We start from the raw sequence: 60,948 nt of genomic DNA on the forward strand, positions 1-60,948 counted from the left end.
TTTGAAGAAGAGGGTTTCACCTTCAACTACTCCGATGAGTTCCCAATCACCGGAGAATCAGATGCCGCCCATTCCTTCTTCCCACATTTCCACCACACGATTCCGGGATTCCGAATCTCCGATTTCGATTCCGACGAATGGATGGAAACTCTCATTGTTGAGTCCACAGAAATCGCCAAAATTCCAAACCCTAACTTTGACAATGACATCTATCCCATTCTCCGGAATCAAATTACCCCCGAAATCCACACTCTCCCTCCACTACGCCCTCCACCCATCTCATCCATTCCACCGGAACCAGAATCAGATTCCCCCACTTCATCCTCACTTCTCAAATCCCTCCACGATTGCGCTCAGATTTCGGATTCTGATTCGGACCTAGCCTTAAAAACCCTAACCCATTTACAGGAATCGGTTTCCGTCCGTGGCGACCCAACAGAGAGACTCGCTTTTTATTTTACAGAAGCCCTAAAAAATAAGCTCTCTATTGGAAGAATAAAAAGCCCTCTATGTTTTGAACCCTTGGAAGAGGATTTCACACTCTGTTACAAAACCCTAAACGATTCCTGCCCGTATTTGAAATTCGCTCATTTGACTGCAAATCAAGCGATTCTGGACGCGACCCAGTTGGAGAATCGGATTCATATAATCGATTTTGGGATTGTTCAAGGAATCCAATGGGCTTCTTTATTGCAAGCTCTCTCCACTCGACCCATCGGCAAGCCCGCGAAAGTCCGGATCTCCGGCATTCCGGCTCCCGGCGGCCGGTCTACGGCCGATTCTCTTCTTGCCACCGGAAATCGATTACGCGACTTTGCAGGGCTTCTGGGTATCGATTTTGAGTTCCAACCGATTCTGATACCGATTTTCGAACTCAGTGAGTCGAGTTTCCGAGTCGACTCGGACGAGTTTTTGGCCGTGAATTTCATGCTCCAGCTGAATAATCTCTTGGGCGAAGACTCCAGAGAGGTGGAGAGAGTTCTAAAACTAGCCAAGTTGTTGAATCCGAAGGTCGTGACTCTGGGTGAGTTTGAAGCGAGTTTGAATCGGGTTGGGTTTTTGGATCGGTTTAAGAACGGGTGGAGTTATTACTCTGCAGTTTTTGACTCGTTGGAGCCGAGTTTGGACCGGGACTCGGACGAGCGAGTCCGAGTCGAGAGACTTCTGTTTGGAAGGAGGATTATTGGCTTAATTGGAACAGAAAAAGAAGAGGAGAGAGGGGAGCGAATTGAGGAAAAAGGATGGTGGAAAAATATGATGGAAAAATGTGGGTTTGAATCGGTTAATCTCAGTCATTATGCTTTAAGTCAGGCTAAAATCCTTCTTTGGGATTATAATTACAGTTCGAGTTATTCTTTGGTAGAATCCAATCCTGGGTTTCTTTCATTGGCATGGAAGGATACTTTAATTCTCACAGTCTCTTCGTGGAGATAGTGGGGCAAGGAAATTAATTCTATTACTAATTGGGTTTTTTGAAGTTTGTTGAACCAAGAAATGGGATTTTACTTTGGCAGATTTTTTTGGGTTTTAGTTGCAATTTTGTGTAGGACTAACTGTAAAAGGAAATGGGTTTTGTTTTCTCTTTTTGTTATAGGGGTCTGTACATAGTTCTTAGTTCTGATTAGAGTGCTTGATTGAAAAAAGAGTTGATAACTTTGAGCTTTGTTTTCTGTTTCCTCCATATTTGGTTTGCAGTAGATTGAGGTGTGAAAATTTTCTCCTTCCTATTTTTGGTATTTGGTCACGGCAATTTCGTATCATCATCTTTACCCTTATTTTTTGTTATCTGGAGTAATACTTTACTCGTGAAAGTGAAATGGGTACTTTCTAGGGTTTGTATATGGGGTACTAAAGAAGGAAGAAGAGAGATGATTTGGAGGTACCTTTTTGAATTTTCCTTCTTGGGATCCCCATCGTATTTTCAAGTTTCAATTCTAGATATTTCATCAGATCAACTACAAGTTATTTTTTACCGTTACTTTTTTTGAGCCTCTTAAAATAAATTTGATCCTCTGCACTCTTTGAGATCGAATTGGTATAGATGACTAAAGTAGGATTGTAGGAAATATACAGATTGTAGTTGGTCTGGAGCTGTCTATAGATTTAGAAAGATTTTGGAGCTAATTGGGAGGTGGACCCCTTATTTTGGTAGGGCAATCTCTCTCTCTCTCTTATGTTTGCAGGGCTAGTGGAGGGGATGTCGCTATTGCTCTCCTATTTTTTACCAATTGGTCCCTCAACTCTCTCTCTCTCTCTCATTGTTGCAGGGCTAGTGGAGGGGATGTCGCTATTGCTCTCCTATTTTTTACCAATTGGTCCCTCAACTCTCTCTCTCTCTCATTGTTGCAGGGCTAGTGGAGGGGATGTCGCTATTGCTCTCCTATTTTTTACCAATTGGTCCCTCAACTGTGGCCAAGTTCCACTTCTAATCCCGTGGTTTCGAAGTTACCATAAGACACCCTAAACTATCAGTGGGTTTTTTTTAACTTGACGGAGTGGACGGAGAGGAGGAAATGACTATAATGTTCTTTCTTCCCCAACTAAAAATTAGGGTTTTCATACTTGAAAACATAAAATTAGAGCTTGATTCAAACCCTTGTTTATTTATCAGCACAAGCCCTCGATGTAGGAGTTTTATTTGTCTTCATTCCCATCATTATCTTGCTTTGCACAGAAACCCTAACATTTTAGATTTTTTTTTTATCAGTGTTTTTTTCTTGAAATGTGGGGTTTGATGTAGCCATGGAGTGGGGTTTTATTGCTGTGGTGGAGGTGACGACGGTGGCCAGAGATGGCGACGGCAGCGGTGGGAAATGGCGTAACCCTAATCCTTCTGCAAATGTCTTAAAACCAGTGATGAGGGTATTTTTGTCCTCAAAATATTAACTATGGTTAGTTTAGTCATTCAGGTTAAACTAACAGACAGTCAACGAAGGGGGTCTACATAAAATGTCAGAAAGTTGAGGGGGTGCCATGGGGTAGAAGTGGAATTTGGTTATAGTTGACGGGGTGTATCTGTATTTTTCACAAGAAAATAATGTAAATGCAATCACCAAAACAAACTTAGTTACTTTTCTATTTTTAAATTTTTAAATGAAAAAATTATCCACAGCCCTCTCTCTACATGGTTCACACTAGGGGTGCAAGTTTGGCCCTATGAGCGCCGACCCACCCTGTGCCCGAGCAGGGTTTGGGTTGGATTTTCCAACCCTGAGGGCGGGTTAGGGTTCATTTTTTAGGCTCTGACTCAGGGTCTAGTCGGGTTCAGGGTTGATACCTAGGGTCAGTCCGAACCAGCCCGACCCTGTTTTATATTATAAAATTGAACAATCTGTGCATATTTCTTTAGTTAATGTTTTCTATTACCTTGGATTAATGTTACTTTAGATTATTATTATTAATTGTCTCTGTTAGGGGTGCAAGTTTGGCCCTGTCAGCCCTGACCTCGAAAAGGGTCAGGGCTGGATTTTCCAACCCTGAGGGCGGGTCAGGATTTATTTTTTTAGACCCTGACTCGGGTCGAGTTGGGTTCTGCCTCGGGTACCCTGATCCGGCCCGACCCTAAGTTTTCTATTATAGAATTGAACCATCTGTGCAAGTTTCTTTTGCTAATGTTTTCTATTATCTTGGATTGATGTTTCTTTATATTATTATTATTAATTGTCTTTGTTGCCCGTTATGTTGTTGAATTCATATTGTCTTATTTTGTTCCCTTTCTCTGTTTATTTATCATTTTGTTCTATATGATAAGTGGTTGCTTTATTTTTGGTACTCTTAACAAGTATTTGCACTAGGGTCAATTAGGGCCAGCCCGGCCCAATCAGGGCCAATAGGGCGGGCCAGGGCAGCGTTGAGCCTTGCAGGGCAGGCATTGGGTTGAGGTTTTTTGGCCCTGACTCAAGGTCAGGGCCAAGATAATGGGATCTAGGGTTGGGCTAGGGTTTTGAAAAACTCGGCCCAACTCGACCCTGTTGCAGCTCTAGTTCACACTCCCATAACCAATCGTAGGGGTGCAACTTGGTGTGGACCCCGATCCCGAGGACGAATGGGCAAGGGACACGAGATCCCGCGTTGGTCCTCTAAGATCTCCACAATGTGAAGGAGAGCTCTACCAAGGAACTCTCGAAATGATGCCACTCACAGCATGAGTGGCGATATAAATGAGATACCTCTCGATTCAAGGACCAGCTTGGAACCAAGATGTACCTATAACAAAGAAGAGTCGCCATCCAAGGAAGTAGGCCTTGGATCCCATGAAATACTCTGTTGCAACGGATAACCAGAGATACAAAAGTCCGTGCCTGATGACGAATGGGGAAGGTATTAAGCGCCCCCAATTCGCCCAAGTGCAAGCACCTAGTCTCTTATGCCATTTTTAATTAATTTTGAAGAGTTTTGGGCTAAAATCATGTGAAATGGGAACGAGTATCCCTGAGGAAACGTCTATCTAAGCATGTATGACCTGGGAATGGGCAAAATAAAATAAACATCCAAATCCTAACTCACCGCATCTACTCCTAACCCATCACATCTAGGAAATCAATAACATCCGCATGCACAGCTACAGCTAAGCAAGTAATAGCAGGTATGATAAGCAGAAAAGCAGTAAATATCTACAGCTAAGCATGTAAAACTAAACACACAAGGAATAAGCAAGCTGAAAGTAAACACACAAGGAACCAAAGACAAACACACGATAAACTAAAAGATGCGAGGGAAGAAAGGAATCAGAAAATAGACGGTATGCGCAAACCCAAAATGCCAGGGAAAAGAAAATGGGACATACGATAAACTCAGGGAGCGATTCTAAAGGAATCGAGCTCAGTGATCCTGATCCGCTGAAGATCGGACAAGTCTCGCGATCGTCATAGCCTATCGTTGGGCTCAGCGAGGACAATCCCTGTAAAGGGGCCACGCTACATCGTCGTTCGTCCCAAAATCCGATAAAACGTCGGAAGACCGATAAAACCGAAAAACCACGATCGAAATCGGTAATGAAATGAAAGGGAGGCTTCGAGTGACCTGACAATCACCATCCTTGCCCATTTTGACTTTTGTTTTGAAAGGTTTGAAAGATTTTTTAGAAAATATTTGAATGATTTTTTTTTGGAGGGTTTAAATGATTTTATTGAAAAGTTTAACTGAACTTGGGATGACGATCCCAAGCTGCCTACGTACCCTGTGAAAAGGGATCAAGCCAACGTAGTTCGAACGCTTTTCGAAATACGCATTTGTTGTTTTCGATGTTTTTTGGATTTTTTGTTATTTGATTTTTATGTATTTTTATCCCTTTTGATCGAAATGGGGTTTTGGCTCAAGAGGTTGCCGTCCGTCATCGCCTAAACCCGACGATTATTCCCAAAATCGATGGGGATCCCGAAATGCAAGGAGAATCCCAATGAACGTGTGAAAAGATGAACCGGAAGAAGGGAAGAAGTGAATCCCTAACCCTGCAGAAAATGATCATCTCAGAGAGGAAGGAATCCTTAAGCCCTGTAAGAAAGGATGGCCTCCAAGAAGGGAAAATCCCTAAGCCCATGAGAAATGAAGAGATAGGCAAAGATACATGAAGGGCAACGGGGTGGCTCAAGAAACATTCCGTCATCGCCCTAGCCCGAGAAGGAGTTTCCGAAAAGGCGATAGAAATCCTGAAGAACCGAAGGAGACCCCAAACACAGATAATAACTTCCAATACTACTAGACATAGAATCAGAGGACATGTACATGATGGCAAAAGTTAGCAAATTAGAGTAGGCATTAGAACACACATCCAAAAAGAGACAGGTACATGGTAGTATATATGGTTTTCTCATCTTAACAATTTAAAGACAAAAGTATTATGACTTCAAAGAATAGAGCCTCAAATCACAATCGGCACATCTAAGATGGCCCAAGAAAACTCAAATAAATGTTCGACACTTAGAGGCTTTTAATTAAACAGATTATGGACATACATAAAGCACACACCAATCATTTGTTGTTTTCCACGACCAAAACAAAATAACGTGGAATTAAGACCATCAGAAATGAAAGAAACAGAAAGAGAAATAGAGAGTACCAAGAATGAAATGAAGGAAGAGATTGGGAGAATTACTTGAAATTGGAGCCTTGTAGGTTCAAGCTTTTGCTCCTCCTTTCTTCTTCTTCTTCTGATTTGGGCAAAGGCGGCGGATCGGGGCAAAATTGCCAGAGATGATGACGAATCGAATTTGGGGCGTAGATCAACGGAGAGTGGGATCGTGGCTGCAAATGGAAGAAAACCCAAGTGGGTTTGATGGGTAAAAGAAAATGGTGGTAGGGTCGATGGCCGGAGCAAATGGCTGGCAAGAACGAGGCCGAAGAAAACAACCCCCAACCTCTCTCTCTCTCTCTCTTTCTCTCTCTCTCTCTCTGTTTTTCCCTTCTTTTTTTTGAAAATGGGGGGTGGCGGTGGTGGAGGGGAAGATCGGCCGGCCGGATTTCGGGTGGAGGCGACGGGGAGGTTGGGGAAGATGATCGGCTTTCCCCTCTTTCTCTCTCTCTGGATTTTCTCTCTATCTCTTTTTTTTTTATGAAAAGGAGAAGGGGTTTAAGGGTTATGGATTTGGGTTTTTGAAGTGGGTTTGGGGTGGAAATGGGTTGCGGTTTTGGAGGTGGGGGTTGGAGAAGATGAGGGTGGAAGAGGGTTTTCGAATGGGTGGTGGTGGTGGTGGTTCGGTGGAGGTGGGTTTCGGTTGTTGAGGTGCAAAAAATGAGTTTGGGTTTTGGGGGTTGAGGAAGGTGAAGGTGGAGGAGGATTTTGTGAAGGGTGGTGGTGGTGGTGGTTCGGTGGAGGTGGGTTTCGGTTGTTGAGGTGCAGAAAATGGGTTTGGGTGGAGGGGATTGAGGAAGGTGAAGGTGGAGGAGGGTTTTGTGAAGGGTGGTGGTGGTGGTGGTTCGGTGGAGGTGGGTTTCAGTTGTTGAGGTGCAGAAAATGGGTTTGGGTTTTGGGGGTTGAGGAAGGTGAAGATGGAGGAGGGTTTTGTGAAGGGTGGTGGTGGGGTGGAGATGGAGGTGGAGGATGGTGGAGGGGCGAGGTCGGAGCTCCGGTGAAGATGAGGGTGGCGATGATCGAATCAGCGGCTCTCTCCCTCTGCTACTCTTCTTCTTCTTTTTTCAAGAAAAACCCCCCTCCCCCCTCCCCCCTGTGTCCACGAGAGATTTTTTTTTATTTTATAGCTAGGGTTAAAACCCTCCTCCTAATCTTAGCCATCCATTCTCCTTTCGATCCTATGGCCTATGTCCATTGCTCGTCCAATTCTTCTAAAATTTGTAGGGACGCTCTCGGAGAGGTTAACCATCCTGGGAAAATTTGTATCAATTAGTGAATACTGTGGGTCAATAAAATTTTGGGGTTTCTTCGCATTCACGGCTTGGTTCTTCAAAAATTTCTGGACTCAGCTTTCGGGAATTTATTCGATTTCGAAAATTGGGTCAGGTCAAAATGGGGTGTCTACACTTGGGTCGGGTCGGGTTGAGTTTTTGTTAAAAAATGAATAGGAATAAACTCGAACCCGGCCTGATTTTAAGGTAAAAGCTCAACCCAATTCCCAAAAATCGACCCGAGTTGCACCCCGTCCAATCCTCTCTCTCTCTCTCTCTCTCTCTCTCTCTCTCTCAACATGAACCCATGCTAGAGCCAACAAATGAATTATTTAGGGAAGTGATATATTCACCCTCTTTTCTTCATCGGGCCACCCCATCTAGTGTGTTTCTACTCTTTTGCCCTTGAAGGGGCTGGCCAAGGAAATAAGGGAGGGAACATCATTTCCGTTTGTTTAGATTTTTGGCAAGCAGGCCTGCCATATTTTTTAAAAATAGGTTCATCTATGCAGACATCATATAATGTAGGGGTGGACATGGTTCGGTTCGGTACGGTTTTGGGGTATACCCAGAACCGAACGATATATAATCGGTTCCCTGAAATTGGAACCAGAACCGAACCATATATGTTTGGACCGAACCGATCCAGAACCATATATAATCCGTTCGGTTCGGTTCTGGGTTTACCCAACCTTCACCAAATGTAGATATTTTGCCTAATCGTATTTATAATCGGTTCGGTCCTGTTTATATATGAACTACAAAGACTAACATGCATGAATTTGGAATAATCAGGCACAAATTTGCACAAATTTGGGCAATGCAAAAATTATATATGACCTACAAACATGCACAAATTTGGAATAATCAAGCACAAATTTGGGAGGTGAATTAAAATTTTAAAGGCAAAGCAACACGTTAAAGAGGGGTGAATTAAAAGGGGGTGGGGTGATTTTATCAAGCGATGAGGCATTGGGTTTAAGGTGAGGGTCGGTTCTCGGTTCGGTTTTCGGTTCCGGGATCCCAAACCCAGAACCGAGCTGAATTTCCATCGGTTCCAGGATCTCAGAACCGGAACCGAACCATATAAATATGGAACCGAACCGAACCATATGTGCCGGTTCGGTTCGGTTCCTTGGTTCGAACCGGAACCATGTCCACCCCTAGTATAATGTATAACTTTTGAAAAATCTCTTGGGCTCATTTTGTTCAAAGATCCAAATTGTTGGGACTCGGAAGAGCGGGTCCAAGTCGAGAGACTTCTGTTTGGGCGGAGGATTGTGGGCTTAATTGGAACAGAAAAAGAAGAGGAGAGAAGGGAGCGAATTGAGGAGAAAGGGTGGTGGGAAAATATGATGAAAAAATGTGGGTTTGAATCGGTTTATCTAAGTCATTATGCTGTAATTCAGGCTATAATCCTTCTTTGGGATTATAATTACAGTTCTAGTTATTCTTTGGTAGAATCCAATCCTGATAGGAAATGGGTTTTGTCTTCTCTTTTTTTTTTCTTATATAGGGTCTGTACATAGTTCTTCGTTCTGATAAGAGTGCTTGATTGAAAAAAGAGCAGATGACTTTGAGCTTTGTTTTCTGTTTCCTCCATCTTTGGTTGTAGATTTAGGTATGAAAATTTTCTCCTTGCTATTTTAGGTATTCGGTCAGAGCAATTTCGTATCATCTTTACTCTTCTTTTTTGTTACCTTCGAGGGCTTAGTAAAACTTTTACTTGTGAAAGTGAAATGGGTACTTTCTAGGGTTGGCCTCAACCAGAGAAGTTCAACCTCCAACCCAAACCCAACCCAGCCGGACTCTTAATCCGGCATGGTCAACCCAACCCAACCCAAATTGGTTTTCCCCTAACCCGAACCCAACCCGACCCGACCCGATTTCCCAACTAGAGAAGAAGGATTTGTTAGGGTTAGGGCTTCTGCCTTTTTAGGTTTGTGATAGGTTAAGATTACACATCCACTTCCCACGTGATTAAATACCGTTCGTCCCTCCACCACAATATATTTGTTTCATCAGTAGCAAAGAAAAGCAAAATATGTTGCAATAAAAAATTCTACAGACAAACGAAGTGGAGGAACCAATAAAATTACATTACAGATCCTCCTAGCAGAGAAAGAGAAGTCACATCGGTCGGAGGAAGTCGTAGAAGATGGAGGCCGCTGCTTCCTTTCTTAGTTCTTACGCTTCACTGAAGTCAGAACCACCGAAGAGGCAAAGAGAACTAGAGAAAAAGGATATGTTAGGGTTAGGGCTTTTGCCTTTTAGGTTTTTGGTTTCTTACTTTTTAGAGTTTTAGTCGATTAGACTTTTTGGAAAGTGAAATATAACTTGATTAATAATGTAATTCATAATTGACGCCGTGGAAACTTAAAAGTTGAGAAAAATTAAGGGAAAAATACACTTAGACCCCTATTGTTTCTGACACATTCAACTTAACCCCTAATGTTTAAAAAGTTACAGGTAGACCCCCTGTGGCTTCAATTTGTGTATGGTAGACCCCCTCAGCTGACGGTTCGTCCACAGATTGAAGGGTTAGGATGATCCGATGGAGCTGATTTTTTAGTCATACCCTATCTATCTCAGGGCCCATCAAATGAACGGTTTGGATCATCCTAACCCTTCAATCTGTGGACGAACCGTCAACTGAGGGGGTCTACCTTACACAAATTGAAACCACAGGGGGTCTACCTGTAACTTTTTAAACATTAGGGGTTAAGTTGAATGTGTCAGAAACGACAGGGGGTCTAAGTGTATTTTTCCCAAAAATTAAAAAACATGAAAGCTGCTAAATCAATACACGTAACATATTACTATTTTAATATATTAGTCGGGTAACGGGTCTGGGCGGGTTGACAATTCCCAACCCAGACCCGACCTGGAAAAGCTCAATCCAACCCGCCCAGAAAACCGGGTTGAACCCGTCGGGTTCGGGTTGACCCGACCCAAGTTGCACCCCTACTAAAAAGTGAAATGGGTACTTTCTAGGGTTTGTATATGGGGTATAAAGAAGGACGAAGAGAGATGATTAGGAGCTACCTTTTTGAATTTTCCTTCTTGGGATCCCCATCAAAGGATTGGCTCAATTCTAGATATTTTATCAGATCAACTACAAGTTATTTTTTACCGTTCCTTTTTTGTTCATTTGAGAGTGCTGTGAAAACAAGTTAGAACTCAACTTTTTACTTTTTTTGAGTCTCTTAAAATAAATTTGATCCTCTGCACTCTTTTGAGATTGAATTGGTACAGATGACTAAAGTAGGAAATATAGAGATTGTAGTTGGTCTGGAGCTGTCTATAGATTTAGAAAGATTTTGGAGCTAATTGGGAAGAGGACCCCTTAGTGGATGGGATGTAGCTATTGCTCTCCTATTTAAGGGATTTTTACCAATTGGTGCAGTCAGTCCTCAAGAATTTCATATTTGTTAATTACTCCCTACTTTTAGAAGATAATTTAAATACAATCACCAAAACAAACTTCAGTTACTATTCTACTTTAAAAATTTTAAATGAAGAAATTATCCTCTCTCTCTCTCAACAAGAACCCTTGGTAGGGCCAACAAATGAATTATTTAGGGCAAGTGATATATTCACCCTCTTTTCTTCATCGGCCACCTCATCTAGTGTATTTATGACCAAGGTTTAAATTTTCGGTTTCGGTACCGGTTTCGGACCTTGAAATTTTGAAATTTCGGTCAAAATTTTGAAACAAAAAAATAAAATAAAAATTTAATCATTATTAAATTTCAGTGAAATATTAAATTAATATTTAAAAAAAACAGATTTTTTGTGTCAAATTTCGGAAAAACCGAAATTTCGGCCGAAATTCCAAAATTTCGGCCGAAATAAATGACCATTTCGGTTTTGTGTGGTTTCGGTGTCGGTCTCCACGGTCGAAATTTAAAACCATGTTTATGACTACAAAACATGGGCCAACAAATGGTTTCGATCACACACTGTGGAAGTGGACCTTTCCATTCAATTGGCCACGTAGCCCCGTCTCCTAAGAAAATTCTGCCACGTGGTTCATGCGTGCCACGTAAGAGGAAATATTATCTGGCACGTGGCACTAGAACTCCACTTGGAGCTTTCTAGTCAGAGAACCATATGCAATCCTTTTTTGTCTCTTTAATAGAAAGCAAGAGTCTTTTTAAATTGAATTTTACAGCAGAAAAAAAATGCTTCTCCCGCAGGTTCGTCTGAAATCCCACACATTTTTCCGATCATCGTCGCAATTTTCCGGTCACCGTTGTCAGATTCCGGCAGGAAGGACCCTATCAACACAACCTGAAGAAAACAAGGAAAAGATGGATAAGGGCCAAACACCACCTGAAAAAACTGGGTAATTTGTATTGTTTATTTGTCAAATTAGCCAAAGAAAAAATTCCTACTATTTCTTTTTTAAATTTTTTGTTGCATGTTATTTATTTATCATTTGCTTCTCTACCCAAAAAAAATCAAAGCAATCGAGTGATATTGACCATTGGATTAGCGGACTTCTGAGGACTGCAGCCACATTCATCGGATTAAGACACCCAAATGGTAAAACTCATCTAATGAGGCTGCAAAATGAACGGTCTAGATCATGTCAACACACCGTACGTGTATCAATTATCAAATCAGAGATACTAACTAATAAAAAGGACGAAAATAAAGTGTATAAAGTGCACACATGATTTTCGGTGGTGATAAATTCACCCCGTTCTAGGATGAATTTATCCCGTATTTTTCAAAATAGACTGTACAACCCACAGCATAGAATGATCCAAACCGTCCATTCGCCACAATGTAAATAGGTTGTGCCCAAAAATCATTTCCATTGAATGATCCGATGATCCGAACCGTATGATCTATAGAAGTTTCCATAATGTGAGTCCCTCTTTAGATAGGTTTAGAATCATCATATGAAAATGATTTTGGGGCATAACATATTTACGTTGTAGCCCATCAAGTGGGCGGTTTGGATCATCCTACGGTGTGGTCTGTACAATCCATTTTGAAAAATACGGGAATTCATTCTAGCAGGAGGTGAATTTATAACTTCCTATGATTTTTCATTCATTATTTAGTTGAGGAATTCTAGACTGGAGGGAGCCCTTGCAAAAAGAGGTGAAAGGGCTCTCCTATTGGCTACCCATCACCATTAATAACGCATTAATAACGGCTGAAAAGTCAAATTTTAGACTTAAGGGCTCCCTTCAGTTTAGACTTCCTCTTATTAGTTTTATAAAGTTTTAAATTAAAACTTATATTGTATTCATTATGATAACTACACTACTGTTATCCTCCATTTTCTGCAAAATGGGGTTTGTAATATTTAATATTTAATTAAAAAGATTATAAATTTGCAGGGACGTGATGTCTCATTCATTTGGAGAAGGCTATTCCACTCGCTCTGATGAGGAGGGATTCGGAGGCATTTATAGTAAGAATCAGTCGTTGGGCAAAAAAGAGAAAGATGAGGGGGTCCACGAAAATCATCCTGGTAAAACTCTCTCTCTCTCTCTCTCTCTCTCTGTTCTGCTTTTATATCATCTCTCCATGGACTCTTATCTGGTTTTATATTATCTTAGTGATATATGCTAATTGATTTTGTATGGGGTGTTCTGTGTTGTCTGGAAGGGGAAGATTATGACAAATCACAAGGGAGTGAGGTGAAAGAGAAGGAGAAAGGACGAAATAAGACTGAGGACATCACCTCTTCCTGAACAAATTTCAGTCTCAGTAGCCCATTTGCTGGACTTTCAAAAATGACCAAGAGGAAGAAATAATTATTAATTAGTATCAGTAATATGGTTTAATAATTTATGTGGCGTTTTTTGAACCTTGAAATTCAGTTGTAACTAGTGGTGTGACTTGATAAACAACAAAAAAGAAGAAAAAAAAAAAAAGAGCTGGTATGTTAATAATCTTTGGTTCTTGGCTTGATGGTAATCTTTGATTTAACTTCTATTATGTGTACATGTTTTGTTTCTCCAAATATGATTACTCGTAGATTACTACAATCTTGCTTATTTATTTTTTATTTTAAGAGACTGGATTGATTCAACCCTTGTTATCAATGTCTGGAATTAGTACTAAGCTTAGCTTGTTGCTAATCCATGCATTTTATATCAACTATAGAAGAAGAAGATAGCAATTCATGTAGGTAAGCGGTATTCTCTAAAAGTCTAGGAATAATCCTAACAGCTAGTTGGCCTTTGTATCGATCTAATCTAGTCATTCCTTGTTCGATTAAATATGGGAAATGATTTCAGCGCTCCAATGTTTTGATAAACATGCACTCACTCGTGCAGTATTTAAAGGGCTTTAAGAGCTTTTTGAGAACCGTAATATCCTCTGACATCCCTGTAAATACTACACGACAAACATGTTGAGTAGATGTTTATCAAAACACTGGAGCGCAGAAATCATTTCCCTTAAATATATAGTGTTAGTTTGTGAAACTTAAAAAGAGGGTCACCCTTGGTGAGATCAGCTCATCTTTTTCAATTCTCTTTTTCAATTCCCAAAACCTTTGGGTTCTTCCTTCCTTGACAGCATCTATAAGGCCCCTTCCTTGATAGCATCTATAAGACCTCGGTCCAAGGGGTCCTTCTCCAACCCTTTCCATATACGGTCCAGCATGGCTCCCTTGAGTTGGCTCACTGCATTTACCAACTGGAGTGTTGCAAGCCCGGGCTTTCTACTTAACGCATCCCGGTGGAGCAGAGGAGACGGTTAGGATAACGACCTTGAAATGCGGAGCCCGAGCGGCCGGCGAGCGAGTGGTTAGTGGCCATGCTAGACTGAAGGGAGCCCTCTCAAAAATGAGATGAGAGGGCTCTCCCATTGAGCGAGTGGTTAGAGGCCATTGCTAGACTGACGGGAGCCCTCTCAAAAATGAGATGAAAGGGCTCTCCCATTGGCTGCACATCGCCAAAGTGCCTTTAAGCTTAAGCTGCTAGAGATGGCGTTATTTAATCTTATGTACTTTAACAATAATCGGCTCTCCTTCTAGACCGAAAACTTCCACAGGCCTATTGCCTCTTGGACGTTTGGACGTTGGGGCGAGGAGAATTGCCCACATCTCTTAGCATCTCCATCAGACCATCATGATTGGATTGGGGGTGTAGTTTTTTCATTTTCATCATGGTTAGAGCATGATTGGAGGTCCGATTTGTTTTTTCCCTACTAAGATTGAATTTAGGATAATAGTCGATACAATGAACCCGAAAACATAAAAGAAAGATGAAAGGTGAATTTCAGACTACTGATGATTTGTGGTTTGGTGTTTTAATTGTGATCGTCTAGTGTGTTAGTAGCTGCCCCAGTGCTCACACCCACCTAGCTGAAAGGGTGAGGTGAACGGATGGTTAGATTGTAGATGCAACCTGAGAAAGATTGGCCCGAAAAATTAAAAACCGAGATTAATACATGTCTTTTAATCAAGTCAAGAGGAATTCCTTTTGCGCGATGATAAATTCACCCCCTTGTAGGATAAATTCGCTCCCTCTAACGTCAATTAACGTGAGAAGCGTTAAAGTCTCTCATATACCCTCCTTTAGAACAAAACTTGGCTGCGCAATGTTGCGCGGGAGGTTCCTGCGCAACGCCCAAAAATAAAGAGGAAACAGGGGTGTGGAAATATTAAACATGGGGTGTGAAAAATATCAGGCCATGGAATTGATATTGCCACACCCCTGCTTTTAGTGTATTTTAATGCGTTGCGCAGGAACCTCCTCCGCAACGTTGTGTAGCCTAGTTTTATTCCTCCTTTAATTTTAATTGGTTAAGATGAACCACCCCCCTCCCTCTCCCTCCTTCATACCATTGGTGGGGCCCAAACAACAGTCTCTCTCTCTCTCTACACCCTTGGTGGGGCCGAACAATTGAACGGTGTAAATCTTTGAAGGTGAGCCTAATCGTATTATTTCTAAAAAAATGAATACACCTACCCGTATAAAAGTGTATTTTAAAAAACCCCCGACTTGGGTAACTTTGTTAAGAGATCCAAACCATTCATTTGTTGGTCTTAACATAAATAGGCCTGCCCAAAAAATCTTCTCCTTAGGAAGGTCCTAACTCTCCAATTTGTAGATGGAAAACACATTACATAACTCTAAGATCGAAGAGTTAGTATCATCTTATGGAGTATTTTTTCGAAAATTCTTATTTACATTGGTGCTCAACAAATGAATGCTATTAGATCTTCGAAAAAGGTGGGCTCCAATGATTTCCTTAATAAATACATGTATAGTGGGGCCCACCTATTATTTGTAACAAAAGAAGAGATACATTGGGCCAGACCAACCAAGTGGTTTAGATCTTTGAAAGTAGGTTCCACTCTATTTTGTAAAAAAGTATGTGTACCTACTTACAGATACCATATAACACGCATTTATTAAAAGATTCATTGGGACCCACGTTGTTCGAAGATCCAAACCATTCATTTATTTGATATCAAAGTAATTAGGCCTTTCCCTAAAAAATAATATCACTTCGATATGCCGAGGTTTATATATGCTGTTGTCCGTCTACAGATCGAAGGGTTACATAGGATCATTCTTTAAATTACTCCACAAGGAGAATTATGTATGGTTTTGTATGTACACAAAACGAAAGGCTGGGATCATCCTATGGAGGTGATTTCTGGGGGACTCCCGAACAAAGTGAGCCCCACCAACTAAATGGTTTAGATCTTTGAACAATGTGGGCCCCACTTTATTTTAATAGAACATACATGCATCTACGTACAAACGTCACGTAACTCGTATTTATTAGAAAATTTATTGCAGACCACCTTTTCCAAGATCTAAACCATTCATTGTGAATAAGTATTTCCCAAAATATAATCTCCATTGGATGATCCTAACTCTTCGATCTCTTTAGGTTTATATATGGTGTTGTCCGTCTACATATTGGAGGGTTAGGATCATCCTAGGGTGAAGATTTTATGGGCAAGCCTGTATATGTTGAGGCCAACAAATGAACGGTCTGGATCTTTTAACAAAGTTGACCGATTGACTTTTATTTTTTATATACAATTTATACGGATCAAAGATTTACGCCATTCAATTATCAGCCCCACGAAGGGTGTAGAGAGATTCTTTTTGGGTGTTTTTTCGGTCATCGTCTCCGTCAGCCTCACCTTCCTCATACCATCTTATTCTCTTTTATCAAGTGAAACTCAACCGTTGATTTTTTTTTTGTCGGTTTAATCTTACGGGCATAAGTCATAAGTACTTTATAACGTTCCACCACCCTGTAGTGTGTTTATGGCTATCTTTTTACCACAGGGTGCGCACGCAATACAGGGTTGCGAGCATGGTTTAAAATTTCGGCCGAAATCCGATTTCGGAGGAGACAGACACTGAAATGGGTAAAAACCGAAACAATCATTTATTTCGGCCGAAATTTTAGAATTTCAGTTGAAATTTCGGCCGAAATTTAATATTGAATAAAATATTAGTTTCGGATTAGGTACTAGATTTCGACAGAAATTCCAAAACCGGTACTGAAACCGAAATTTATTATCATATTCACCCCCTTTTTATCAAAATGGATTGTACAGCCCATATCATAGGATGATCCAAACCGTCCATTTGATGGGCCACAATATAAATAGGTTGTTCTCCAAAAGTCTTTTCAAAAGTCTTTTCCTAGCCATCTGATCTAGATCACCTATTTATTCGATCATCCTATGGAAATGACTTTTGGAGAACAACCTATTTACATTGTGGCCCATCAAATGGACGGTTTAGATCATCCTATGGTGTGGGCTGTACAGTCCATTTTGAGAAAAAGGGGGGTGAATATGGTAATAAAAGGGGGCGAATTTATCACTACACTTTCCCAAAAGCAAAGTCTCAATTTACTCGTCGGCAGGCTGATGTTGAGAACTTACCTAACTCTCTTCGTTGCGCCAAGTGTATGGCTGAGATGAAAAGATTACGTAAGATATTTTTTCCATCGCAGAAAAAGTCGCTGAATATTGGCCTTTTTTAAGCGTTTGGTGTGTTCCACGTGACAAAGACAAAGGCACAGTTGTTTCCACGTGGAAGTAATCTAACCATAGATATTATCAACAAAGACTCAATCTAACCGTCAATTCCTCATATGGTTTCAATAAATTAGGGCTTCCCCTTCATCTTCCCCAGCCTTCTCTCCATCTCTTTCTCTCTCTCTCTGAGCTTCATTTTTGCTTAATCCATCTATTATATCACCAGATCCGAGCTTCATTCTAGCTTCAATTTTTGAGTTTCTCCCTTTTCCTTTCGCTATAGAAGAGTCTATTGTTTTATCGCTCTTTTCTCGTTTGATCACCTGTTTCTTTATATTTTCTTCTCTCTGTGTTTGATTTTGCAGGTTTTTTCTTTTCGATTTGTCTGTTATCGGAGCAGTATCCAGATCCGTAAATCAGAGCTGGTTCGATGAATTCTGCTTCAGATCTTGTTGATAATGATATATTGATGTCAGATCTGATATTGTGATTCATCGAAGGTGGCTGTAGATCGTTGTAGATTGATTTTTTGTGTAGATCTTAGGAGATGCTGGAGATAATGTTGTGATAGCGAAGTGCCTGAAGAGAAAAAAGCATGTAGAAATTCAAGATCTGTCTCTAGACCTTTGCCATGACAGGTGCGCTTGCATGGCAGGTCAACAAAACCCTAATAAAATTTCCATTTCTCTGTTTTTGAGAGGAGATCGCACGGGGCATTCTCCCCCGGGATCTCTTCTCTCTGTGTCTTTCTCTTGCCTCTTCTGTGTTTTACGTTTACAAAGGCTTTGTAGAACGGAACAAAGACCAGATGCAGCAAATTTCGTTACGTACTCAACAAAATACAATCCTTCCTCGGAAAGGTACTTTACGTTCAGCCTATTCCTTAAAATTTTCTCCAAAATTATTTGCCAAATAATCAATTTTTAATTATGTTTTGGGTTTTAATCGTAGCTTTATCATCAACAAGTTATGGATAAGACTTTAAATATGGGGCAATTTTCTTTTTTAGAAGAGAACCTTTTTCATATTAATGGATAAGACTTTTCCTATCTAGGGTTGCCTTGTATTCGAGGATATATTGTTCTAGATAAAAAAATATTTCTCTTCCAAAAAGTATAAATGTAATTCCACCTTTCAGTTGGAATCACATGGTCTTTTTTAGGATATCTATATACTATATAGAAGAGAAAATGAGGCTAACACGGTGGTGGCGGCTTGTTTTCTTTGCAAAATTACAGATTTGGTGCAGATGTTACATCATACTATGGATTTTTGTGAATATATTACATAATACTACGGATTCAGGATACCTTTAAAAATATTGACAAATTTTGAACATTTAAGATGAACAACAATTATGAAAGCTTCTATAGATTCGGAGGGCTAGGATCAGCCTATGGAAATGATTTTGCGGGCATAACCTAGTTATGTTTTATTCCATCACATGGACGGTTTGGATCAAACTATGATGGTCCGTACAGTGCTTTGTCGGCCCGTGCATCGCACGGTTGTTTTTACTAGTAATCATTTCCATAGGTTGATCCTAGCCCTTCAATCTTCCATAATTGTTGTTCCTCTTAAAGTGTGTTCGGAATTCGTTAATATTTTTCAAGGTGTCCGGAATTTGTAATATCATGTAATCTGTTCACAAAAATCTGTAGTATTATGTAACATATGCACCTAATCCGTAATTTTGCAAAGAAAAAACGCCACTATGTTGACTTTGTAGACAAAATGTATAATAAAATAAAACATTCACAAAGAACGGTAAAATAGATATTGTGAAGGGGGTTAAGATTGAAAATATGGGGCTTTAATGGGATCCTTTTTTAACAAAAACAAAAAAAAGTGACATGTAATTCTATTAGAATTTTGGAAGAAATTCAAATAATTCTCTCCTCTCTTCTACTATATAAGCTTGAGGGCCCAAACACATGGGTTCCACATTTTTTGTGGTGTCCAAACCATTCATTTGCAAGGCCCCTATCACAGATAAGGTGTGTAGCAAAAATCAGCTCCATTGGATCATCTAACCCCTCCAAAAGCGAATGGAAAAAATGGAGCCCACATGTGTTTGGGCCTTCAAGCTCATATAATGATTTTGAGCTTGAAGCTCATATAGCTTATATGAGATTGAGGGTCCAAACACATGGGACCCACATTTTTTTGTGGTGATCCAAAGCATTCATTTGCAAGGCCTATCATAGACAGGGAGTGTACCAAAAATCAGCTCCATTGGATCATCCTAACCCCTCCAAATGCGGAGGGAAAAAATGGGCAGATTTGTGGCAAACTGTGTCCGTCGAATCTGTCCATTTTGCCCTCCACTTTTGGATGAGTTGGGATGATCCTATGGAGCTGATTTTCTGTACACACCCTATCTATGTAAGGGCCTTTCAAATATATATATATATATACTTCCAGGACAACATATCCCACAATAAAACAGGCTCCTGTATTATAGTTCACTTTTCATTGTTCATAAGCAAATAAATAAACTGGCTCTCACTGCAGGGGTTTCGTGCATTATAATCCTCCTATAAACTGATTTTTGTAATTTAGGACATCCATTGGAATCAGCATTATGTTTTCACCCTATCTATGTAAGGGCCTTTCAAATATATATATATATATATATATATATATATATATATATACTTCCAGGACAACATATCCCACAATAAAACAGGCTCCTGTATTATAGTTCACTTTTCATTGTTCATAAGCAAATAAATAAACTGGCTCTCACTGCAGGGGTTTCGTGCATTATAATCCTCCTATAAACTGATTTTTGTAATTTAGGACATCCATTGGAATCAGCATTATGTTTTCACTGTTTGATATTTTTCATCAACGTTCATTTAAGACATTCAGCATGTGAGAATTATTATAATACATGGCAGGTAGGTGATTTGCTATTGATAGGAAAATGTTATGGTCGAAATCCCCTATTTAAAACACCTCAATTGGGACTGAGAAGCATCCTAGAAATTGCATGAAGCTGGTGGATCTTTAAACAGACACTTTAAAATATCATTTCATCATTAAATATTTATTTATTGTGTTTGTTGAATCTTTATACAGGCACTTTAAAATATCATTTGACCATTAAATATTGTTGTATCACTATATTGTGCTTATGGGTGTTTTTCATTTTGTTACAATTTGCTTCTCTTTGTAATATCCACTATGTGTTTATGTTTATGTTTTTGTATCTCGACGTTCTTAGATGGTTAAAATTACATGTAACTTTATTATGCTTGTAATTGTTCATGCCGTCTCCTTACGTGGAGAGCTGCTCTGTGTATTGTGTGGAGAGTGGTGTTCTTTGTGTATTGTACCCTTCTGGTCAGATCAAATAGAGGAGAATAGTCTGAGTGGTTTTCTTGGTGTATTGTACCCTTCTGGTCGGATTAAAGAGCCTTATGCTGATTCCAAAGATGATCGATGATTCAAGTTATTCTTATTGAATCCTGTTGCAATGGCATGGCTGCAAGTCAAGCAGTCACATCAATTTACATGGGTGTAGGGGCTAATCATTGGTTCTTCAATACAACTGGTTATGTTATTCAATATCCAGGTAAGAAACCCTTTCATGTTTACGGTGAAGTTGTTTTATTATTTGTTTGTGTGTCTATGCTTGTAGTAAGCATGGGAGCTTTGCCTTGCCAGGTGAGCGTGCGTGGGAGTTTGGAATACTCATTTTGCCTTTTTTTTGTTTTCAGGGCTATTGTACCTGAAATCCGGATATGCTCTCGGGAGGGGTCTTGCGCTGAGCTCGGCTCTCGAAGTCGACCTATGCTAAAGAGTAAACAAGTTAGAAAACAGGTTAGAAGGGACAAAAGTTGGATTTCGGAGGACCCTACGATGCTTAAGTCAGACACAACAACAATTACGAGCTAAGCTCTCTGAGGGCTCAATGAATTGAAATTGCGAATGTGAAGTGCGTACCTTGGAGTGTGGTCCTCTTTTTATAGAGTTGAATTCACAGTCCTTAAGAAGGTTGCCTTTTAGAGACTTTCCTAATTGGGCCGGTTTCATGGAATTCTGATTTCCATGTTTATATCCTTGCGGAGACGGCTAGAGTTTTAGAATTTTTAGAAGATTACCCCCCCTTGGCATCTTTTAAGTATGCGCGTGCCACATGTTAGCGCTCCCCATTCGATGGTGGATTTTGCCCTAGATATATTGTTCCCCACTTTCTTTGGTCAGTAGGGCCATGAAAGTAACCTCTACCGCAGTTCTTTCGGGTCGATCTACTGGGTTGTGAGCAGCTGATGAGGCAATCTCCTAGGTCAACAGCAGCAGCTTGTCTCGGGGGTTATCTTGGTTGACCTTGGTCTTTGTAGTGCAAACAGGTGAACTAGGCACTAGGGCTGGACTTTCACCTTGGCTCGTGTAGCTTGATCTCTGGGATGCTTTCCTTGGCAGGCTGACACGTTGGAGTTGTGACCGTCAACTTCAGTCCAACTGGCTCATCTGGCATCTTTCAGCTTCTTGAATATGGATTTGATATTTGTCTCGCATTGTTTAATCCAACACGAATTTGAGATCTGTCCTGCCTTCGCTGGTTAAGGTTGATTTCCAAATTCATCTCGGTTTGTTAAGTTTGTACTGAGATTTGTCTTCGCCTCAGTTGAGATTTGTCTTTTTCCTTAAGTCATTAAGGTCATCTGTGATTCATCTCTACATCAGCCTGCCATTGAGATCAGCTGGGATTTGTCTGCACTTAAAGCTGTTGAGTGCGGATGAGATCTGTCTTCATCCCAACTATTTAGATCTTCACCTCAAGTGTTGAGGTCAGTTGGGATTTGTCTTTACATCAGCCGGTTAGGTCGGCTGAGATTTGTCTTCACTTCGTCCATTGAGGTCAGTTAAGAGATTCATCTTCACCTCAACAGTTGAGGTCGGCTGTGATTCGTCTTCACCCCCGCTGTTGGGGTTGGCTGTGATTCGTCTTTACCCCCGCTGTTGAGGTCGGCAGAGATTTGTGTCTGCCTCAGCCGATGAGGTAGGTTGAGATTTGTGTCGGCCTCAGCTGATGAGGTTGGCTGAGATTCGTCCCCACCTCAACCGTTGAGATTGGATGAGACTTGTTTTCACCTCAGCCATTGAAATCAGCTGAGATTTGCCTTCACCTCAGCAGTTGAGGTCGACCGAGGTTTTTCTTCTCGTCAGCTGTTGAGGTCGGCTGAGATTCGTCTCCCCCTCAGCCATTGAGATGGCCTAATTCAACTCCTTTGCCGTTGAGGTCATCTGGGATTCGTCTCCATCTTAGCTGTTTAGGTCGGATGAGGCTGAGATTTGTCTTCAAATCAATCATTGACATCCCTTGAGATTTATCTTCAACCTCAATAATTGAGGTCGGTTGATGTCTCAGCTGTTGGGATCGGCTGAGATTTGTCTTCACCTTAATCATTGAGGTCGGCTGGGATTTGTCTTCGTCTCAGTTTTTGAGATCGGCAGAGGTGAAACAGTCTTAAACCAAGCAAGAAATAGTGAATAATTCAGGCAAAAACGTTGACCGAACTCGATGAGTCGAGGTCGGAGTTGAAAGTCACCCAACAAACCTATGTCAAGGAACTGATTTAAAGAACTACTTCGTTGGCCCAGAACTACCGAAGTGAATCCAACCTCCAATGGGAGCCTGAGATACATGACGCTAGATGATTTAAGGAATATTTAAGGTTTAAAGGGTAATTTCCCAATCCTTCTGGAAACCCTCAAAACCAACCTCGGCGGTGGCAGGATAAATTTGGAAATCAAGATTTTCGGAAATTCCCCAATCATTGAAGACTCTAAAAATGGCAAATTTCTTAAGTAGTTGAGGACCCTACTTTATAAAAGGGGGACCAAACTTCGAGGTACGCAGCTCAGAATCTCACAATTCACTCTCATTTCACTTCCTCATCAAGCTCATTTCGTATCACTGTTGTCTTGTCTGACTTGAGCATCGGAGGGCCCCCCGGGGTTCGATTATGGCCCTTATTTCCGATGTATTTTCTTTTAGCGTGATCGTCTGCTTAAGCCAAGTTCAATGCAGGATCACCTTCAAGAGCCAATCCAAATTTCATCCCGCAACACCGGTCATTTAGGGTGTGTTAAGCGGAGGCTTCTCCTTCTTGCCCAAACAGTACAGCGGAATGGATTGACGACAATCTGGGAAGCAACTTGTAGTTGCTGAGCAGAATACCATCTTTTAGCCATGTGAAATATGGGTCAAGTGAGCGGCATTTTTTTTCAGGGATTCTGTATCGTTTTTCAGGGTTTACCCGTTTAAGGCGGGGGAAATAACATTTCCCTTTTTCTAACAGAAGATTGATGCTAGTTGGAGAAGGTATGTTGAAAATTCAACTGATAAATATGGATGACTGGTTAAAATTATTGACCTATTATTTAGTATGCTTTGCCAACACAATATTTTTTATAGCATCTAATCCTTTAATTTCCATTTTCATTTGTTCCTGATCAGATTATGTTGTTTTATCTTCTTTCTTCATTAGATCCGCTCTTTTCTCGTTTGATCACCTGTTTCTTTGTATTTTCTTCTCTCTGTGTATGATTTTGCAGGTTATATCTTTTCTATTTTTCTGTTATCGAAGCAGTATCCAGATCATGAAGTTGGTTGCTGGATCGTTGAATTCTGCTTCAGATCTGCTGGAGGAGTAGGTTTTTATCATGATAGATTGATGTTAGATCTGATATTGGGATTCATCGAAAATGGCTGTAGATCTTTGTAGTTTGATATTTTGTGTAGATAGGAGATGATGGGGATAATGTTAGAGTATATCAGATGAGGATCTGACTGTTGGATAGTTTGGCTCTTTGAGCAAATCAGATGTGTGTGGTTCTAAACTTCTAATAGCCAAAGCCTCTGAAAAGAAAAGCATGTAGCAATGGAAGATTGTCTCCAGACCTATGCCATGACAGGTGCGCTTGCATGGCAGGTCACAAAACCCTAATAAAATTTCCATTTTTTCTGTTTTTTAGGGGAGATCGCACTGGGCATTCTGCCCCGGGATCTCCTCTCTGCGTGTCTTTCGTCTTCCTTTTTGTGTTCTACCATTACACATGCTTTGTGAATCCAAGCAGACCGGACTGAAGACTAGAAGCGGAAAGGTACTTTACATTGAGCTCATCCCTTCAAATTTCCTTCAAATTTGTTTGCCTACTGTTAAATCGCATTCGTTCAGCCAAAGAATCTATTTTTAAATATGTTTTAGGTTTTAATCGTAGCTTTATCATCAACAAGAAGATATTTATTTAAAAAGAGAACCTTTTTAATACCGACGGAAAAAATCATTAGCAGAGGCATTATTTCATTTCATGCTAAAAACTATTTGATAACTGGATGGTAAAGATAGATATTCGTGGATCAGACTTTTCCTATCTAGGGTTGCCTTGTATTCGAGGATAGATTATTCTAGATAAAAAGCATCTCTTCCAAAAACAAGGATAAATGCAATTCCACCATTCAGTTGGAATCACAAACATATTTCTTATTTCAAAGATTAGATGTTTTTTGCATATATCATTGCCACAATAAAACAGGCTCCTGCATAGTTCGCAATTCATGATTCATAAGCAAATAAATAAACTGGCTCTCACTTTAGGGGTTCGTGCATTGTAATAAGATATATGGTTTTTGTTAGGGACTGCCATTGGAATCAGCATTTATGTTTTCACTGTTTGATATTTTTCATCACCGCTCATAAGAAATTCAGCTTGTGGGAGTTATAATACATGGTGATTTGCTATTGTTAGGAAAATGTTATGGTCGAAATCCCTTATGTGAAACACCTAAATTGGGACTGAGAAGCATCCTAGAAATTGTATGAAGTGGGTGGTTCTTTAAACAGGCACTTCAAAATATCATTTCATCACTAAACATTGTATTGCATTTGTTGGTTTTTTATACAAGCACTTTATAATAATATCATCTCACTATTAAATATTGTTGTATCACTATATTGTGCTGATGGGTATTTTTCATTTCGTTACAATTGCTTCTCTTTGTAATATCCACTGCCTGTTTATGTTTTTTGTATCTCCACGTTCTTAGATGGTTAAAAGTTACATGTAGCTTCAATATTCTTGTAATTGGTCATGTCGTCTCCTTATGTAGAGAGTTACTCTGTGTATTGTGAGGAGAGTGGTGTTCTTTGTGTATTGTACCCTTCTGGTCAGATCAAATAGAGGAGAATAATCTGAGTGGTTTTCTTCATGTATTGTACCCTCCTGATCGGATCAAAGAGCCTAATGTTGATTCCAAAGCTGCTCGATGGTTCAAGTTCTTCTCATTGGATCCTGCTGAAACAGCTCGGGTGGAAGTCAAGCAGTTACATTAATTTCACAACTTATTGTTGCTGTGGAAAGTGTGCTTCCGTTAATCAGGACGGGGATAACCTTAATCTGGTGCTCAATTTACACGGGTGTAGGGGCTAATCATTGGTCCTTCAACAATACCAGTTATGTTATTCAATATCTAGGTAAGAAACTCTTTCATGTTGACATTGAAGCTTTACTATTTGTTTATGTTTCGATGCATGTAGTGAGCGTGGGAGCTTTGCCTTGCCAAGAGAGCGTGCATGTTAGCTTTGGATACTCATCTTGACCTTTTTGTTTCCAGGGCTCTGAAATCCGGATCCCCTCTCGGGAGGGGTCATGCGCTGGGCTCGGCTCTCAAAGTCGACCTATGCTCAGAGTAAACAAGTCAGAAGGGACATGGATATGAGTTGGACTTTGGAGGACTCTCCGATGCTTAAGTTAGACACAACAAGTACGAGTTAAGCTCTGAGGGTTCAATGAATTGAAACTATGAATGCGAAGTGCGCACTTTGGAGTGTGGTCCTCCTTTTATATAGTTGAGTTCTCAGTCCTTAGGAAAGGTTGCCTTTTAGGGACTTTCTTAATTGGGTCAGGTTTGTGGAATTTTGATTTCTAAGTTTATCCTTACGGAGACAGCTAGTCTTTTAGGTTTTTTTAAAAGTGAGAAATTATATGGTGGCCGACCATTACGTGTAAGAGGTGGTTAGAGAAAGAAAAAACCTCTCTCTTGATTTTTTGTTCCAACAAAAAGTAAAAAAAGGGGGCTTTATATTGGATAAAAAATCAAGGTGAGTGTTAATTTGACTTTTTGTTACTCACTTTGATTTTTGATCCAACATGAGCCTCCTTTTTTGACTTTTTTTGGATCAAAAATCAAGGGTGAGGTTTTTTGTCTCTCTCCGCCCTTTATATTTGACGGTCGACCACCATATAAAAACTCTTTAGAAGTTTACCTGTGGCATGTTTTAAGTATGCGCGTGCTACATGTTAGCTACCCATTCGATGGTGGATTTTGCCCCAAATATTGAGTAGGTCTTCACCCTCGCTGTTGAGGTTGGCTGTGATTAGCCCCCCTGCTGTTGAGGTTGGCTGAGATTCGTCTTCACCCCTGCTGTTGAGGTCGGCGGAGATTTGTCTCCGATTCAACCCCGATGAGGTAGGCTGAGATTCATCTCGGCCTCAGCTGATTAGGTTGGCTGAGATTAGTCTCCGCCTCAGCTTATGAGGCCAGCTGAGATTCATCCCCTTTCAGCCGTTGAGATTGGATTAGATTTGTGTTCACCTCAGCAATTGAAATCGGTTGAGACTTGTCTCCCCTCAGCCGTTGAGATTGGATGAGATTTGTTTTCACCTCAGCAATTGAAATCGGCTGAGATTTGTCTTCACGCCAGCCGTTGAGGTCGGCTGAGATTCGTTTCCCCCTCAGCCGTTGAGATCAGCTGATATTTAACTCCTCAGCCGTTCAGATTCGGCTCCATCTTAGCTGTTGAGGTCTCATCAGGCTGAGATTTGTCTTCTCCTCAATCATTGAGGTGGGATGGGATTTGGCTTCACGTCAGTTGTTGAGATCAGATTGAGGTGAACGGCCTTAAACCAAACCAGAAATATTGAACAATTCAGGCAAACATTGACCAAACTCGATGAGTCGAGGTCGGAGTTGAAAAGTCACCAAACAAGCCTACATCAGGGACTGATTTAAAGAACTACCTTCTTGGCCCAACACTACCCAATGAAGTGGGGACTATGAATCCTACCTTCAATGTGGAGCCTGAATACGTGGTGCCTACCTCAGGGAACTATGTAAAGAACTACTTCGTTGGCCCAACACTACCCAAGGAAGTGGCGACAATATGAACCCGACCTCCAATGGGAGCCCGATACGTGGCGCTAGATGATTTAAGGGATATTTAAGGGTATAAGGATAATTTCCCAACCCTTCTGGAAACCCTAAAAACCAACCTCGCCAATCATTGAAGACTCTAAAAACGACAACTTACTTAAGTAGTCGAGGACTCTACTCTATAAAAGGGGGACCAAACTTCGAGGTACACTGTCATTTCACTTCCTCATCAAGCTCCATTCGTATCACTGTTGGATTGTCTGACTTAAGCATCGAGGGTCCCCCGGGGTCCGATTATAGCCCTTCTTTCCGATGTACTTTCTTTCAAAGCAGTCGTCTGCCGGAGCTGAGTTCAATGCAGGATCACCTTCAAGAGCCAATCCGAATTTCATCTGGAACAACAGAAATTTAGGGTGTGTTCGGCAATGCTTCTCATTTTTGCCTGAACAGTATGGTGAAAACAGATTGATGACAATCTGGGAAGCAACTTGGAGTCGTTGAGCAGAATACCATCTTTTAGCTGTGTAAAATATGGGTCAAGTGAGTGGCATTTTTTTTCGGGATTCTGTATCTTTTTTTCATTTTCCGTACCTGTAAAAGAGGTGGAAGTCCTTTTAATGACTTCAATTTCGGGATCCCTCTTTTTTTTTTCTTCTTTTTTTTTTTTAAATTTAGTCTCTCTCTCCCTCCTTCAATTTTTTGCGGCCTCTGTGAGTTTGTTGCTCGAGTTAAGCAGTGCACTGATTTGGCATTGGTTGGGTGGATGGTTTGCTGTATTGCACCACGACCTTGTAGTGTGGTCTTTACAGGTGATCGGAGAATGTAGTGGAGGTGAAACTCCTCACATCTGAAAATTCTACGATTTTGTTGACAGAAGATGGATGCTAGTTGAAGAAGGTATGTTGAAAATTCTACTGTCAAATATGGATGATTAGTTAAAAATATTTACCAATTATCGGATCCTATGATCGAAATTCGAAATATGTCCATGGATCCTAGTTGAGGACACGTCTAGGTCCTGTCCATTTAACTTCGGATTCGGATAGTCCATCAGACTGTCTGGATCCATTGACGCCCGTACATATGGTTTTTTTTTAATAGCGTCGTTTTCGTTATTTTTAGGGAAATGATTTCAGCCCAACTATATTTTCATCCATGCGCTCATGTTTCTTGTCTTTTAGTATTTAATTGTCTCTTAGGTGCTTTTTGGGACCGTAACAACCCTTTTTCAGCACTTTAAACACTAAAAGACAAGATATATGAGCAATTGGATAAGAGTATTAAGATCATTTTCTACACAATTGTAGCCCATGAAGGGTTTTTTGTGTTTTAAGAAACTTTTTATTTTAATTATTTTCTAATTTTTATTATGTTTTCTGCTACTCTCAAATCAACTGAGGATGGGCAAACTTACTGTGGCAACATCACTGTGAAGATATTTTAATTATTTTCTATATGACAGGTCTGTTTTGGTCATTTAACACTTGATTTATATAGGTGATTATTTTTAATGAGATGGAAGTAGGGGCATTTCTTTTATTCTTTGATCCTCTCTAGTTATAGGAGATTGGAAGAAATAACAGGTATGCCAAAGTTTCTTTTTCCCTGCATTTTGAAGACTTGACCCATGAATAAACTTTTTTTTGGCAAGATGATAGAATCCATACATTCAAACATCAAACTTCTTAATAGTTTGTTTATAAGGTTCGCATCAACTTTTTAATATTTGTTTATTTTTCGCAGGGCAACAATTCAATCAGGCAATTGTGACCTTGTATTCTGATTTTCTTAAGACACTGATCATAGTGCCACTCTGGTGTTACTCTGGCACCATTAAAAAACAAAAGGGTGCTGCTCCGGTTCCGATTTTCCTCTCGAACGGAATGGCAAATCCAAAACAAAAGTCTGGGTAAGCACGGAATTCACCCAGAATCGGCTTCATGAATCAGAATGTAAAAATGGCAGTGTTGAGCAGATCTGATTACCGATTCCGACAATCCAATTGCGCCCTATGATCAGTAAGCTATCCATAATCTTTTATCAGATACTAGATATTAAACATAGTATCAATCTTTCATAATTGATACTGAAACATGATTGTGGGAACATATAGCGAGCGTCAATCAATAATCATGAGGTTCGGTTAAGAAATGCCACCATTGGTATGTTATAGTTTCAAAGTTTTATTTTCAATTTATTCTTTTCTTGTGAGTCTCTTTGGAAATTTTAATGCTCTGTAACAGTCCTTGTGACTGTAATCGGGCTGTTTTCGTTTGGGATCTTTAAGCTCAAAATGGTTAGAGCGCTCAAATTCCTTTCGAGAGGGTGGTGGTTCGAATCCACCAGGATCCTTTGTTTATTTCACAGTTTGTGTTTTATATATTTCAGTCTCTTTTCTGGTTTAGTTAGTTAGGCTAAGAAATTCTTTCTGGTTTAGTTAGCTCGGTTAAGAAATTTCTTCTGAGGGCATGTTTGGTTGGCATGAATTAATTAGCTTTCCCAATAGTGAAAGAGGGTGGGAAAGGGATAGATGCGAGATGACAGTGAGGAGAGGCTAAGAAATGCTTGAAAAACAAGGAAATTCAAAACTTCACCCAAAATAAGATCGACTTTTTCCTGGTTTTCTTTGTCACTTCAAACCCCCACTACTTGTTTGTGCCCTCTCAAGTAGGGGTGGCAATGGTTCGGTTTCGGTTCGGTTCGACCCCCAAACCGAACCGAACCGAAATTTGAATCGGTTTGGTTTTACCAAACCAAAACTGAATTTTCGGTTCGGTTCTGCCAATTTTGCCACTTCTCATAATAATTGGAAATATTCGGTTTTGGTTCGGTTTGATCCCCAAACCGAACCAAACCGAAACTGAATTTGCGGTTAGGTTTAGGCTCGGTTCCGGTTCGGTTCGGCCAATTTTGCCACCCCTACTCTCAAGTCTCTCCTCGCACCTTTCTGAACCCTCTCTTACCCACTTTGAGAGCTAATTTATCTTAAAAAGAAAAGTTCTTGGTTACCAGACATGGCCTTATGATATGTTTTTCCATCAGTATATATTTTCAATTGTGTAATTAATAAATAAAATATACACTATATATTTACAATTATAAATGAAGATAAATTTACATTTATAGCCTAAATAATTTTTTTAATGGCATATTAGTAAGAAAATAACACAAGTTATCAGAATTTTGGTAATTAATTATTGGTTTATTATTAAGTAAATATATTTTTATTGGAACTTTGATTTTATTTGTTTTGATTAAGTTGTTTTTTAGTTAGGCTACTGATTTTGGCACTACCATGTTTTGATAAGGTCCCATTTGAAGAAAAGGGGTGAATTCACTAAGTCAGCTGGTCTTTTATTATTTAAGCAGATGTCAAAGGTAAGTACAGTTCCCAAAAACTCTTAGAAGCTAATAAAAATAGAAAAGACAAGCTAAGTTTGTGCAATTATTAAAACATTGTAGTGGCAATATTAATAACCTTATTTACTAACTATTATGTTTTATTATTTTAGAGGAATGATAGATGCAAGGGCCCTCTTTATGCAAGGGCTAAAGAAGGGCCTTTGAATTAGGGGTGGACATGGTTTGGTTCAGTTCGGTTTTGGGGTATACCCAGAACCGAACCATATATAATCGGTTCCCTGAAATTGGAACCAGAACCGAACCATATATGTTTGGAACCGAACCGAACCAGAACCATATATAATCGGTTCAATTCTGGGTTTACCCGACCTTCACCAAATGTAGATATTTTGCCTAAACGTATTTATAATCGGTTCGGTCCTGTTTATATATGAACTACAAACACGGCGAATTTGGAATAATTAGGCACAAATTTGTACAAATTTGGGCAATGAAAAATTATATGACCTACAAACATGCACAAATTTGGAATAATTAAGTACAAATTTGGGGGGTGAATTAAAATTTTAAAGGCAAAGCAACACGTTAAAGAGGGGTGAATTAAAAGGGGGTGGGGTGATTTTATAAAGCGATGAGGCATTGGGTTTTAAGGTGAGGGTCGGTTCTTGGTTCGGTTTTCGGTTCTAGGATCCCAAACCCAGAACCAAACCGAATTTCCATCGGTTCCAAGATATCAGAACTGGAACCGAACCATATAAACATGGAACCGAACCGAACCATATGTGCCTGTTCGGTTCGGTTCGAACCGGAACCATGTCCACCCCTACTTTGAATAGATCCACATCATTAAGTGCACCCGAATTCAATTTCTCAACCGACTTTAATGATGACGGGGAACTATTCAAGGGCCCTTCTCCACTGTTATTTGGTGTTATCCTTACATTGTTGGGTTGATTTTTGGGCCATAGAATCCAAAGGGTCTTCCTAATTAGAAAACCCAAGCCTGCTCTATTGCCGTTGATCCTCTTGATTCAATGATCCAATGTGGGTCGCCTCATGATAGTTTACAAGATCAACGTTCCCGATTGAACATGCCGTGCCCGTGTGGGGTTCACAAATTGATTGTCAGCATTGATCATAACTGTGCAATCCTAGCCACTCATTGGTGGTGGCCCGCAAGTGAACTATTCAAAGTCCACAAATCAAATGGCTAGGGTTGTTTGATTGCACAATTGGAGTCATCTGATGTGCGTGGTTTTATGCTCATGTCATCTCCATAAGAGGGCCCATGGAATCAAGGTCCAGATCACATCTAATATTATATGGAAGGCCCAGATAACACTTCTCACTCGATTCTCATGTAATACAATGAGGCAACCCTACTACTGCATAGCTTTGATAGGCCTTGCTTTGATCACCTTTGGCCAAAAAATAAGACCAAAATTCCAATCCATGGTTCCATGCATTCAACAATATGTAATTTTTGTTGTTATGATTGGTCAAAAAATATAAATAAGCAACATATCACAATCATCCGCATAAAAGAAACTTTATTGGAAGTTTTGATTGCTTATTTGGCATGATTTTTGGGATGTAAGAGATCCAAAGCACTCAATCCCATAGAACTCCGAATTTAAGCATGCTTGGGCAAGAGTAGTACTGGGATGATGGATCCCATAGAACTCCGAATTTAAGCATGCTTTGGCGAGTAGTAATGGGATGGGTGACCTCCTAGGATGTCCTCCTGTTGTGCAACCAGCCCCCCGGGAGGAGCGTCTATCTCATGTCTGGTACTACATGGTTCCACTTTGCAAGAACTCCAAACCAGTCTCTTGAAGCTCACCACATTCTCAATAGGGCCCTCTTATCTCTTCCTTCTCCGAGCTCAGGTTATGGCAGAAGGAACCGAGAAGGTGTCAACAACAACTGGTTTTTATTATGGGATAGCTCATGATGCTCATATGTGGCAATTCTGCCAAGATCACTTTGTTAGTTGGGGGAAGAATCGGCCCGAATCGGATTTTTTGAGGAAGGTATCGAGAGAGAATTTGATTTGGTCAGATATTAACCGCATTCAGTGTAAGCTCAAGACACATAAGCGCTCTAACTATATTTCGACTTGTGATCAATCTATAAATACCAATAGAAAACAAATACGCAAAATTGTTTGAAGCACGGGGAAAACCGGATGCGCCCCATGTTTCAAAGAGAGGAGGACGGATTACTTTGAAAGCTAAGCAGTGGTAATTCTAAAGATCCCCCGAGAGTCGTTGCTTTTTTTTTTTTCTGTTACTTCAAAAGTAGCTGCTTCAGCCTCAGCCACTCGAATTTTCGATATTCCTTTTTATTTCTCATCAAACGAATGTCATCTTCTTCTAGGATGTCCTCGTAAGAGTCCAGGTAATTCGTTTTTCTCTTGAGTGGGTCAGGATTCTTGAATTGGTACTATGATTATGTTTTCTTTTTTTTTCTTCATTATTTGTTCTTGTGGTATGTCATGGTCATTTTTTTTTCTTTTTGAAAATTAACAATATATTCATATACTGAGATCATTACAAGCATAGGGGACCAGGAGTCCCCCTAAGTACAGAATATGAAAGGCATAGGACTGATTCTTTTGCCCAAAAGAGATCAGTCTACAAGAAAACATTACATTTCCACAAACTAGTTAAAACTTCACCAAAGACCTACTGTATCTTCACCCAATCATTCATAAAACATTAAAAATACCCATTCACCCTAGCAAAATTAGATATTAACAGAGGATAATTCTTCCAGTAGCAAAGGACCAAAGTCCCTCAAGCACGCTCAGATAATCTCATTACCATCCAATTCCTCAATTAGGGTAAAGGGTTCAGTAACCAGACCAGTAACAACTTCCCTCCTTCCATCTTCCACCAACATCCAAACCAACATGACCTTCAAAACCATTCTGAGACAAATTCCTCCAAGATAAGCAGTAAAAATCCACCAAAAAATATTTACACCGAAAGAAAAAAACCCCTCATTTCTTCAGAGCCTAAAGCTCTCTGCTACCCCTACCTAGGGTCTTCCCCTTCTCCACCGCATCTCGCTTCTCTATGCCCAGAAGCATCTCCTTCGTTTTCTCTACGTTTTCCTCAAACCCAATGCCTAGCGTCTTACCCATTTTTGACATCTCATCTTCTTTCAGGAATACCTGCTTCTCCTTGTCTAACAACTCCAAGTTTTCTTCCACCGATAGCTGTTCAGCCCTTTCCAGCCAACCTTTGATCTTCCCGCTGAGATCTGCATCCATGGAATCTCTAGACTAAGCAGTCTCTTGAGATGGCCCCTCACTGACTACATTCTCCCAATCCTTCTCTGAATCCACCCCCTCTTCCAAGGCTTTCTTCTCATCCACCAGCACTTGTTTAAATAGTCCTTTTTCTTTTGGTTTTGGTCTCACTTTCTTTTTGTGAGTTTGAATTGTGGTAATTAAAATTCGGTCTTTGAAAGATGGTAAATTAGAGGAGTTAGAAGAATGACCTTTTTTCCTTCTAAATTTGAATTTTTACAGTGACTTATAGTTATAAAGCAACCTTAACAAACGTTTGCTTTGAGTGAATTTTATCAGGGTCTGCCAGCTTTCATTATTGATCAACATCGATAAAACTAACTCACAGAGATGCAATATTCATACCATATTGTTCCCTTCTTTGTGGTGTCTCTGGAGATTGAGAAGTCTCTTCAGAGATGCAATTTTTACCTTTCATGGCACCTTGAAGTGAGTTAGGGGAGCAAAAAAAATTTAGCTAGGTTAATCCTTATCACAGTGATGAAACCATCCGATCCACCAAAATGGAAAAAGAGTGACATTTGCTCAATGAATCTGAAGCACTGACAGTCTACAATAGTCACCAATCAAACAATTTAAGTTTTAGGCCAAGGTACCTTTAGGCCCGGAGTCAACTCTCCATTTCGGGTTGGATCCACCTATGTCTTTACAGAGTGCTTTTTGGGTCCTAATCGGACTGTCCATCAGACCACCTTAGATCCTACTTAAATCGTATATGGTTAGGGCTTAGGGTTATGAGAAAGAAAATGGGAGAAACTCAGAGCGTTCAAATCCTTACAAAGGAAAATAAAAGAAGAAAGAGAATTATATGATAATGCATTGTTTGAGGGTAACATACAAATCAATATGCGAATTCGATGCGTAATGTAAGAAACATGTGGGTTGTGTCACTTTGCCTGTCATTGACTCTCTGCCAGGGACCCTGTCTTCATCTTGCCTTCCTTTCTCTTGGAACTTGCTTCTTTGGAGTTCTGAGTATTACCATAGAAACACCATCCATTAGAGAAGTTTCAAATAGGTAGCAATGTACAGAACACACATTTCCTTTAGTTGATAGATTGATCAACTTAAAAATGCTTAACAAAGACAATTACATAACATATTTGATTACAAAACTAGGATTGGAAAACACAGCAAAGCCAAGGTTTAAATACTTGAAGCTTAATTGACTGTCTGAGCCAGGTACATTCTAAACTTTGGTTGAGAACTCAATTGACTTTGAAAAGCTTTGCCAAATTAAACTTTTACGTTCCTCAAGCACTCAATAAAGTTTCCTGGAGTTTAAAGAAAAAAACCAACTTACTCTTTGAACTTGACTCAAGTCTGGATTGAGTAGGACTCTAGTTTTTGAAGTGTGGTCTGGTTCTAAGAATTAAGACACTGACATCAGTGTTCACAGTCGAAAAATATTCAGTTGGTAAGAGCTATGTTTTCCCCTATTTTGAATGACGATGATAATATTATTAAACAAAAGAGAGAAGAAACAACAAGAAAGACCGAGGAGGTCTAACAAGGAAAACAAACAACATAAAGCAAAGATTAAACTATAAAGGTCCAATCTTCTCTGGCAGTGGGGGAGAGAGATGGTGTAAAGTCATAATCCCATCCCTATCAACACAAGATCAGGCTAGAAGATCGACATTGCTATTAGTTATACGCCAAATGCGACGAATCTGAATATTGTGACTATCTATTATTATATCAAGAATTTCCTCAATTAAAACTGCAAAACTCTAAGGATAGCAAGACCTTCAATAAAGGAACATAGAGAAATCGAAAACCCTTTTCTATTCTTCTTTTCTAACTGTTCAAATTTTGGAACAATTTTTCAGTCATTTTTTTAAAATCATAGTTGGGCTAAATTACATGTTCTTAACCAAGGTTCAAGAGGCTCTGATTGTATCCTTACCCAAAAATAACCACAAAAGTTGTTCAATGCATTACCATGAATAGGGTCTCATGAAAGTGTGATGAAACTAAGAATTCTTAGTAATTTTTTTTTTTTTTTTTTGACAAAAGCTTAAGGTTTTCTACTTATTAACAGGCCAAAGAATATTAATTAAGAAAACCGTAACCACAATCAAGTTTCACTTAGAAAAGAAAAACCTTAAAAAGGGAAAATACAAACACAAAAATATCATTTTCTTTGAAAAGCAATCTATCTAAACACCTTTAACAATTCACTTTGAAAAGCAGTCTATCTAAACAGGTTTAACAATTCAGTACACAGATCAAAGATTCAAAGGAAGCAATGTCCCACTCTAGAAAGACCCTTGTCTTTTATGCAATTTCTATGGGTATAATGGTAATTTCACACAAGTCTTCATACACACTTGCAGATTCAGAAAGGAGAAGGGCAAAATCAGGCTATAAAAAGAGATTTTGATGATCAGAATTAAAGAGAAAAAAGAAGATATTAATCATAAGGGTAAAAATGTCATTTTCAATTTAGGCTCAATCAAACCCTAACCACCATGAAATTTACAGAAGAAGAAGAAGAATATATACAGTGGATTGCCGAGGGAATGGTTCGAGACCAATCATCCTTATAGACATTTTTGCAATCTCCGAGATCGCGGCATCTCGGACCTCCGGCAAGTCACTCTCCAATTCTTCATACGCGGCCTCGAATGCTTCCTGCCAGAATCGCTGCAATCTGATCCTACCACTCTGTAAATACACATCCCACATGTGCTTCACCACTTTCTCCCTCTCTTCAATTTCCTATAGAAAAAAAAAAGAAAACGGGTCAGATTTTTAGTAGAGATAGAACACACGGTTCTATCAGAAAAGAAAAGAAAATAGAGAAGAAGATGATAGAGAAAGAGGGCAATAGTGGAATAAAACTTGGCTTCAGATCCATTCGGAGGAAGTTCCTCCAAAACACTTGCTAATAGGGTAATAGCAGGGGTGTGGAAATATCAAAATCCATAGCTACTTTTTCAAAAGGATTTGATATTTCCACACCCCTTGCTATTAGTGGGAACTGGAGGAACTTCCTCCAAACTGTTATGAAGCCAGAGTTAATTATAGGAAACTCGGCTTCCAATGCATTTGATTATTCCTTACTGAATAGGCGTACGGCATCTACCTTATATAGAAATTGAGGAATGTAAATTAGGAAACATAAATGACAAAAATAGAATTTAAGATCAAAGGAAATATACTAAATAAGGCAAATTGATTCTAATTACGAGGACGTCGAGATCGTCGTGGATCGGAGAGTTGAGATCGGCGGTGAGTTGATTTAGGGTTCCGGCGAACCATTTGAGAGTGACGGAGCCAGTCAACATTGACCAAAAGGACAAGAGGAGAATGGCTGCAAGTGCCCATAACTTGTACCGGCCTTTTCCGAGGAGAGAGGGGTAGAATGGTAATTTCACAGGCAGGTCGTCAATCTTCATCTTCTAGGGCAGGAGAAGAACAGAGAAAGGGGCAGAATGGTAATTTCACCTTTATAAAGAGAGAGAGAGAGAGAGAGAGATTTATAGAGAGAGGGTGTCTGGTACCAAAATAAGTGCCCTGCAAATATCATCCGTTTCTTTTTCTCCGAGATTTTTGGGAAATGATATATTCGCCCCCTTTTTCTTCGTGGGCCACCGACTTGTTGTAGCCCTTAGATCAACATTTTGATCATCGAGTAATTAGCTAGGCAATTTTGCGGAAAGCTATTTTGGGGCTGACTTTTGCATATGAGAGACAGCCACCTCCCAGCTGAACTAAATGAATAGGACAAATTCTGCTGAAAAGTGAGCCGGTGACTGTTCTCTAGTGCAAAAGTCAGCCGCAAAATGGCTTTCTGCAAAATTGTCTAGCAATTTCCTTTTGATGAGTTACATTTGGACCCACTTCTTGGGATGATCCATACCGTTCATTTGATAGGTCAGACCGTTCCCCCATAAATAATCTCCATGGGATGTTCTGTAGTGTAGTGTAGTGGTTTTTATAATGTGCAGTCCCTTTTCAGGGTTAGGACCATCATATGGAGATGATCTACCGTCTACCATCTATTTAGTTTGAAATGTTCTAAGAATTGGGCCCCACCGTACTTTCTCGAAAAATACACCGTATAATACCTCGTCCACTCGAGAAATTATATGGTGGCCGACTGCCACCAACTAGGGTGGGAAGTCCACCCTTGATATTTGATTCAACAGCAGCACCCTAAAATGTCAAAAAAGAGGGGGCTGCTGTTGGATCAAATATCAAGGGTGGACTTCCCGCCCTCGTTGGTGCCCGGCCGGCCACCATATAATTTCTCCGTTCACTACGCGAGGGCCTGCTATGATCAATGGTTAAACTCTTCTTCGCAAGCTGGGAAGTGTTTTTTAGTACGGGTGCAACTCAGGTCAGGTTCGGGTTCGGGTTGGGTTTTCCTAACTCGCAGGTGGAGTTCGGGTTGAGGGTTTAGGCAACCCGACTCGAGTGAAACCCGACATTTATTATTATTATTATTGTTATTATTATTATTAGTTTTTAGTAAGCTTAAAAGCTCAAGTTGGGTTGGGTTGGAACTCAAGTCGGGTTTGGGTTAGAAAAAAGGGTTCCTCGGGTTAGGTCGAGTTGAATCTCATCTCATAGGGTTGGAACTCGGGTTGGTTCGGGTTTAGGTTGGCTAAATGGTTTCTTTTCTTTCTTTTTTTCAGGTCAAGTTCGGGTTGGCCACAACATGACCCAAGTTACACCCTACACCCCTATTTTTAGGTAAAAATAAGCAGTACCATGTTCTGATAATGACACTCTGTTTTATAATGATATTAACACAATAAAAGAAGAAAAGACAACTGGGTTTGTGCAAATATCAGAACAATAGACACAAGGGCGGAGCTACATATAGCATAAAGGGGGCAGCTGCCCCTGTTGAGTTGGGCCAAACTCCTTAAAAGGCCCAACTCAATTGGGCCCACCACCCTTTAAAATTTGAAGCCTACCCCCCTTACGGATAAATCCTAGCTCCGCCACTGGATAGACCCCGTCGACCATCTCAAAACTTTCAACATGAAGATATTGCTTTCCCGCGCATTTGACATAGTCATATGCGAGACTTATCCTGATACCCTCACAGGAGCCGCACACGATTGGTACTCAGGCCTCCAGCCTGGATCCATAAACACCTTCGAGGAAATTCGGAGACCGACTCGTCCATCTCTTCATTTGCAGCCACATCTTTAGCAGCCACATATGGCTACATCTAGGGCTGGCAATTTCACCCGAAAAAGCGGGGATCCGCCCCGCCCCGCCCCGTTTGGGGAGGGGATTCCCCGATTTGAAAGGGGAAGGGGAAGGGGAAGGGGATGGAGTTGTCCCCGCCCCGCCCCGCCCCGCCCCGCCCCGCTAATCAATGCCATTTTTTTGTAAATTTTTAAGTGTTTTTTTTAAGGAAAACTACTAGAAACTCTGTGGATCGGCTACAAGATTCCCCCAAACATAAACTTAGCTTGTCTTTTCCTTTTAATTAGCTTCTGAGAGCATTTTGGGAACTATAATAACCTTTTCACAGATGTTGAAATAATAAAGACAAGCTGAGAGCCTGAGACGCTGAGTGTATGCAATTATCAAAAAATCGTAGTGCCAACAAAATTTTAGGGTTGGATTGCAGGTTTTAATTTTCAACAAGAAAAATTTAGCTACTAGAAATTTGTTTCATGTCAGCACTAGACTGAATTGCAGTTAAAGAAATAAGTCATTTGTTGATTTTGTTCTCTTCTCCATTCTCATTTCTCATGCTCATCTGGGGGTTAACATGCTATACAGAATGAACTAATGAACATTATTTTGCGTGTGTGAGCGCCCACTTATGGACTTTTAAAGTTCATTGTGACTACTGAAATAGTTACTTTTTGCACATTGGCTGTCTGTTAATGAAGGTAATCCTGGTGCTCATTTCCTATTTATCATTCCATAATTTATGCAGAAAATTGCTGAAAGATGAGGTCCTGTTGTTATTTATATTTGTTGTCTCATCCATGCATTTCTGATTTTGTCCATCTGTTTGTTGATCACATGAATAGAATCATAGCATTCATCACAATATTGTCTGTAATGGACGTAGAAAAAAGAAGCTCTGTTTGCTGGTTTGATTAGGTTCCAAAGAGGGGGCGGGGCAGGGATTTTGTCCCCGAAGGATGCGGGGAGGGGAAGGGGAAGGGGAAGGGGATTAGATATTCCCCGCGGGGAGGGGAGGGGGATTCCCCACCATCCCCGCAGAGGGGAAGGGGAAGGGGAGGGGGAAAATTCCCCGCAGAGGGGAAGGGGAAGGGGACCCCAACATCCGGCCCCGACCCGCCCCGTTGCCACCCCTAGCTACATCTTTAATGGCCGTGAAGCAGGAAAAATAATAGTAATAATAATAATAGGAAAATTATTTCCATGGGAAATGTTTTTCCTGCAATCCAATCAGGGCCTTTGTAACAAAATCCGACAGTTGGAAAGGTTTGGAGCCAAAGAGCTGAAATGCAGTTGGTCTCTATCTATCTAACCCATCTGTTCGAAGGAAAGTAGAAAAAGGAAACAAATTAAAGAAGTGAAGAGGGTGCACAATAGGAACTCAATCATCATTTATATTTCCTGAAGAACGAAAAATAAAACCAAATTGGTTTTCTGCTAATGATAAGGAAGCTGAAAGCTTACCTTGGGTTCATGGTGAAAAATTATAACAGCACAAAAGATATTACTCTCATCTCTTGAAAAGGATTGTACAACTTGATGATGAAACAATATCTACCCATGTAAGTTCAAGTGATTTCACGGCCGCCAAGCAGTTCTTTTGGCACAGATAATACCTTCTTTATCTTTGTTGTATGTCATTTGAATCTCCCAATGGAGCGTTCGCAAGATTACCTCCAATGGATCTAGTATCTCCACCTTATCTCGGATAACTACCCAACCTCCAGGCCGTAGTATTCGATCCATCTCGACTATGATTCCCAGTGGCTGCTTACACCTGCAAAGGAAGATATTACGCAGTGCTGGGTGTCATCATCAATGACTTAACACGCATTTTCGTAGCTAACACAATTCAATGGAAAAACAAAACCTAGTCAATATCATCCACTTGAAAACATAAAGAAAACTACAAGATGTTATATGCAAATGGTGGTTTCATGAGCTGTAACATTGTGTGCTTTATGGAGGAGAATTGGAAAACATACACGTATGGAGGACATTGACTTTTCTTTTTCTTTCTTGCAAGTGATAGCAGTAAAGCAATGGTAACGTGTTTTCTTCATCCAACATACAAGAGGTGTAGCAAGTATCATCTGATTAACAAAACCCGACCCTGTTGTCTGCCATTTATGAAATCCACAACCCTGCCATCTCATCCCTTCGAAAAAGAGAATTTGATAAGTTGGCATGTTGTGTTTACCGAGCTAACAAGTTTGGCAGTGGCACATATGCCCATGCCAAAGTGCAGCCATCTTGGTGTGAACCTAGGATTCGCCTGCTGACTTTTGGGAATTTAGGAGCATAATAAGGGTTCTAATTCAATAAAAACAACAACATGCATTCCCAAATCAGCATAAACAATACATAAAAGGGGGGGGGGAGGGGTATTCTTCAATCTCCAAAGTTTGGGTTAGATGGGGTTTTAGGAGTTTATATAGGTGGGAGGCTTGGGTCTTTAAGTGGTAGGCCATGGCGATAGTTAATAGGATATAAGAGAGAGGGTAGGATAAGGGGTTTAAGTGGTGGGTCATTGGCATAGCCAATAGGATATAAGAGAAGGGGTTAGAGGGTTTAAGTGATGGGCCATGGTGAGGACTAATTTAAGGATCTTCAAGTAGGCTTGGACTTGGGTAGTGGGCTATGGGAAATGGGCCATGGGAATGGGTAGGGAGCTATAGATTGATGTGGACACCCCCCACATCTAGGGCTATAAAATGAAACTAAAAAGCATTAATAAAATGTAAAAACAAATATTGTCCACCAATGAACTACTCCTAATCCTAACTAAATCACTTATCTTTAGGATTCACGACAGGAGTAAAATGTGAATGGCAACATATATTTGGAAATTCCATCAAATGATTTGTTATGGGAATTGTGACAAAGGGTGAAAAATACAATCTTTGAAGAGGTAGACTCCCTGACTTTGGCTAATACTCAGAGGCACAATCAAACTCTGTTCCTCGCTGACAAATTAATCAATGCAACAATAGACAGAGATGGATCATATAGCTAAATCCAGACTAGAAGTTCAAACCTGTTCTTAAGCCGTGAGAACAAATGATCAGCATGCAGAAGGTCATAAGATCTCGGGTAAGTACTGAAAGACTCACACCAATCATGGTAGACGCCAAGAAGCCCACGCTCGTAAATGATAGGAAGTGTGTTTGGAGCATGGACCGGGACAACATTCATCACCCAAACCTTTTGTTGCGCTAGAGCTGCTGCAAATCTGTGTGGCCGTATCAATGGCACGTTAAATTTGTGCATGACAACATTTTCCAAAATTTATATGTATTTAGCATTCCTAGAGTCATAAAAATGATACGTTGACATTGGAAAATTAAAATCAGCTTAGAGTCAGTCCGCAACTTTCTGAGTTTGATTGGCCAAGGGCATGAAAACTCAGCTGGCTCATAAAAATTGCTGCAGAAAAATATGGGAGAAAAAGAAGTAAAAAAAAAACGTTGAGATGACGGGTAAGGGAAAAGTACGAAAGAAGGTTTGAGAAACAAGATTCCTGAAGGTCGGTCAGTAAGTTTGTGTTAAGAGAGAATCAAATAGAAGATAGAGGATGATTGAAACTGTGGGGATGAAATTTTATTTTTGGAACGAATAGAGGGGGGTGGCGGCATTCTTTTAGGTTTTGGAAAAAAGAGGGATTTAAAATTACTAAACAATCTCACACTAGAAGAGAATTTCAAAAGAAAACAATGAGTGGAACATTTAAAATTTCAGTTTCTAAATCCCATAAAGTAAGCCAAGTTATAGAAAAAAAATATCGACAAAACAAACATTATTTGACCCATAAAAACTGTCAGTGTTAATGTTTACAGCCAATCTTATGCGACCAAACTGATTAACTTGAAGAGGCTAAAGTTAAGATACAATACATCAAGATATCTGATAAAAGCAACTTTGACAAAGACCAGAAAGCTAAAATGCTTTAAAGATCGGGAATTGCTCCAATATTCTCACATACCCTCCATAGATGGCTTTCATATCCATTATATTCCGGACGCTTGACCAATCAACGCCCAATCCACTGAGATAGGACTTGTTAACAATAGCCTTCCACTGCTCCGTGTCTTGAACCAAATTTTCCCGATTGCTCAACCAATCAGGAAAACTTTCCAGCCTCTGGGGCCATTCCTCAGGCCATTCCGTTCCACGTTCTTCAATGGCAGCAGGAACTTTATGTAAGCAAGTTCCCATTGGAGCATACCTATAGGAAAGTTGCAATCAATGAGAAAACGTAACAAGAGCTAAAAGGCATTTCCTAGTGTTACTCTTTCCATCATGCTTTTTGGTCACTCTCTTACAACTGTACACGTGGGTTTCACTATTATTGAAAGGGACCATTGATCTGGTGGTCCACCATCAGACCTTAGGGGACTCTTCCTTGTTGAACAGATGGTTGTAATCCCTAAACTGAAATAGGGCTTTCTAGATTTTCCTAAGAAGACTTAACCACTGTAATTCGTACACCATGATAAAAGGGATCATGATCATATATATTTGCCTTGGACCTGGGAAATCTCATACAGTCTAGCAGCCCTCATACGGCAGCCTTGATCACCTATGTCACAAATATCTCCGATATTTTCAAAATATCGAGTTTTTATCGCGACATTTTGACAAAACGACAAAATCCCGAGGCAGCCTTGATCACCTATGTCACAAATATCTCCGATATTTTCGAAGTATCAAGTTTTTATCGCGACATTTTGACAAAACAACAAAATCCTAAAATAATCCCAACATTTTAAAAATATAGCGATATTTTCGTTTTTATCATAAAATATTGTGATAATATCACGATATTATCCCAAATTTTTACGATATTTTTATTTTATATATTTTCTTAAATTTATATATTTTTTAAATAATTTTTTTTATCATTTTCCCGATATAAACCCAAAAAAAATAAAAAAATAATATATCCTGAGATTTTCCCTTGCCGAGAAATTCCCGAGAAAGATAGTTGTGACATAGTTGATCATCATACACCTCCCGCATGTACAGTAGGTACCAAACTGAAATATGGAAACAACAGACCTAATCTCAATGACCGAATCATGAACCATGACATCCAAATTAAATTGACTGCATTCATGTAGAGGCAGAAAGGTACACTACAGAAAAGAAATTTCAACAGAGCTTACCAAGCTGCGTCAGGGTTTTCGTCTTCCTTGCACATAGGAGGATTTTTTTTCCTTCTCAACTCATATATATCATTTGATGCCGGCTTCTGATAGATCTTAACACCCACTTCATTCGTTTCATCAGTTCTATCAGCAAGGATATTCCAACAGACAGATGCTGTCAACTTTGACATAGCTGAAAAATAGCATCAGAATATGAGAATTATTCAAAAAAAAAAAAAGCATCAGAATATGAGAGAATAGCATAGCCCTTTGTTAGCATGACACAAGGATAGAAGACCATCAAACTGTCTGATTAGAAGTTAGGAAATACAAGAAAGAACTACCGATTATCATGTTCATAAAATGATAGCGACAGAGATGTGCTAAGTGATATAATGCCCAACAAAAGAAGCGATTGAGAAATCTGCCTTTCTTATTATCTGAAAACTGGTTTGATCTAAGTGATATAATGCCAACAAAGGAAGTGATTGAGAAATTTGCCTGTTTTATGATGGGAAAACTGGTTTGATCTTATGGTGCTCTACATGTTGAATAGAAGAATAAGAGCGATGAGAGGAACAGAACACAAACTGTGGAGAAAGTAATGTATTAAGAGTATGACTATTTATCAATAAGACATAATCCACTGACTGATCTCCTCGTATTAGGGTCACCAGCCCAGTCAGCATCTAAATATCCTTCCAGCATCTAAATATCCTTCCACCTTTACCCTTGTGTTTCCATTGGCTCCATAGAACAGTCGATGATGTAGAGTACACCTGACATGCCTCATGATTCTCTTTGCAGCTTTTGAGTTCTCTAGGATCATGTAAAAGCTGAATACCTGATTTACGGGATACTTAATATAAGATCTAATGAGGGTAAGATGTTGCAGGGCCCCAACCATGTTCCAATAGGTAAGAGGATCTTTTCCTTTCCTCCCTTCTTTTCCACTTCATTCTTGTTGTAAATTGTAGGTGTACTAATTTTTTTACAGTTCATCATCGAGATGTTGAGGAGATCAGTGGCATACTTCAGTTGCACCAGAACTATCCCTTCCTAGGTTATTTTTAACTCTACACCTAGGCTCCGTTCAGTTGCACTTCTTCGCCGGGGGGGGGGGGGGGGGGGGGGGGGGGGGGGGGGGGGGGGATAGCCCATTTTCCACGATTTGGACGAAATCTGGTCGTTTTGTTAAACAACTTCGGAAATGAAAACATACTACATGGATTCCACTGAAGCATGCGTGTCACTACCTTTTCCAATGCTGACTTTCCATCTTCCAGCTACAAAAAAGACCAAAATTGCGAATGAATCCTCCTTTATCAGGCCTCAAAAATCACGACAGTCTCTCTCTCTCTCAAACCCTCTTACCAATGAACCACTTGGTTCTCTCTCTCTCTCTCTCTCTCTCTCTCTCTCTCTCTCTCTCTCTCTCTCTCTCTCTCTCTCTCAAACCACCATTTTCCACAGTAGGCTTTCCTTTTTCTCTTATTAGATCTTTTTTGCAGTTTTATTTGATTATTTTTTTCCTTTTGATCTGTTTTACAAATACATTGAAGGGGACAGCAGCTCTATTGAGAAGGGACCTACTAAGAAGGTTTTTGTTGAGAAGGAAGGGATGCCAAATAATTTCAATCTCCTCGGCGTTTTTTCATTTTTTTTATTTTTTGTTTTGCAGTTATATTTGATCCGTTTTTTTCTTATTTGGTCTGTCTTATTGAGAAGGCTTTTGTTAAGGAGGGGCCACTAGGTAAAACTTCGAATCCCTCTCTGAGTGTTTTTTATTTTGCAGCTGGTAAAAACTTGTATCTGTTGAGAAGGAAGGTTTTTGTTGATGCCATAGCTTGATTGCTTCCTTTTAGTCATCCGAATAGTTCCAAAATTGTCGAAACTATTTGAAACCCTATATTTCTGAGGTATGTTCTGTCGATCCCTCAATTTTTGAGGAATGCTCTGGTGGGTAGCATGAGAGCTTTCCACCTCTGAAACTTTGAATTAACTCAGTTTATGCTATAAGAAAAGTGATTGATCTTTTTTTGAATTGTAACAATTTGTTCCGTATATGTTTGGGAATTACTGCTCTCTAATTGAGTTGATGCTTTCTGAAACCGAATTGGTCAGTTAGTTGTTACTTGCATTATATGATATTTCAAACATGGAGTTGATGCTTTTTTACCTTTTTTACATGTATGATATTTATGTTCATACTTTTTAGGGTTCTGTACAAGTCATTGATACTGCACACTGTACAAGTCATTTTCTGTTTATTTTCTTCACAGTTTCCAGACAACTAAATGCCCATGTCATAGGTTTTCCTTTCCATTTGCCACGCAATTTCCTTTTCCTTTCCCACTAAAGTAACGTAACTGAACGGAGCCCTAGGAAATAGTGTAATTCTCCTAGGTCCCTCGTATCGAAGCTTTCTATTAGACCATCCTTCAGTCTTTGAATTTCTCTATTATCACATCCAGTGACAATTATTTCATCAACAAAAATTAAGGCAATTGCCACACCAGATGATGTATGTCGAAAGACTTCAGTCCAAAGGTGCTGCAGGATTCTTGAGTGAAAGAGCATGCACAGACCAACCTCAATAACATGCTTATGTTTCCTCTAAACTACTACATTTTGAGATGGATTGTAAGCACAATAAAACTGTAATACAATGTCCTTGAATGTCAATAATCACAAAAGGCAATGGATGTATTTTCACCACCTCCATAGCTTATGAGATGTTTAATTCTTGTGTTATAGTAATTCGTAATCGTAGTATGGAAGAGAGAAAAGACAAAGAACATATGGCTTATGTTTTAATAAGTAAATCCATGTATAATGCAAAAAATACCCACAATGATGACATAAAAACGAGAACCAGATAACGAAGAAACAGGTGCAGGACCTTAGTCAACAGAGTGAACAAGCTCAGATGGAGAAGTACTTTTTATTTTAATAATAGGAGTTTCCAATATCAAAACTAGTCTATTATACTAGAATGGAACACATTTAGGTTGATCATAAAGATAAATTTTGAATGTGTCCATACTTGAAAAGATAAATCGCAAATATATTAACTAAAGCAAAGTTGGAGGAGAAATTTTATCCTCCAAGAAAAGCTTTAAATGCTACAAAAACAACAGTCATCTTGAGTAGAAGTTAGAATGAGCCATTTGTTTGGTAGTTTTATTTGATTATTTGTCAATTATTTATGAAGTTTACACAAGAGTGTTTTCTTCATGTCATTAAGTAAGATGTCCATGAATAAAAATGTAAGTGTAAGCAGATTCCACTCTCAATTTTCTGGGCATTCACTTGGTACCAAACCATGACGATGGATTAGATTTTTCAAATGGCATGGAATTTATTAAGCAAAATGCGACCGAGCTGGTCAAGTACAAAGCCAACTCAATTTTCTGGTACTACCGCGTTGGCTTTCTACCGAACCATGACAACGGATTAGACATTTTTAAAGTTAATGAAATTATTAAGCAAAATGTGACCGAGGTGGTCAAGTACAAAGCCAAGCAAAAAAGAAAAATGTGTGAGATCAAAAGGAAAATTAACGGCGGAATAGATTACTAAGGCTATGATTAATAACCTGCACTATGGCTTCCACTTTCTTAAAACATGATAATGCCATGGAACTTAAGATATCTTCTTTTCATTATCAGTAATCACTAAAGGAGTTTGGTTTCCTTCTAGTTTAAGATCCTGTTCAGGCTTTTGGCGCTTCTCCTAATAGGTTAAATTCTTTGGAGGATCTGCCGGCAAGCCAAAAGAACAAAGAATTTCTCAAGGTAAATTTTGACTATAACAAGTGTTAATGAACGGATTAGGAGTTATGGGAGTTCTATAACTGGAAAATTATAGCACACTAAGACCACTGGCATATTTTGTAAATGTCTATGGAATACTCAGAGACAAGCTATACTCCTTTCAGAGAGTTCAATCTATTCCTAGGTTGCAGAGTTGGAGTGAGAGACAATCATCTTCTCAGAGAGAGGCAGAACCGTAGAACAAGGTTGGAGAGAGAAACAACCATCTTCTTTGGCAGAGAACTCAAGAGAGTTGCTCAATTTCTAATAGTTTTGGAGTTGAATTATATCAGGAAGATTGGAGAAGATAGGAGAGTTCGGATTTGGAACCATTATGGGGAGCTTTCTATTCATTCTTTCTATCACCGTCTCATGCTGCTATCAGACCTTTCCCGGCTAGTCTGGGAGATTTGATCCCTCCAAGAGTTTGCTCCTTCATCCGGACGACTTGCCTCAACAAAATCCTAATGGTGGGCCCTTACGCAAGGTTGCAGGGAGAGATAACTCTGAGAGAGGTAGAACAGGATTGGAGAGAGAAACAACCATCTTCGAGAGACAGTGGCTCAACTTCTAGAAGTTTTGGAATTAAACTATATCAGGAAGACTGGAAACATAAGAGAGTCAAGATTTGAAACCATAATAGGGAGTATTATGTTCATTCCTTCTATCACCGCCACATGCCACATTCATAACCTTCCCTGGATTGAAGAATCTGGGAGATTCTGGCCCCTCCAAGAGTCTGCGCATTTGTCTGGACGACTTGCCTCAACAAAATCCTGAGTGTAGACCACTTACACAATCTGAGGAGAATAATCATTGACCACTGTACCCTGTGTCTTGAGGCTGGTGACTCAGTTAACCACTTATTCATTCAGGGTGGTATAGTGGCCAGAGAGATTTGGTCCATTCTTCTAGCGCTACTTGAGGTGTACCGGGTCTTCCCAAAACATATCGCCAATCTTTTCGAGGAGTGGTCCTTTGGGTCGTGGACCAAGAGGGTCACACAATTTGGTCCTCGTCCCTCTTGGCAGTGATTTGGGTGCTATGGAAAGAGAGGAACAATTGCATCTTTGAAGGCCTCCAGCATCAAATCTTTCTCGAATTGTTCAGTGGGCCGGGATCCTCCCTGAATTTGGAGTGGTCTACTAATCAATTATGCGAAGATCTCGGACAAAAATTAGAAAGAGCTTTTTTCACAAGAGTAAGACCACACCCAAATGGAATCCCCCCTCCCACATGCCTAATTAAGCTTAACTTGAAGGATCCAGCTTTGGTAACCCAAGACCAACATGATTGGGAGGACTTTTCCGTACTTCGGACGACATCACAAAGAATGCTTTTTACGGGCCATTAGGTGTAACTAATGCAACAGATTTGGAGATGCAGGTGCTTTTGATTGGGATTCTCGTAGTTGAGAACAGAGATTTAGATCGACTCATCGTGGACCCCGATGACTAGGTACCCTTGGAGGTTTGACAACACTATAGAGGAATGGATTTTTTGCATGTTAAAATAGTTTATTAGAGGGGAAAAGGCAAAGCTATAGAGGAAGTTTTGGACTTGGCAAAAGGCCACCTCGTCAAGTTCCGACATGTTGAGGGAACAGCAAACCGTGAAAGATAAGTTGGCCTGCCTAGGAGTGGATAGTATGGGCTAAAGCTCTTGGACACTTTTCCCTTGTAATTTTGTTGTCTTCTTTTGTTTGGTCTGTAGCGAAACATCTCAATCTTTTTCTTTTCCATTAAAAAAAGGGAAATGATTTCAGCACAACTATGTTTTGATACAAGACGCTCATGTTTCTTGTCTTTTAGTATTTACTTGTCATGTATGTTTTTTGGGAACCGGGAAACCCTTTTACAGCTCTTTAAATACTAAAAGACAAAAAACATGAGCGTCTTGTATCAAAAATGTTTGTGTTGAAATCATTTCCCTAAAAAAATAGTGATGGGAATTCCTGGGGTCGACAAAAGGAGATCCACGACATCAATGAATGAGGAATCAACTAATAATCTCAACTAGATATGCTGGAACACTAAAGAACACAGCAAAATGGGAAATGACTGTTGGGTCCTTAATTGCAGTTTGCAAGGCAATCCGAGTCTGTCAAAAAGTAAGGATTAATCACAGGCAATGGGGTTTATGTAGAATTGCATTTCACAACCAAAAAACTCAAATGAGACCTCCATGTGTGCTCTATCACAAGATCTTGGAATCTTTGCAAATTTCTTCACCAATCCTCTTGTTGTGGAAGGTGACCCCCTAAATTCCACTAGAGATATAAATTGTGAGGGATTGATCCTTTGGAGGTTAACCAATTCATGTGATTTCTAGCGACCAAGTCATCAGGAGGCCAATGTGCTTGTAGATTCATTGGCCATGGATGAAGACAAGACAAGATTTGATAGTTGGGGTACATTGTTTCCCTCTTGTAAATTTCTTAATATATGTTTCTACACTATGCTTATGTTGTATATTTCTCTTTGGATCTATAAATAATTGTTGTGGATCAAAACAAATAAATAAATAAATATGGGACTGCACTTTATCATTTTTAATGCTTGCAACAACCACAGCTCGCCAACTAGAAAATCAAATCTTCCATATTCCTTAGCTCTAAAATATATGTCAGATGTTTAATGACAGTTTTAATCACATTATCTTTACTTATCTCTTCAGCCTATTGGATGTGGCAATCCACTTCTTTGTTTTCCTAATATAAAGGCTTCGTAACTTGCCCATCATTAAGATGGCATGTGATATGAATTGAAATTTTCTTATCACTAAGATATTGACTGATAGGTCTAAATAATGACCTATGCATTCTCAACTCAACTCAACTCAACAAAGCCTTTGTCCCAAATTAGTTGGGGTCGGCTAAATGAATCCTTTAGAAAAAATTCATGAAGAAGGTAAAAGGAATCTACCCGGCGCTAATCCTGGTTCTAGTTGGGTTCTTCTACGTGGATCATTTTCTTTCATTCTATCCTATCCAAGGTCATGTTCTATATAATGACCTATGCATTATATAAACAAAAATATAACATATAATTATATTAATAAACCACATTAAACATAACATGTCCTCACCAAGAAACCAAGAATCACAGTTCAATGATCAATCATTACATAGAACTCTCGAGATGGGAGAGTGTTCAGAAAAGACAAAGCTGAAAGACATCAGGCATGAGCATATCATATGTAAGCTTCATAACATGGCTCTAAAAAACGAAAAATAACAATAGAACAAAAATGAACATCAAAGGACATGATCTAGCTTGCTTGTTTGCATAGATATTGTTAAACTATAAAAGATAAATAACGCCTTTCTCCAACAGCTTAAGCTTTTGGAGAAGTTGGTAAGTTAACATGGTATCAGAGCCAAAGGTCTCGAGTTCAAACCTCCCGGATAGCAAAAATCCACATGTGATGGTCAGCCCAAAATGGGACCACATGTGCCACGTGGGGGTGGACATGGTTCCGGTTCGAACCAAGGAACCGAACCGAACCGGCACATATGGTTCGGTTCGGTTCGGTTCCATTTCTATATGGTTCGGTTCCGGTTCTGAAATCCGGGAACCGGTGCAAATTCGGTTCGGTTCTGGGTTTGGGATTCCAGAACAGAAAACCGAACCGAGAACCGACCCTCACCTTAAGTCCTTAAGTTCCATACCTCCTCATTTGATAAAATCACCCCACGCCCATTTTAATTCACCCCCTTATAAGTTTTAATTCATGCAGGGGATGGAAATATCATTTCCACGAGATTTTATAGGGTGTGGGGTGTGGCCCTAAAATCTAGTATTTTCAAAAAAGTAATGTACGGCCCACTTCATAGGAATATCCAAACCGTTCATTTGTTGGGACACAACATAAATTGGTTGTGCCCCGGAAATCATCTTCAAGTGAGATTCCATTGATTGACAGTTAGGATCTTCCAATTACCAAGTGTAATTGGAACCAAACCGAGTGTAATTCATGTTGAACAGAATAACCAAGTGTTGGGTTCGGTCCCATGTTGAACAGAATAACCAAGTGTAATTATTTCTTTCTTTTTGAAATAGCAACCAAGCGTAATTCATTATTCATATATAAACACTAAACCGGGGTTACAGGGCCATTGGTGAAGGTTGGGTAAACCCAGAACCGAACCGATTATATATGGTTCTGGTTCGGTTCGGTTCGGCTCCATACATATATGGTTCGGTTCTTGTTCCAATTTCAGGGAACCGATTATATATGGTTCGGTTCTGGGTTTAGCCCAAAACCGAACCGAACCGAACCATGTCCACCCCTAGTGCCACGTGTTTGCCAAGTGGGCCACACGTGCGGGGGAGTGTTAAAGTATAAAAGATAAATAACGCCTTTCCCCGACAGCTTAAGCTTTTGGAGAAGTTGGTAAGTTAACAAATATCATCGTATTCATCCCATTATAAAGGATAAACATAAAATATCTTCCACGCAAAACATACTGTCAATGAATGCTAAATATGTAAAATCTATGTGTACTTCTTGTAATAGTGAAAGACTATTACTATAAGATAATGTGATGTAAATTAGTAGATGCAGGCACATAACATAGATGGTGTGTATGCCAAAAATGCGAAAGCAAGCCTAAAACAGCAAGAACAAATAAGTTCAGAGTTCAAACAGCCGTAGATTCCTTTCAGAGTTCCGTTAAGTGACAAGACCTCAAAGGCTTAGTCATTCATCACATATTTGTCTCCAGAATTTCTTGGAAAGGGTATATCTGGGGATTTTTTTTTTTTTTTTGTTATTTTTGGATATATATCGTGAAAATGAAAAACATAAAATATTTAAAAATAAAAAATTTAAGAACATTAGAAAAAAAATCAAGAATTTTTTGCAATATTTCCACAATAAAAATAAAATATGAAAATTTTGCAATATTTTTTATATTCTCATGATAATATTCATTATTTTGTTTTATCAAAATATTTTGGAAAGTCATGATATTTTGGAAAATTCAGAGATATTTGTGACTATGCTCCTAGAGAATAAGTATAGAGTGAATCAGGATAAAATAGCCTACACTAGTCCAACTGACTCAGTTACTCAACTATTATTGAATATGGGTACTAATAAAAAAAATTAATTTGTAGATGCGTTTTTAGATGAAAGTAACATTTAGCAATAAAGAGAAGGATTACTAGTGCTCACGGTGTGTGTGCACGAGCGGGAAGGGGGGTGGCAAAGATTGTCCAGCATAGTCCTATACAAACATAGATCTCTGATTTCATCGATTAATTTGGTTAGTCTCCTCATTGGCACTTCTAACAAAAGAGATAGTCCTATACAAACATAGATCTCTGATTTCTCAATAAATTTGGTTAGTCTCCACGGGCTATTGCTGATCCCTTTAGCCCACAGCATCATGTTAGAAGGATTATTTTCCACTTCTAATCTACCTTCCATCTGATTGGAAGATGCTAAAACCCTGATAAAGAGTGTGGACCTCGGCTTATGAGGAATCAGTGTAACCAACTGGGCCGGCAAAGGAATAGATGGTGTCACCCAAAGAGTTCCTAAAATTGCCTCCAATACCTGCCATGCTTGGGTTGCCATGGGAGCAGCCATCAACATTGAGTTTGATGACGTTCCTTGGAGGAGGTGAGGTTTCCACCTTATTACCATTTTTGCTTTGGGGGCAGAGCCAATTAGAATCAAGTCCCAATTTCTGATGATGTTGTCATCATCATCCAATTCCAATATTTTTTCCTCGAGGATGTAGATATCCCCTTCATTGTCAGTCTCCTCAAGATGCATTATGAATTTTAAGGGTTGAAAAAGAAGACAAATAAGAGACAAGAAAATTTAAAAAAAGAGGAGAAAATTCATTGAACCCCAAATTGGGCAACATAGGCAAGCCCCAAATGAAGTAGGATTCGGAGGTTGAAGAAATCTTTAATACAAGCTCCTTTACAGCATTTTAAAATGCTGAGATGGGATTCACAATCTATGGATTAACTCATGAGACATGAGTTTATCATGGAAAAGGTCGCAAGCCTGTTAGTATCCCAACTTCCTAGCGTGTAATGGAGATAGGGAGTGGAACCGTTTCTTGGGTAGAAGTGTGCATCTAGGTAGCGGGCTCTAATTGATGCAATACTCCAAACATAAGGTGCACAATATACCTATATGTGTGCGTGCATGCATAGTTTTAAAACTCCCCCGCGTCATTGTGGACTCCCCAAAGCGACTCCCTTTTACCTTGGCTGGCGCATTTTTCCCTACAAAGTCTATAAAAACTCCTTTGACTCTCTTGAATTATGACCGCGTCAACCGGGTACTCAGCTGCGTCAACCGAGTACTCGACCGCGTCATGCCAAGTCGACTAGGATTTTCTTCGGCCGCGTTCCGCGCTGCATCTGCGTTTTTAAACACTACATGCATGTGCTTATAAACACAACACATATATATCATGCACTCAGCCACTGATATAAAAATCCTAAAACTTTTCTGTTTAAGTATGTTTTATTTTATTGTTCCAATTATTTCTTTGTGAAATCTTTAGCACCATGCATCAATTAAAATAATGACACAATTATATACATAATTTGAAGATAACTTGAGCAAATGTCTGATCATTTTCAATTATCACAGTTTATTAGGTAGAATAGGAAGATTGTCATGTCCTTTTTTGCAATTTTGTACAATATCATATTCCAAATATAGTTTCAGGCTAGAACAAGAAATATAAATATTATTCGGGTGTACTCCGGTGCACGGATTTCTTTTTGGTCAATGTGGTGGTGTTCGTCTGCTCCGCTTCAAATTCTTTTCCCGGATCTGTTTTTAGTAGCAGCAGATAAGTTTGTTTCTGTCCAAGACTGTTTCGAGTGCTATGAGGGTAAAGTCATATGGCTGCCTCTTTTTCGTCGGAACTTTTTTGACCGCGAGCTGCCATCGGTGAACAACTTATTACAGCTTCTTGCTGAGACTTATGTCAGTGGCTCGGGGGATGACAGAAGGTTGTGGGTAAACTCTTCTTCAGGCAGATTCTCGGTAAAGTCATTTTACAACAGTATGGTGTCTGTTGAGGGCAGTGCTTTGGCAGCAAAGGTGTGGAAATCTGCGGCACCCCCTCGAGTTTGCTTCTTCGGATGGTCCGCCATAAGAAATAGGATCCAAACAGTGGATTTCTTGCGAAAGAGGCATATGCTGATTATAGATCACTGTTCTATGTGCCTTGAATCTGGGGAGACGGTGGATCATCTTTTCATTCATTGTCGAGTAGCTAGGGAGGTCTGGGGGAGGATTCTAGTAAGATTCGGCATCAATTGGGTGTTCCCCTCCTGCTTGCAAGACTTGATTGACGGATGGAAATGTATACCATGGGGCAGAAAAGGCAAGAGTTTGTGGTGGCTGACACTCATGGCATTCTTATGGGTCATCTGGAAAGAAAGGAACTCCCGAGTTTTTGTAGGGAAAGCTAAACCTCCTCATTTACTATTTATTCAGGTCATTACTCTGATTATATGTTGGGCAAGGGCACTCCCGTTATTCAGATTTGTGTCGGCTTTCGACCTGTGGGAAGGGTGGAGATTGGTCTGTGAGAGTCAGCAAATCAGGCCTGTTTTAACCCCCAAATGGAGCCCCCCTTCTGCCGGAATCGTCAAATTCAACTTCGATGGCTCCAGTATGGGGAACCCTGGACCAGCTGGGATTGGGGGTGTTTTAAGAGATAGTAACGGTGCGGTCCTCCAGGCTTTTTCGGGGCCCATCGGTAGGGCTGATTCGAATGAGGCAGAGGTCAGGGCAGTGCATCAAGGCTTTTTAAGTTTGTTAAGGAGGCGCTCAGTTAGATGTGTGGTGGAGGGGGACTCGTTGAATGTTATAAGATGGCTCAGGGGCTCTCGGGAACCCTCGTGGCGTTTTCTTCAGTATTTTGATGAGATTAAGGACCTCATCAAAGAAATGTCGGTAACCTTTCAGCAGGTGAGAAGATCGGCTAATGAGGTGGCTGACAAGTTAGCAAGAGATGGAGTGTCAAATCAAGTTCTCACTCTTTATGATTTTCTCCCTCCTTAATTTCATCTCCTAGTTTTTGTTGTTTTTATTTCTCTTCTAGTTCTGTAAGGGGGACTCCCTCAGTCTTCTTTAATATATCATATTATCATATTACCATTCAAAAAAAAAGAAATATAAATATTAGGATTGTTAAACAAGTTTATACCACATATTACATTCTTAGTTCTTCGAAATGAAAATTTTCCATGCAACAACCAATAAAAAATAGAATTGGGTAGAGACCACACCTTCTTCAACTTCATTATTTGCCTGTTCAGTTGACAAAATAAAGTATCCTCCAGGTCGCAAAATCCTATTAATCTCTAAAAGAAGCTTCCCGCCTACAAAACAAACAAAGTTCATGCTGAAATGCATGAAACCCATGAGAATCTACCATGGTTCTCATAGTTTGTTGCAGTCTCAGAGTCTGTAAAATAAACATAAGAGAGTACAAACCATCAGAATGCCAATGTATCCTGCATTCACCACAATGAATAGCATCAAAAACACCACCAGGGAAAGGAAGCCTTCTTGTAGCAATAGTGCCAATCAATGCAGGAAAACCACGTTCAAGAACAACCTGGGCTTGGTCTGCTAGATCGTCCTTCAATCCGAAGGACAGTGTCAATACCTCCTTGTTGAGGAGAGCAGACACAAAGCTTGAATCTGTGCATCCAATATCCAGTACCAGACGAATATTCTTCCCCCACTCTATATCCGGTGCCATCTACAAAAGCAAGGAAACATTACTACTGTACTTACAGGTAAGCTATATAAGCAATTGAGGGCTGCTACCAAAACGGGATCCCATTTGGGGAAAAAAACAGATGAAGTCCTTTGAAGTTAAACATGCGTAATAAGCTATGTTGCATGGATTCGGATTCGCGTGTCGGAATCCGACACGGATTCAAGGTGTCGGATTCGGCAAACCCCAAAAAGGAGGATTCGGTAATTTTTAAATAAAAGAAAATTTTAAAAATTAAAATTAAAATTATATATATATATATATATATATATATATATATATATATATATAGGAAATGGTTTGTGTGCAGCTTCACAGATAGCATATATGTGCATGGCTGCACAAACCATGGGGGGGGGGGGGGCACATTTTTTGGGGGATCCAAAGCATTCATTTGGAAGGCCTTTCCATGGATAGGGTGTGTACCAAAAATCAGCCCTTTAGGATCATGCTAACCCTGCCATTTGTGGAGGGAAAAAATGGGCAGAAACATTGTCTGTCCATTTTCCCCTCCAACTTTGATTGGGTTAGGATGATCCTATAGGGCTGATTTTTTGTACACACCCTATCCATGGAAGTGCCTTCCAAATGAATGCTTTGGATCCCCCAAAAAATGTGACCCCCACCATGGTTTGTGCAGCCATGCACAGATAAGCAGCACACAAACCATTTCCTCATATATATATATATATGAAAAATTTGAGGATGAAGGGTTGAGGCCTTTGAATTTTTATTAAGAGAGTCAAACAAGAAGGAAGGGGAGTCGATTTTCGAGGGTCGAGGCACTAGGGTTTTTATTAAAAGAATACGGGTTGTGCTTTCATATAAAAAAAGGTTAAGAAGGAAACACGTTTAAAGGGAAACTATACATGATTCGCATTTTAAAAGAGACAATGATGAATTGGATTCGCCAAAAAAAAAAAACAGGCTTCGTGAGGGACACAGCTACGCCAAGAATCCGGGTGTGTCCCACGTGGATCCATGTCCAATTCACGTGTGGAGACGTGTCGACACGGATTCAGCATAGGGGGGCAAAGAATCCATGCAACACAGGTAATAAGACAAGCAAGTGAGCTCGCATCTCCACGAAATGAAAAGAAATCACGTGAAAATGACCATATCAAGTATCAACGGTCATTTTCAATATTGTCTTTATTTTCTAAATGGGATCCCGTTTTAGAAGTGTTTTCCTAAGAAATTATACAGCATGTTGCATATAAGCAGCAATTATAAGAACTGAGTCTGAATTCTGACTTCATACAAAGCTGGCTCACAACGCTGATTTTATAAAATTAGCTACTTCTCATTGACTCGAGTGAGTTAATCTCAGAACTAAAGGACACATTGTTTTAGTTAGTTTGTGTTTGCATTTTTTAGCATCGTTTAGAACTTATGTTTCACCTTTAAATACTATAATTCCATGGCATGTTTGAATCCAATTGCTCAGTTCTAATTGTTCCTACACTAATGGTCCACCTTTATGTGCTCAAGTATTTGTTTTGAAGATCAAGATATCATTCTTAGAACGCGAAAGATGTGACGTGTGACATTCTGCCCTAAATTGAAAGCATATAGCATCGATCTAAAAAAAGGCGAGGAAAGTAAAATGGAATACAAACTAAAAGGCAGAATATGATGAAAATTTCAAAATTTAAACAGGAGAAAGGATGTCCCACACTCTCACCTCTTCAATGGAGTCAATGTAGTGAAGAGCCCCATCCTTGAACTTGGTATGATTTTGAGGAAAAGTAAGATATTCTCCAGATAGACTCAACCAACTCTGTGTTTTGATTAATGCCGCAAGCTTTGGATGAGCCACATTCTTATACAATACCTACAGAATAGCAAAAGCTTACTAAACCCAACAAGAAATTCTTATTCCTGATAATTTAAATAATAACACTCATTCCTAATGTCCATACTACCTTCAATTTGCTCTCAGGCCAACGTACAGGAGACCGGTACCCCTCAGGAAGAGAAACTAGGCATATCGGAGGCGTTCTAGGGCAACTCCTCTCCCGATGCCGATAACTTTGCTGCTTCCCAGTCGCACCTTCAATGTCAATACAAGGAATATAATTGTACCTGCTTCTTACACTACACACCTTCCATGTATAATGAGTTCTCGAATCGAATAACGGCCCTAAACTTTTCTTCTTATTTTCTCTTCCTTTCAAGTTCCCATTCTCATCTACAGATTCGCGTTCCACTGAATCATCTGAATTTCTATCTCCTTCCATCTCTTCTTCAACTCCTTTATCCAAATCATCCTCTTCTCCCTCTTTTTCAATCTCATCCTCATTGACTCCTAATCCATCTGGCTTATCTTCGCCATCTAGAACAACCTTATTCCCCTCTTTTTTATCATCCGTCTTTGCATCATTTTTGTCTTTAAAAGACACAATCTCATCCCCATCTTTCTTCTTTGGTGACTCTCCATCACTAATCTCTTTACCTCCATCCTTCTTCTTCTCATCTCTAGTTACATTATTCCTATTCGCCGTGTTCTTTAGATTAACCACAGAATCTTGACCCTTCTTTTCAACAGAAATGGGTACTACTGAAATGTCACTAAAACTATCCCTCTGAGAGGATAATGAAGAAGAAGGAGATGAAAACATTGACCAAATTACAATAAAACACAGACCCAGAAAAACAGCCACAGTCACCTTTGAACAGAACCCATATGGGCGTTTTGCTTGGCGACCAAATCTAAATACTGGCATTTCTAAGTTCTAACAACAACAGAATAAATAAATAAACATAAATAATAATATAAAAAAAAAAAAAAAAACACACACACACACACACACACACAAGAGTTTAATTCAGGAATTTTCACAATTTTCAGCAAGAGAAAAGGAAGTGAAGAATCTACCCATATGAAAAAGGAAAGAAAACCTAACAAAGGTTCTCATTTGAAACCAATCAAAAAGAGAGAAAAAAAAAACCCAGTAATTAACAAGATGAGGAACAGATTTTGATGGGTTTAAGGTCTAAAACAAGAGGTAGATAAGCAAATGCAATAAGTATAATATACAAGCAAGTGGGTTTTCTTTTCTTTTCTTGAAAATGCAGAGAAAAGAAGAAAAAAAAAGTAGAAAAGGGGTCTCTGTGTTTTGAGTATGGAATTAAAAAATAGATTAAAAAAGTGGTGAAGGGTTACATTTTTCCAGGGGGTTTGAATCTTTGATTATAGGTCTATTCCTGGGCCCCAGACCAATGTGAGAGAGAAGGTGGGGACAGGAAGAAACGTACAGGGCCACTGTCAATCGAGGGGCTTTGCCTGTATATAATAGACGGCCATGTGATGTCTGAGAGGCTGAGAGCTTACTAACGGTCATAAAGTTGATGCTTTTCTTACATCCTAGTATTTGGATTGTGTCTGTTTGGTTGCACAAAAGTGAGATTTCTTTGGGGTTTTACTTGGGTTTTGGGTGACATGCTATCAAAATCGCCCATTTGGTTGCCATTAAATGAAAACCCCGGAGAGTGCCAGGATGTAGGCAAACTCCCAACAAAATCCAAGCAAAAACTGATGGAATAGTAGCTTTTGTTTGGGATTTTCTTGAGATTGATGATTTTTCTCTATCTTCTCTCTATATTGGTAAAGGCATATGGGACAACCAAACACTACTTACCACGATTCTTAACTATGAGGCTTGTCTCCTCCTGTTGACTGCTTGCACTACTACAGTACTACTCTAGAAAGTATTTACCTCCAACCAAATCTCCGTTACTATTACTTCGTTTCTTTGTGTCCGCCTGTCCGGGGAGATTTGTGCAACACTATAGGGCCCTTTGGATACATGAATTTTTTTTTTAAAAAAAAATCTTGGATTTTACAAGCTAAAGCTTGAATTTGTTAAGC

General features: G+C 39.7%; 3 protein-coding genes, 1 long non-coding RNA gene and 1 pseudogene across 20 annotated transcripts; 3 read left to right on the forward strand and 2 right to left on the reverse strand.

The window, feature by feature from the left end:
- Positions 1–1,664, forward strand: part of LOC143857127 (scarecrow-like protein 4 pseudogene) — a 1,947-nt pseudogene extending 283 nt beyond the window's left edge.
- Positions 1,665–11,492: 9,828 nt separating this feature from the next.
- Positions 11,493–13,297, forward strand: LOC143857238 (late embryogenesis abundant protein). 2 transcript variants are annotated; one of them, XM_077367656.1, is made up of 3 exons: positions 11,493–11,689; positions 12,699–12,832; positions 12,976–13,297. In XM_077367656.1, exons 1-3 carry the CDS (start codon positions 11,526–11,528, stop codon positions 13,053–13,055), a joined length of 378 nt encoding a protein of 125 aa, XP_077223771.1. In that variant the 5' UTR covers positions 11,493–11,525; the 3' UTR covers positions 13,056–13,297. The 2 variants fall into 2 exon arrangements, with proteins under 2 accessions (XP_077223771.1, XP_077223770.1); XM_077367655.1 differs by having other exon boundaries at positions 11,495–11,689; positions 12,970–13,297.
- Positions 13,298–17,472: 4,175 nt separating this feature from the next.
- Positions 17,473–29,901, forward strand: LOC143857312 (uncharacterized). 14 transcript variants are annotated; one of them, XR_013238603.1, is made up of 7 exons: positions 17,473–20,909; positions 21,055–21,157; positions 23,373–23,666; positions 23,900–25,818; positions 25,959–28,394; positions 28,995–29,080; positions 29,241–29,901. It is a non-coding gene; the product is annotated as an uncharacterized LOC143857312 (long non-coding RNA). The 14 variants fall into 14 exon arrangements; XR_013238606.1 differs by having other exon boundaries at positions 25,959–28,037; positions 28,293–28,394; positions 28,995–29,901; XR_013238607.1 differs by lacking the exon at positions 28,995–29,080 and having other exon boundaries at positions 25,959–28,037; positions 28,293–28,394.
- A 5,056-nt stretch (positions 29,902–34,957) lies between these two features.
- LOC143857311 (uncharacterized) lies at positions 34,958–37,686 on the reverse strand. Of its 3 annotated transcripts, none has more exons than XM_077367731.1 (4): positions 37,344–37,686; positions 36,685–36,900; positions 35,735–35,784; positions 34,958–35,146 (listed from the first exon to the last, which is right to left on the reverse strand). In XM_077367731.1, the coding sequence occupies exons 1-4, from the start codon at positions 37,578–37,580 to the stop codon at positions 34,981–34,983; spliced, it is 669 nt and encodes a 222-aa protein (XP_077223846.1). In that variant the 5' UTR covers positions 37,581–37,686; the 3' UTR covers positions 34,958–34,980. The 3 variants fall into 3 exon arrangements, with proteins under 3 accessions (XP_077223846.1, XP_077223847.1, XP_077223848.1); XM_077367732.1 differs by having other exon boundaries at positions 37,371–37,680; XM_077367733.1 differs by lacking the exon at positions 35,735–35,784 and having other exon boundaries at positions 34,958–35,147; positions 37,344–37,680.
- Positions 37,687–40,718: 3,032 nt separating this feature from the next.
- LOC143857304 (S-adenosyl-L-methionine-dependent methyltransferases superfamily protein) lies at positions 40,719–60,223 on the reverse strand. Its single transcript, XM_077367727.1, has 8 exons — positions 59,003–60,223; positions 58,762–58,911; positions 56,789–57,059; positions 56,581–56,673; positions 44,508–44,682; positions 43,325–43,567; positions 42,380–42,574; positions 40,719–41,119 (listed from the first exon to the last, which is right to left on the reverse strand). The coding sequence occupies exons 1-8, from the start codon at positions 59,801–59,803 to the stop codon at positions 40,921–40,923; spliced, it is 2,127 nt and encodes a 708-aa protein (XP_077223842.1). The 5' UTR covers positions 59,804–60,223; the 3' UTR covers positions 40,719–40,920.
- Positions 60,224–60,948: the final 725 nt, after the last annotated feature.

The sequence above is a fragment of the Tasmannia lanceolata genome, unplaced genomic scaffold (genome assembly GCF_043159265.1).
Source record: "Tasmannia lanceolata isolate RefF3 unplaced genomic scaffold, GAP_Taslan_0.1 ptg000024l, whole genome shotgun sequence".
Lineage (NCBI taxonomy): Eukaryota > Viridiplantae > Streptophyta > Magnoliopsida > Canellales > Winteraceae > Tasmannia > Tasmannia lanceolata.

What these genes read in the sequence shown, in the direction of transcription:
- LOC143857238 (XM_077367655.1), top strand. Translation starts at nt 11,526, where the DNA reads ATGCTTCTCCCGCAGGTTCGTCTGAAATCCCACACATTTTTCCGATCA. An exon ending in ACACCACCTGAAAAAACTGG is followed by an intron (nt 11,690 to 12,698) that starts GTAATTTGTATT and finishes ATAAATTTGCAG; the next exon opens with GGACGTGATGTCTCATTCAT. An exon ending in GGTCCACGAAAATCATCCTG is followed by an intron (nt 12,833 to 12,969) that starts GTAAAACTCTCT and finishes GTTGTCTGGAAG; the next exon opens with GGGAAGATTATGACAAATCA.
- LOC143857304 (XM_077367727.1), bottom strand. Translation starts at nt 59,803, where the DNA reads ATGCCAGTATTTAGATTTGGTCGCCAAGCAAAACGCCCATATGGGTTC. An exon ending in AAATAATGAAGTTGAAGAAG is followed by an intron (nt 44,683 to 56,580) that starts GTGTGGTCTCTA and finishes GCTATTTTTCAG; the next exon opens with CTATGTCAAAGTTGACAGCA. An exon ending in TTCTCACGGCTTAAGAACAG is followed by an intron (nt 41,120 to 42,379) that starts GTTTGAACTTCT and finishes CTTCCTTTGCAG; the next exon opens with GTGTAAGCAGCCACTGGGAA.
- LOC143857311 (XM_077367731.1), bottom strand. Translation starts at nt 37,580, where the DNA reads ATGAAGATTGACGACCTGCCTGTGAAATTACCATTCTACCCCTCTCTC. An exon ending in CATTCCCTCGGCAATCCACT is followed by an intron (nt 35,785 to 36,684) that starts GTATATATTCTT and finishes TTGTGTTGATAG; the next exon opens with GGATGGGATTATGACTTTAC. An exon ending in TCCCCCACTGCCAGAGAAGA is followed by an intron (nt 35,147 to 35,734) that starts TTGGACCTTTAT and finishes GTAATACTCAGA; the next exon opens with ACTCCAAAGAAGCAAGTTCC.